This window comes from Haemaphysalis longicornis, unplaced genomic scaffold, assembly GCF_048455015.1.
Source record: "Haemaphysalis longicornis isolate Haplotype H1 unplaced genomic scaffold, Haemaphysalis longicornis Haplotype H1 scaffold_7, whole genome shotgun sequence".
Lineage (NCBI taxonomy): Eukaryota > Metazoa > Arthropoda > Arachnida > Ixodida > Ixodidae > Haemaphysalis > Haemaphysalis longicornis.
In genome coordinates this window covers 60,979,001-61,050,493 of record NW_027526422.1, presented here as the reverse complement: position 1 = coordinate 61,050,493, position 71,493 = coordinate 60,979,001, and the positions used below count along the sequence as shown (strand labels likewise).

At 48.0% G+C, this 71,493-nt stretch overlaps 1 protein-coding gene, 2 long non-coding RNA genes and 1 pseudogene across 4 annotated transcripts in view; 2 read left to right on the top strand and 2 right to left on the bottom strand.

The window, feature by feature from the left end:
• The window catches only part of LOC144144365 (uncharacterized), a 1,290-nt gene extending 680 nt beyond the window's left edge, over positions 1-610 (bottom strand). The window contains exons 1-2 of the long non-coding RNA XR_013317228.1: positions 238-610; positions 1-56 (exon numbers count right to left, since the gene is read on the bottom strand). The exon at positions 1-56 is cut by the window's left edge and continues 680 nt beyond it. This is a non-coding gene — a long non-coding RNA (uncharacterized LOC144144365). The remainder of the gene's footprint in view (positions 57-237) is intronic.
• A 1,937-nt stretch (positions 611-2,547) lies between these two features.
• Positions 2,548-3,673, top strand: LOC144144364 (uncharacterized). Its single transcript, XR_013317226.1, has 2 exons — positions 2,548-2,858; positions 3,049-3,673. It is a non-coding gene; the product is annotated as an uncharacterized LOC144144364 (long non-coding RNA).
• Positions 3,674-29,733: 26,060 nt separating this feature from the next.
• LOC144144363 (nucleoside hydrolase-like) lies at positions 29,734-50,460 on the top strand. Its single transcript, XM_077675785.1, has 5 exons — positions 29,734-29,860; positions 29,943-30,233; positions 33,342-33,639; positions 36,761-36,879; positions 50,029-50,460. The coding sequence occupies exons 1-5, from the start codon at positions 29,792-29,794 to the stop codon at positions 50,389-50,391; spliced, it is 1,140 nt and encodes a 379-aa protein (XP_077531911.1). The 5' UTR covers positions 29,734-29,791; the 3' UTR covers positions 50,392-50,460.
• A 3,252-nt stretch (positions 50,461-53,712) lies between these two features.
• On the bottom strand, positions 53,713-59,536 carry LOC144146312 (uncharacterized; annotated as a pseudogene). The gene is made up of 5 exons (XR_013317678.1): positions 59,192-59,536; positions 57,992-59,045; positions 54,415-54,532; positions 54,250-54,367; positions 53,713-53,808 (listed from the first exon to the last, which is right to left on the bottom strand). The product of XR_013317678.1 is annotated as an uncharacterized LOC144146312 (transcript).
• Between the last annotated feature and the right edge of the window lie 11,957 nt (positions 59,537-71,493).

The window sequence follows — 71,493 nt, the reverse complement described above, 5'->3', positions numbered from 1 at the left end:
ACAGTTCAGGTGGTGCTCTTGCAGACAAGCCGCCAGGCACTTGTAGCCGCCAACGTCTGAAAGGTTGGAAGAAGAACAAGGAATGACATTCAAGCCGAATATTTTCCCGTCATTGCGCGAATTTCGCCACTGATATAGACCTGCGTTAACAAATGTTCCCACTGCTTTCTGCCTAGGCAGCTTTAAAAATACAGCTCTGCAATCGCGAAGCTCGAAAATAGGGCAAAGCATAGCTACCTATTGTGTGCGGATAGCCAAGAATGCCGAACGCCGCGTTGTTCGCCACTTGCACAGTCAGATGCCAGAGCGGTAGTAAAGACTGCCGAATGTCGGGACGGCTTTATATGCAAACTTCAACAGCTGCCGTTCTTGGATCTGTACCAAGCCAACGCATGCGCTCTACTACCGTGTTCTCGAAAGATTTGATTCTTAGATTCGACTTCGTCTATCCCTCTCTATAGTGACCAAAGCACATATACCCGCAAGATAAATGCCCGCCCTTTCTTTAACGAGACAAGTGATAACCCGGAATGTGCAGTGCGTTGTGACGGTTAGGTGTAAAAAAAATTTGCCTCGCATATTATTCGTCGTCAGGATGGACGCGGCTCGGATGGCATTTAATGGTTGATAGAAGCCGACGACTGTACATGGGCAACTAAAGGAAAAGGAAGTGTCGATGGTGTTCGAAAATACGGGGCAGAATGTGGTCTTCTTTCGGCTTAACAAAAGGTTATGTCAAAGGTAATCCTAAGCGCTTATTCCCTCCGAATTCTGTTAGCCTTTGTAGAAAGCCTCAGAACATTAATGTTGATAACGGATGGCAGGCATCTCTAAAATCGGAAACGAGTTATGAAAGCGCTTGCCATCGTGACCTCAAAAGTGACGACTATGGTTTCGACAGGGCTTAGTGGCTATCTTCCTATAACAGATTGCCAGCGCTGTATGTTAACACAAATGACTGTATTTTTGACCACATTAATATAAAACCAGGTCGATCAGATTAAGCCATAGCGCTGCTCTACTCTGCGCCTGATAAGTAGAACGTGTTTAGCAAGCTTCGGAGCATCAGACCCGACTATTTCTTGGCAGAACGTCTTTGGCAGTATTACATTGGCGAAGGCGTCCAAGAACCTACCTTTCTCATGTCATGGTATTTGGTGAACGATCGTCTTGCAGGGTTAAAACCACGAGCAAAACTATACTGGTCTCATGTATGGGGAATAGATAACAGCGAAGATACCGGAATACCGGAAGCAACATAACGGAGTGCTCACGGCTCGAACGAAGCACAGCGGTGGCCCGCGAAGCACTGCTGGGCGCACGTGGAAAGCGCCTTTTTATAACAAGACGTACGAACGGTCAAGAGGCTTTCTGTGTATTCGCACGGCACTGAAAAGTACAAACACATAAGCCAACCCCCACAGGTCCCGTGAAACGTTATGCATGTGAGAAGCATCATCGGATGGTTCTCGAAAACCGTCGCGGGCGTGCATCAACGGCTCGAGGCTCCTTGCGCTGGACAAGCTCCGACGCGTCGAAACTTGTTTAATAACCTGACTTCACCGTCCCACACGGAACTTTCCCGCGTGGTCCAGAACTTCTATCACGCCCGCATAGGGTAACGGCGAAGCACTACGCACTGAATCGTAACACCGGTCATGCGTTCCGTCGAGGGCCCCTCGTTGGGACCGCACTGGAACTCAAAAGCAATGAAGTCGAGTGCCCAAGCGCAGATAAGCATTAGTCTCGAGGCGAAAGCACTAAGTGGCCGCTTCGAGTAAAACGTGTTATACTTGTTGTCCGATAGAAAAAAAAAATAGTCGCCACTCTAAACATTAAACAATGTCGGAATTAGTGTCAAAGGGCGTAGCTGGATTGTTTTGATAGCGTGAACCGGTTATTTGTAAAACCATATTCTCTATAGGAATCGATCCCGCATATGTAGGGACCGTGGACGCTGCATCCGCCTTCAGTACGTTGCCAGGGACGGAACAATTGAGCTAGCAATGCGTGTTTCGCTTATATCGAGTCGCGCCACCTATGAAAGTGGCGGAACTTGAGTAGAACCGCCAGCCCCGGAGAAGTCCGATTCTGGGGAACATTTGGCATGAAGTATTGTGATCCCCCCCCCCCCCCCCCCCCCTGCAGAAATAATTCGCGCCAAAAGACACGAACGAGTGCGATTGAGGGGACACAAATATGTTACGGCAGTAAAGGAGCCTTCGTACAAGTATCGCAAGAGGGAGCCATATTTATTTTGCCCCAAAGCGTTTAACGAGGCTGAAGTGCACCAAAGCATTTTTCGTTTTGATGGTGGAGCAAAACAAAAAAGAAAAAACACCGCTGTGCAGCAATATATCAGCTTTCCTTAAAGAATAGTGGGCTAAATTAGTCCTTACATCTCATAGCCTCGCCATCGCTACTGCACATCAAACCCCGGACTTTTAAATCCAATAAGCTGCAGAAAAGCGCCAGGATTGAGTAAAGGTCACCGATGAATTACTGACGTCTTCAATGTATACCTTCATCGCTTATCCTGTTATCGAAGCCAATGTCCTTTGAGAAAAAGCTACGTCAACCAAGAATATTTCATTTTTATCTTCCCTAGGCAAGTGATAAAGTGCGCAGGAGGGCGGAACCAAAACTCACCAGTGCAACGTTAACACTGCTTGGCGCATGCGCAGCTTATTACGGACCCGGTCATTGCAGTTTCCGTGGGCGCCTATATAACGCGCACACATGGTTACTCTGAAACGCTCGGTAGCTGGAAGCGGGGCGTGCAGGTACTAGGTACTAGGTACTTCGGGCGGGGACGACGCCTGGGACAGAGCCGCTTGGATTTGCTTGAAAGGCATTAGGTTCGTATTAATGCCGCGAACTCCATTTTTCCCGCTATAATTTTGAGCGCTCTTCTTTCTTTCTTTCTTTTTTTTTCTTTTTGACTTTACAACGCTAGCATTGTAAATCTTTTCTACCCGCTGATTTGAAGTCGCTGAAAGGTTTGCATCCAGACAACTCCCACCTGTGCTTTTTATTTGACCTTCATAGATCAAGGCGGTGCTGTTCCAGCCCCTCTTGTGGAAAACCGTTCCACTGCTGGGCCTTACGCGAAGCGCTCGGCCTGGACATGCTGCGGAAGCTCTCTGGTCACGGACCTGCACGCCCCCTACAATGGACTCGCTGCCACTCCCAGAAGCGGACACCTGGCTTCTTCAAGGCCTTCGGTTCATGGCTGGTGCGCGCAGCCCTATTGACTAGACCCCCTCTCAACAACACGGAACAGGACTAACGTACGTAACCTATTGGCGGCATGGAAGGAGCCGTCGGTCATCCACGCCACAACGGCTGTTTTGCTTTCCTCGCCGTTGCGGATACGACCACTACGAAACGTTACCCGAAGTCCAGCCTCGCCACGAATGTATAGCACCATAACCCGCTCTCCCCGCGATACGGTTGTGTGGCCTAGTCAACAACACTTTTCCGCAGTGGCATTTCGGTATTCGCCCTTGCGGCCATTATAGCATGGAGTGCTCATGAAGTGATAGTTGGGCCACTTCAAGCCACATCAGCCATCGTTGCGCTTAACTTAATGTCTGTGATGTCATCTTCACCACCCACTTGACTATTATGACAAGTTTGTACGTAATAAACTTGTTCGTTTTATTGTCGAATACATTGTGTTTCGTTGATTTCGTACCCGCTTGCCGTAGTTATGGCTTCCCCTGTGCCTTTTAATTCCTTGACTACGCTCGTACATTCTGCTGCTAGGCACACTGAACCTGGACTGCGGCGTAGGGTGCAGGCTTGGCTTTTCTTTTCGCATTCTAGTCCCTTTTCCCTTCACCGCGACTATTCGATTAGTGTCATTTCGCCCGCGCTTACGCCTTTAGTAGCATCCATACACGCCCCTAAACCATGAAACGTATGTGGCTGCACTTGCTACTATCACACGCAGATAGCTGGGATGAGGCATGTACACTTCAGGAAGTGCGCTCGTCGCAGATCTTCCCCCTCCACCACCCCTCCCTCAAAAAAAAAAAAAAAAGAGAGAAAATTATCTGAAATAAACTTTGATGTGCTGCGCTTGACCAACGCAAGATTTCTAGCTTTAGCAGGAGCCTTAAATGTGGCCTGAAAATGTAGTTTTGCAGTTTCGATTGCACATTGACTGTCTAGCCTGCCTCGGCACGGTCTGTGATATGGGGAACTCTCATTGTTGCAGTTCCGCCCATCCATGCACACGTCCAAAGCAGCTCTGCAAACCATTGCCAAATATTTGTCATTTTCTGCAAATAGACAAGTTTAACGTGAAAAGATAACATGATTAGCAGTACTCCCCCCCCCCCCCCCCCCTAAACTCCTTCGCTCAGAAGCCAATGCCTTTGCATGTAGTGTAACAGACGCATAGCTGACGCAACTGCCTTAACTGTGTAGAATGGATCCGCAACCTTTTTTTTTTTTTTTCGGTTATCCTCTTACCCCAATGAGATACACATGTCATGAAACGCTGGCCTGTACGTGGCCAGACTGTCGGCCACATAGTTCCGAGTGGTGTGGGAATACGGGTTGCTTTGTAGGGACCATGTTCTCTAAGCCGCACATAAACAACCCACCAGCCAGGTTGGCCTTTTAAAATGCGGTCTCACGGAAAAGCTAAATACACAACGCCTGTGTTCCACGAAAGGAAGGCTGGATTATACGAAATTATTCTCCCCCAGAAAACACTCTCTTGCGATAGCTTCGATTCTACCCTTTTACCAACCATCCTTGCTCCATGCAAAAAGAAAAAAAAAACACCCTAACGGAGTCGCATGGCAGCTGCTTCAGCCCACTTGGAAGGCACCGGCATTTCATCGCCATTACTCCCATTGCAATCTCTTTTGCAGCCTTCTTGGCCCTGCAGTCGCATGCACCTGTTATTTTACAACACGTGCAACGATGGGAGGCGTATAGACACGGTGCGGCGGGCCTGTTGGGCGGACTAGGGGGCGAGCCGGGCTGTGACTTGAAGTTACCTTAGCAGCTTAATTGGCACCGGGGCAAACACAGCGCCACAGAAGCCAACTTCGCCGCCGCCTCGGCTAGCGTCACCCCTCACCGCACGTGCTCTATTATTCTCTGTTCTTCTGTCGCTCTCTGTCTGTTGATCGACGGCGGAAAAAATTGCCTACATTCGTCTTAACACCACAATAATGATTACTTCCTACATTCGTCTCAACGCCGCAATAATGATTTCTTTACGAACTATTCGTTGCCGATTCATAAGGCAACCTAGTATGTCTGCCCCGTAGCGGAAAAGTCTGTGCCTAATGCCTATATGCAGCGGTCCGAAGATAGCAATGAACGTTGCCTTAGAGAACTACTCGAATCATCCATATACATAAGCTCGGCATTGTGCACTGCTAGGAGTGAACGTGTCGATCTTGGAGAAGTTCTCGCAGTGAGGCTGCACCACGCCACTGGCCATGCTCATCTCCTCACCATTTAGTCCGCATTGTACTTTTTATTCTATTCTTACCTGCGTTAAAAGCGATAGCCTTGTATGTTAATTTCACGCTATCAATACGTAGGTATAAATCGGCATCGACCTTTTGACGACCGTTGTCATCATTAGTGTTCAAGTGTAAAGAATTTTTTAAAGAGCAAAGCTCTTTAGCAAATCGTAATTTTTATTGTCCCCAGTTAAACATACCAAGAAATTGCCGAGCGCGCACGTGAGCTCTGGCCTAGCGGCGACCACCTGTTCACGTTTTTCAAGCTAAGCAGACCCATCTAGGGAGATTGGCCAAGATTAGGGCCACCCCCCGGCAGTTAAAAAAAACCAAGAAAATGCCGAGCGCTCATGTGTACATGCCTCGCGGATACCGCCCAGCATCATCCGCACTCGTTTGCAGACCAAGCATACGTGCACGTTGAAGATTGACCGAAAGTGGCTAAAAAAAAAAAAAACTCTAGCGTTCGTTGTTATGGTGGCAATACTTTCTCGGAGTGAGAAAGACAGGTCATAGCATACGGAAGAGGGTTGTATGGATGAGGGTGGATGTTTCCCCGATTTTAACAGAGCTTAAATTTAATGTGGGCCGTCTCCACCAAACATCTTCGCGAACATAGATTTATAGATACTTGCGTTTGTTTATCCTCCGCAGAGGTGGCGATCCTTCGGCATTGAGGCCCCCTTGCAGCGAGGCGAAAAATTATGTTCCTCAGCGTAGGATGAGCAGTTGTTCTTATCACTTTTCTTATATGGTAAGGCAGTAGTCGGGGTCACAAGTAAGGAGCACTTGTGTGTGAGTTCTCATGCATCTTGTTCGGTGCCTCGTTCTCCTCCAGCCCTTTCTGTGCGGGTGTCCAGGCGACGTTGTTAACTTTATGAACTGCAGCAGTAATGAAAGTCGAGCTAGCTGGTATGGTTGCACTCTTCTAGCAGAGCAAAGATGACGGGGACAAATAAAGGACAAACAAATGCGCTGTGTTTGTCTTTTTTTTTTTGTCCCCGTCGTCTTAGCGCTGTTTGAGGAATGCAACTTTATAAATTGTGGAAGAGAGTATCATGAGCCGGAAATGGTACAGCCACCTCACCGCAAAGTTACCATCACTGAAAAATACAACAACAAATAAATACCTTCATCAGAGCAGCATATAAGCCAGCCCTAAACATCCCTGAGCATACGAGCGAGCCCTAAAATTGGGTCTTTAAACACCTCTGAAGCCACCACGGAATCCACCTTCATGGTGGACATGGAGATGCGGCTATGAAAAGAAATCAGCACGGGCTAGCGTATGCAAAAGAGCTCCCTCCTCCCCCACCCCCCCCCCCCCCTTCCCGAAAAGAAACTGCGCACTGCACGCCATGAAGGATGAGACATCGATGCAACGGCTCCTGATAGAAGCATGTCCCTAGCGAAATCATTGAATGCAGAGAAATAAAAATATAGGCGAAAAGCCAGGATCAAATTCCTCCGAATAAAGTACCAAGAGGAGGCAAACACAATACACATCAAAAACACAATACACACAATACAATACTGCCCTGCCACGGAACGCGCCTTGAGAGTAGGTAACAAAATTTGGAAAACAGTGAGCAGTTACGCCTATATTTGGCAAGTTATAAGTGTTGACCCAAATAACGAAAAAAATACCCACAAAATAAGTACTGGCTGGGCAGCATTCCGTATACTGACAGCATTCCGACATACTGAGTAGTGAGATCCCTCTGTCACTTAAAAAGCGGATACACTAGCTATGCGTTCTTCCCGTATCGGGAAGAAACTTGGGGTCTCACAAAGTGGTTTGAAAGGAAATATAGATCGGCCCGACAGGCTCGTGTGAAACACATGCATTGTTGAGGAAAGAGGACGAGGAAGAACATAGGACTATCACCATCATGAGTGGTGGGAGAAGAGGAAGTGGAATAAAAGCGTTCTGAGCGGTGCCATGGCCTGGGGCCCAGTTCCTCAACATTTGGTGCCGTGAAACCCGGGAGGAACGGCCCAGTGGACTACATGACAGCGCAGCGCACCTTCAAGGCTTGCAAGGCCTGGGAAACTCCTGGTTGGGATACTTTGTGATCTCTTCATCTCGGAGGCCTTGCCCTTGGGCAGCGCCCGCCATGGCCGGCTGCTCGACGCTCCACACCACCTACACTGAACCCGGAGACGACGCAGAGGACGCGGGCCAACTGCTACGGCTCAGAGATACCCTCCGAGTACAGATTTCCGACCTGGTCAAGGCGGCAGACCATGCATTGGAGCAGCGCCCTGTGAAACCAGGTACGCTGAAAACCCTCTACGAATCCGCACAGCAAAAACAGATCACCCTCGTACAGCTCGACAATCAGGTCAGAAACCTATTGGACATTGATGACTACACAAAGGAATATGAAGAATCTGATTTATACCTCGGAATGATTTTTCGAATTATTTTCCTGCTTCGAGACACATTATCAAAAAACGGCTACGTTTGCACAACCCCGCAAGACAGTAAAGACAAGACTTCGTGGAGATCCCCTGAAACCGTCACTAAAGGTGGATCCCTCCCAACGACACGCAGCGTTCCACTCGCCCCTCCAGTAGCCTTTGAGGAACCCTTTGTCCCTGCCAATGAATTGCTGACAGCAGCGACCCTGGAGGCAGCCACTGAGTCTTCGGTATGCGTCGCAAAATCTGCTTGTCTCACGCTGCAGCCGCAGAGCGAGTTCATACCACAGGGAAATGAACAGGCCGACAAACTAGGAACAGAACCCGTCGAGTGTGTGAAGGAGCATTCAGCTCTGGCTCCACTGGATGAGAAAGGTTCCCTCGTGAACACCGTGTCAAATCGTCGCAGGACAGAAAAGCTTAATCCCAGGGACAGAAGACAACGTAGGACCGGCCGACTTGAGGTTCAGACGGTAACTACAGCTGAATCCAAACAACGAAAAGGGCACCCATTCCCTCGAAGGAGTGGGATGCCGGCTGCTGTTCACTTTTACCGAAGGAAACGGCGACAGAATAACCAGGAACCGACCGGGAGGCGACAAGGATGGCGACCGAGACACCGGGTACCCCAGTCAACCCGGTGGTGCAAGGAACATGGACCCAGGATAGCCCACTATTTAGCCGATACCGCCGGACAGAGCTTTGATGGGCTTCCGTTGCCCGCGCTCAACAGAGCAGTTACTAGGAAGCGACACCACAGCTCAAAGCATCGTTGGAGAAGGAAGTGACGGACGAACTGAGACCGACCGGACGAAACGAGCACAACTAGAATGCTGAACTGGCCCTCATTTAGTTTAATGGTGTTTCCTCTACAGATTCTCTGAATGTCTGCACAAGAACCATTGTCGCGGGCGGGAGTATGTTGAGGAAAGAGGACGAGGAAGAACATAGGACTATCACCATCATGAGTGGTGGGAGAAGAGGAAGTGGAATAAAAGCGTTCTGAGCGGTGCCATGGCCTGGGGCCCAGTTCCTCAACATGCATTCCAGTTCAAATTAGGTGAGGTAAATACGGGGGCAAAGAATGGACTCAGCTAGCACACGATAGTCCTGGCTGGAGATCTTTGGAGAGAGGTAGGGAGAGAAATAGCCTTTGTTTTGGCAGGAAGACTCTAGGTCAAGTGGGGGAACGTGGAGTAGAAGGGGGGTGTTGTGGCCTGTGACATCTTGCTAGGATTAGCTAGGATTAGCGCTCATCCTGTGTGGCCCTCAAAGGAGCATAGTTCGAACAGCAACATGTGGGCTCCTTGAGAAGAAGGGAGGCCGCGTGGGATGACGAGAGCAGGCTCACGGCTCTAAACTTCTCGCTCTAGACGGCTTTAGAGACCTCAATCCTGCAGTTGACACAGCCAGCGTAATGATGATGACGATGGTGACGTCACAGCTGAATCGGGCGTGCGCGTCTGATGGAAGGTGCCATCACCACTCGTCAAACAACCCAAATGGGTATAAGAATTGTGGGCAGGTGCGCTGAAGTGCCCGCCAGTGTGGAGTAGATTGTGAACCGTTTTCTCTGTGTTCACTAGTGGGAAGGTGTATTCAACGTAACGGGGCTGTTTGTAAATATTGTGCTAAGAGAGCATTGGTCCAGCTTGCTAACCGACCATTATATCCCCTGTGAAAGTCGCAGCGAAGAGCTTTGCTACTCACCGTTTCCTGTCGATACCAATATTTTATTGTCCCGCCTCATAGAAGCTTTTTACATTTCGACGCAGAAGAATAACTGCGTCTACCAACCATTTGCAAGTTCTGTTAGCCAAAAAGATACACATGCTAGCTTCGCACATGTAACATTTGGTGCTTTCCCCAGCCTGAGTGTATATATATATCTCGTCGCTTGACGAGACAAAGCGTGTAAATTTCCGATCTCGTGATAATAAAAGTTGGCTGCTATGCTGGCTCTTTAGGGTTCCTTCGCTTGTCCCGTTTTCATTTCGCACGTGTGTATGCGCGTGCACACGCGCATACCCCGCATTACTAAATGACGCCACGATTATATATCTTTGTCGACATTCCTATAATCTAATCCAATCTAGTTGGGCGGCAAATGAAATGCAATCTTTTTCTCTTGAAGCGATAAATTTCCCATAAGGGCGCAACCGAAGCTGAACATTGCCATGGAAACAATACTTTGGTGCATGCGCACCTGCCCATTGCAGTTGTCTTGGACGCCTATATAAATCCGCATAGATGCTTGAAGTGATTCACTCGGCCGCTGGTGTCTACACGTACGGTCATTTTCCGGACGAAAACTGGGACAGAGCTGCTACATCGGCTTGAAAGGCACAAGGTTCGTATGGCGGCGAAACATTTCCTTTTACCGCATCGCTTTCAATTGATTTTCGGCTTTAAAGCGCGTGTTCGATCTTTGCTACCCGTTGCTGTGGAACCGCTGAATGGGATGCACATCTATTATTTCGCTGGCTCCTCACTTTTGTGATTTTTGTTTCCTCTTTGAAATTTGCAGATGAAGGCGGTCCTGTTCCAGTCACTCCCGAAAAAAATGACACTTTTACTCCAGGGCCTTCCTCGAAGCGCTGGGCCGGGTCATCCTGCGAAAGTCCTCAGATCCTGTACCTGCACCATTGCTACCATCTACTCGCAGCAGCGGGCACTGGGCTCCTTCACGTGACTAAGGCAACAAAGCCTCGTGACTAGACCCATCTCGGACGACACGCGACATTTCCTGCATTCGTTACTGCGCCGGCGTAGGCGGAGCCGACGGTGACAGCACCGGTAGTTCCCGACGCCGTCCATGGCGCAACTGCTGTCTCGCATTCCTTACCATTCCGCCTAGGCTATACGCAGGACTTCGTTTCAAGTCTCTGTTCCCCCAAGTGGCTACTGTCATCAACCGTTGCCTCCGAGAACAAGTCGTGGGGGCTACGTGAACTTAAATAGCGCCATATAACGTTCCTGTCTTCGCTATTAGTGTTCTTCTGTTTGGGTGTTAGTTCAGGTGCCTGTAGAGCCACGCAAAATGTCGCCAGTCCCCGTTTCTCTTAATTTAATGTCTGTGATATTATGGTCTGACTTCACTAGACTATGTTTACAAGTTTATGTGAAATAAACTTGGTTGTTTTGTTGTCGAATCATCTGCATTTCTTTGCGTTAGCAATCTGATATCCCAGCTGTCGCTTGTGCGCACCACACGATTTTCAGTCTGCCTGCGTGGATATCTTGCTGAGGTGCTTTCTACAGCTCCTAAGGGGCAGCAAACCACTGGCTGCATTTCTATCCCTCCCCTTGGCTACTCATTGTATTCGCACTGCCTACTTCACACCGCTTTTATTTGGAGTCGTTACCCTTCCCGGACTGTACAATGGAACATACTCATTTGACGTTGCCGCTATTCTCCAGATCGCCACGTGTCCGTGTGTTGTCACCAAAAAGTGCGTTAGTCGCAACTATTCTTGTAAAAAAAAAAAAAAAAAAAAAAAAAAAACTCGCGATCGGGGCTGGTCTTACACACTTCACGATTTGCTGGTAAATATGCGCAATAACGGTGGCCATATCTTTACGCCTCTGTCAACCTATACAGGCCCAATTCCCTATCTAGACCGCCGTAACTCGTTTTGGGGCAACAGATATTTCAGACAGATACAATTAAATTGAACGTTAAACCGGCATTAATTGCACAGATGCCTCGCAAAACATTGCTTCCACATAATCGACTGTTGCAAAGGTTGATTTTTGTTCGTCATTATGGCGCGCAACATGTTTCACAAAGCATGTACACCCAGCAGCGCTGACTAGCAAGCTATTTTTATTTAGGTAGACGAAGACTAAAATACGTGAAACCACGTCCAAAGCGTCTTAACGACACGTGCTCAAGAGAGCTGACGAAAACTTCTCGCGTGGATACCCCATCAAAACGCTATCTTAACTAAGTCTACAAGAAAGTAAACTCGTTCTCATGTAGCGTCACAGACAGGCACGCTTGCACCACTTCCTACCTTCGTTCTTTTTTTTTTTTAAAGCGATTGTCTTTCCTGCGCTGCCTAAAATAAAAAATGTCTGTCTCTCACTACAGCTCGATTCATCCGCCGGGCCAACAAACGATGTGTGTTTGTGCTTTCGCCATTTTGACGTTAATTCACGGCGTTTACCGGCACCAGCTCTGAACTTCCCCTTTCCTCTCGCTACTGTAGGTGTGTCATTTTTTGCCGCGATTGAAAAAGGTAGAGGAAATGTAACACATGAGAACATAAGCCTGTCTTCGCTATTCAAAAAGAATACGTCGTGTAGCTCGCGACCTCTTTGTGATTGGCTGAAAATGCGTGACGTATAATAACAGTAGGCGGGGACGTGAACCTCGCACGTTAATTTTAAGCCTGCCTTAAAGACACGTGATTGTACGTAATACCTTGCACATGGCAGCCGCCACCTCCCCGAAATGTGCCACGAAATTTCACGGAACTTTGGCGCCGTGAAATCCACTTAGAAGCGCAACAGGCGCAGTTTCCCAGGAAGCGAGTTTTAAAACTGTTTGCTACAGAAATAACGCATGAAAGCCTTTTATTTACACAAGCGGGGCCCAGAGGCCGAAGGGGAAAATGGGGGGGGGGGGGGGGAAGAGGTGGCCATGAGGCGATGTTCACTTGAAGATCCCTGTGCGTGCAAAAACCTTTCATCTCGCTTTCCCAAGATGAAGGCAAATGCAAACACCGGTTTGGGAGGTTGGAAACAAATATTACAAGGATGAAACAAGTTATAAACTCACTCCCCAAATAAAGGACAACACAAAACAACTAAATTGCTGCCCCTGCATGAAACAAAAAGAGACGAACCACAGCAAAAAAAAAAACGGTTCCTGTGGACGCAATATAACGTGGGTCCCTCGCGTTAGAAAATCGGGTTCTATGTGATTGCGTCCGTGGAGTGATCTCTCGCGTTCTGTTCTCCTTGCCAGTTCACGTGTTCGCGGCCGAAGAGGGGACCACAGTTGCCGAGTTCAGGCTACAGGCGCCAAGTTCGCGAAGCCGGTTGCCTCGGGTTCTAGAGCGCGCTAACGCGGTCTACTTTGCGAGGGATGTGAAAGGCTGTGAACCAAACGATCCGGGCCTGGCAGTCATGACGAACTTTAAGCGGCAAGTTCGGAAATCCATGTGAGGTGCAATAGCCGGGTCTCTGACGAAGAGGGAAGAGCCGTCAGCTCTGTTGTTTCTCCAGCCTTGCACCTCTACTGCAGCCTGCAGCATTTTTTTTTTTTTTCTCCTTGAGGCCAAACTTTCTGTTGTACCGCCCGATGGACGCCTTTCACATTTCGGCACAGAAGGGTGACTGCGCAGAGGCACCTTTTTCAAGTTTTGTTAGTCAAAGAGATACAAATGCTAGCTACGCACGCGTAGCATTTGGTGATAGGATGCTTTCCGCAGTTCAAGTGCATGGCATCGGGCCGCGTGGCAAACCGTTAATTTCTGTTCAGTTTTTCTGATAATAAAAGTTGGCTGTGAAGCTGCGCGCTTTGATTCCTTCGCTTGTCCCGTTTTTATTTTGTTCGTGCGTGTGCGCGAGCATATCCCACATTGATAAAACACTTCTAAATTATGGCTTTGTTGACTATCCTATTATCGAATCCAATTTCATTGAAGGGTAAATGTAATTCTTCTCTTGAAGCTATTAACTGCGCATGCGCGCCACTGAAGCTCACCCCAGTCATTGCAAAATTGCTTTGGTGCATGCGCAGCCGCCCATTGCAGTTGTCCTGTCCGCCTATATAACCCGCACACATGCCTACTCTGATTCATTCGGCAGCTGGCAACTACACGGACGGCCACTCCGAGGACGAAAACTGGGACAGAGTCCCCCTGCATCTGCTTGAAAGGCGTTAGGTTCGTATGGCGGCCAAACGTTTCCTTTTTCCGCTTGGTTTAGGTAGTCTTTTGCCTTTAAAGCCCCAGTGTTGTAGATCTGAGCTACCCCTTGCTGTGGAATCGCTGCGATGTACATTTATCGTTCTGGTGGCGCCTCACTCTCGTTCTTTTTTTTTCCCTCTCATTTAACTCTCTTTCAACTTCACAGATGAAGGCGGTCTTGTTGCAGTCCCTTTTGGAAAAAAGAAAGTGCTATTCCCGGGCCTTACGCGAAGCTCTCGGCCAGGACATGCTGCGGAAGTCGTCAGGCCTGCACGCCCACTGCTACCTGCTTGCTGCTGCTCCCAACAGCGGATACCCGGCTAACTCACGGCCCCCCGTTCCTTACTTGTGCACCGAATCCTCGTAACTAGACCAATCTTCGACGACACGGAACAGACACTGCGTTCGTTACCGGGAAGGCAGCGCCAGGGCCGCCGTTGACAGAACTCCCGACTCGCGGCGCCACCGCCGGCGCAACTGCTGTAGCGCATTTTTTACCATTGCGCGGGTTAGATTCGCGGGACATGATTTCAAGTCTTTGTTCCCCAGGAGGCTACTTACATCAACTGCTGCCTCCAAGGACAGATTGTGGGGGTTCTCTCGACATAAATATGGACCCAAAACCTTCCTGTCTGCATCGTTATGCTCCTGTTTCGTTGGGTTTTAGTGACGGTGCCCGTTGGACCATGACTGATATGACCATCCACCGTTTCTATTAATTTAATGTCTGTGATATTACTTCTGGAATTTACTTAACTATGTTCCCAAGTTTCTATTCAATAAACTTGGCGGTTTTGTTGTCGAATTTTTGTTTTTCGTTTCGTTCCTACTGGTTTCCCACCATCTTTTTAGTCTCTCGGCATGTCTTCGTTCTGTGCCCCTGTGCACAGTTCGAAATGAGACACCGACACACAGACTCTGCCTTTCTTTTTCCCCTCGTGGATTCCTGCTGTAATAATATCTTTCGGGTAACATTTCGGCCTTATCCCCACTTTCTCTACTTCACATGCGACCACCCTTATGTGAAATCGCTGTTACTCAGACGAATTCTTCCTTCTCGTGTGTATTCCGCAAAAAGAGCGTTTATCGCCGCTTCTATTACTGAAGACTCAAAAAAAAAAAAAAACTCGTGTCAGGTCGTTCAGCACTTGTGTGTGGTGCTCGTGTGCTAACCGTGTGCGATGCTCGTGTTCTCGTGTGCGGTGCTTGCGCTTGTTCGGCTGCCTTGAATGTGGTTTGTTAGGATAGCTGCGATAGAATGTGGCTGTGAGGTAAATGTATACAGGACACACTCACTACCCAGTTTCCGTAACTCTTATTTGGAAGCCCAGGCTTTCGCGAGAGGGATACAAGCACATTGAGGCAGTTAACCGAGCGCTAGCTGCAGACACTCCTTGCAAAAAGGATTTTCTTCGACCATTGCTTCGACCGTTGCGAACGTTGATTTCACGCGATAGTGTTATTTGGCTAATTTTTCGCTTTCCCCGTGGCTGTAAGCCGTACGCTGTCAGCCGTGCTCATCAAGCGTCCACGGAAATGCGTCACCGCTGCCACCCGGAAGGTACGACTGAGGCATCAAGATTCGAGGGCCGGCCTGAATCTGGAAAATGGCGCAGGGGCAACTGAAGTGTGTAAAGAAGTACAATGATACTATGGCGGAGCCGAAAGAAAGGACACGCATTTTCAGCAGGTGCCGCACCTGCGCAGTGAAGTTCGTTCACCGCCCAGTCGGTGATAGCGTACTCGATAGCCGTGCCCGCCACCGGCGCCATCACACCAGAGCGTCTTTCTACCAGAAGATAAAAAATACGAATATCTGGTAATCCACGGGCCGAAGCCACACCTGGGCTATGAACCACGGCGCAGTGGAAGGCTCCGGAATAATTTTGACTACCTGGAGATCTTTAACGTGCGATGAAATCTCGACACACGGGCGTTTATGGTTTCAGCGTCCATCTGCAAACGGCAGCCGCGGCCGGGAATTGAACCCGTGTCCTTGGGCTCAGCAGCGCAATGCCTTCCCCACTGAGCCACGCCGGCGTCTTTCTCGCCGTACTGATTCCGGCACCAACATTGGGTCCCCCAACTAAAACAGGGGCGAAGGATTAAGGCCAGTCTCTCAGAAATTAAGGAAGGGATTGATTACGAGCAGTGACGAAGTCAAATCAAACTCAGTCAACATCATTATCAGCTTTGTTGGGCCCACTGCAGGGCGAAGGCCTCTCCCAAACATCTCCAGACACGTTTATCGAGTGCTAGCTAAGCACACCCTTTCCCCCAAAATTTCCACCCTTTTCCCCTCTCCATTTCCCCTCCCTCCATCATCAACCGTAAACGCGATAGGGGTCAGCCAATTACTCAATGGAGGGATAGGCTACGGAAACCCATTTTATGGGGTCTCATCACATGAATTTTCTTACTTTTCAGTTTTCCCGTGGTTTTGTTTCCTCTGCAAGCTCCGTTTGGCAAACGACGGAGGGCGCCACGCTGCAAAGTTAAATATCGTCCCAAACCAGCTAAGGATGTTCTCCCAGAGAATAGTCACGTATGAATGCTCGGCGTGGCTCTAGAGTGAAGAGGCAAGGCCGAACTCACAACCGCTAAGAAAGAGGAAACATTGAACCCCATTGCCCACTCATAAAACGCAACCAAGAGAAGAGCAGGAAAGAAAGAAGAAGAAAATGTAAGAGAGAGAGAGAGAGAGAATAAACTTCTTTATTAGCAAAAAAAAAAGAAAAAAAAATGTGGAGTGGTGTCCTCATTTCAGGACCCCATTCGTGGTGCCAGCTGCGACAGCCCTTTCAACCAACCAAAGCTGGTCTTCCGGACTGGAACTGGACAACACGCTCTCCCACTGCTCATAAGACGGGCGAGGAATTCTGTCCAACTTGGGGTTTTTCTGACAACCCCACACCATATGGTAGAGCGTGCCAGGTTCGCCACAAAACTGACACAGAGAGGAGTACTGGGTCGGGTACATTAGGCGCAATTTCGTCAAGTGGGGAAACGTATTCGTCTGAAGCAGCCTAAGTATTCTTTCCTGGGCTTTCGTTAAGGATTCGTGGGCCGGGGGGTAAATCCTGCGCTCGAGCCTGTAATGCTGGCTGATCTCGTGGTAGGTGAGCAATGGGCTCGCAGCCTCTATCCCTCGTGGTGCCCGGCGGGATAGCTCTCGGGCAGTATTATGGGCGGTGTTGTTGCCCTTGAGGATCGAATGGGCTGGAGTCCAGAGTATTTTGACTCGTCGGTGAAGCGGACATTGAAGAAGAATATTTAAGGCACATTTGGATATTCTTCCATGCAGGTAATTTCGGCATGCCTGTTGGGAGTCTGTGACAACTGTATCTGCGGTGGTCTGAGAGATGGCCAAGGCAATGGCAGCCTCTTCTGCTTGGTCAGTGGTCGTGCAGGGTAGGGTAATGCTGGTAATATGCGACGTTGCGGTTGTCACAACAGCAGTCATCGATCCCCTTCTGGCGTAGTCAGCCACATCAGTATAGACCGTGCTGGCCCTTTTGTCATTGACCCTTCCGATTGCACGAGCTCTTGCCTCTCTTCTGCCTGCATGATGTACTGGATGCATGTTGCGCGGTATTGGCGCTACTGCAATCTTCTCTCGCAGTTCGATTGGCATATCCCGATACTGTACCTCTTCAGGGGACGTCATTCCTAGTCTGCCTAGGAGGCTTCTCCCAGTAATACTTGACCCCAATCTATGTCGCTGGTTTGATAGATGAGCCTCGATGATTTCAGCCACTGTGTTGTGAATACCCAGTTTTATAAGTTTTTCATTCGAGGTGCTTACTGGGAGGCCCAGAGCCTGCTTATATGCCTTTCTGATTATTGCGTCCAATTTAGCTGTTTCAGTCTTATTGAGTATGACATACGGAAGGGTGTAAGCCAGTCGGGAAATCACAAAGGCCTCAACGAGGCGAAGTGTGTCCGCCTCTTTCATGCCCGTAGACTTTGTCGTTATTCTTCGGAGCATATGTGTCACTTGTTCGGTAGTGCGCTTGAGCCGGCTGATAAGAACTGTGTTCCTGCTGTCCGCCTGGAAGAACATTCCCAAGATCTTGATCTGACGGGAAGGCCTGATGGTATGGCCATCCAAGATGATCTCGATGCTTGGGGCTTGCCGCCTTCCCCTGTGCACCATGAGGAGCTCTGATTTTTGCGGTGAGTAAGAGAGGCCACAGCTCTTCGCGTATTCATTGACTACGTCGACGGCAAGTTGTAAGCGGTCCTGCATTTCCCCCACCTAGCCCTTTCCAGTCCACACCGTTATATCGTCGGCGTACAAGCCATGGTGCAGATCTGGTATGACCCCTAGTTTAGCGGGGAGGCCAATAAGGGCGATATTGAACAGTAGGGGTGACAGAACCGCTCCTTGTGGCGTACCCCTCCCACCGAGGTCGATGGGGTCCGACGCAATGTCTCCGATCTTGATAACTGCTTTCCGTCCTGACAGAAAGTCTCGGACATAGTTGTAAGTCCGGTTCCCACAGTCTAGACCATTGAGGTTTACTAAGATAGCCTGGTGGGTGACATTATCAAATGCCCCCTTTAGGTCGAGGGCCAGTATGGCTTTTGGCGTGTGGCTGTTGGCTTGCATCATGATATCTTCTTTCAGTTGTAAGAGGATATCATGAGTTGAAAGATGCGGCCTAAAGCCAAACATGGTTGATGGCAGTTTTCCGGTGCTTTCTAGGTATTTGTGCAACCTCGTGAGGACAATGTGTTCCATGAGCTTCCCCACGCAAGAAGTCAAAGAGATGGGACTGAGGTTTTCAATGTGTGGTTCCTTGCCAGATTTGGGAATGAATCGCACTTCTGCGGTCTTCCATTCCGGTGGGAGGGTTCCGCTCTTCCAGCAGGTGTTCATGTATGCGGTGAGAGCAGTCACCGAGGAAGGCTCGAGGTTTGCTAGCGCTTTATTGGTAATCTCATCTCGTCCCGGAGTGGTGTTGCGTCTAAGCTTTGCCATTGCAGCTTCCACCTCGCATAGCTGTATGTCCCTGTCCAAATCAGGATTTGGCCTTCCCGTGTAGTCTGAGATAGGCGTAACAGGGGATGGTGGCAAGTATTTGTCCTGCAATTTCTTTAGTAGCTCTGACTGCGTCCCGGGAAATGAGTGCAGAACCGTCGTCATTGTGCGGCGAGATTGGCCTTTGCTGTTGGCCGGGTCTAACAAATATCTCAGCAGCCTCCACGTCTTTGAGCTACTAAGAGTCCCCTTTAGACCATCGCAAAGGGAGAGCCAATTCTCTCGACTCAGCTGTGCTGCGTATTTCGTCGCTTCCGCGGTGAGTCCGGCTATGCGCTTTTTCAACTTTCTGTTGTGGCGTTGTCTTTTCCACCTGCGGATCAGTCCTCTTCTTGCCTCCCATAAGTGAAGCAGCTTGGGATCGACGCTAGGCACTTGCGTGGTGGTCTTTACTTTCTGGGTCGTGGATCTCATGTCCTCCCGTACTCCTCTGGCCCATTTCTGTATGCTTGTAATCTCGCTAGATAATTCTTGGGCTTCCCGGCGTTCACGAAATTTGTGCCAATCAGTGATTTTGGCCTCACCTAGGTGGTCTCGGTACTCGGGACCTAGGATGACTGTGGATATGATATCATGGTCAGAGCCTAGGTTTTCACCTGTGTTGGTCCAGCTGACCTCACTAATATTCTTCACTAACGTGAGGTCAGGGCAAGTATCCCTGGTGACGCTGTTACCCATTCGTGTGGGGACCAAGTGGTCAGTGACCAGCGTGAGGTCTTGTTCTTCCATGGCAAGGCTGAGTTCTGTGCCTCTTTTATTGGTGTAACCGTATCCCCACAGTGGGTGAGCGGCGTTGAAGTCGCCTACAATGATGAGCGGGTTATCAGCTGCTACTCGCACCGCCTGTTGAATTATTTGCTTTATCTCCACCTGCTTCCTCTTGGGGCGACAGTACACGTTGAGGATGAACAGGCTCTGGGCTCTCCCTGTTTTTCTGGGGATCAATTCGGACAGCACTCCGATTTGTTCATGCTGGGTTAACGAATGCTGTATGGCTGTGATTTCCTTTTTGATGAGTGTAGCTGAATTATTGATTTGGGAATCTCCGTGAGTCATGTAGCCCGGTAGTTTGACCGGTGCATTGGTTTCTTGGAGCGCAATTACGCCTGGTAGAATACTGACGGTTCCTATATACTGCTGCAGGGATCCGACTTTAGGTTTAATACTCCTGCAGTTCCACTGCCATATTGTTGTTCTTTGCTTCGACTTGTGGTTACGGGCCATTGCTACTACCTGAGAAGCCTTCCTGGGGATCTTGCGTGTTTGGTCTGTCGTAAGGCTTCTCTCGACGCCTGCTCGGAGACTTTTCAAGCACCTCGATTCTTTTGTGCATGGCCCCTGATTCCTTGTACATTGAATCGACCCGTGCTGTTAGTGTGCCAAGCTGCTCTGTGATACTCGCTGTAGACTGTTTCAGTTGCGCCTCGATTGTCTTGGTGATTATTTCAACTATTGGTGTGTTTTCTTCTCGTGGCTCAACTCTAGGCTGTTCCGGCTCAACTGGGAGATCTTTCTTTACCACCATCCTCCTGCGTTTCTAGTTGGTCTGCGTAGTTATTGCTTCCTTGAGGGCAGCGAACTCTTCCCTAAGACTCCTTAGCTCTGCCTGAACTTGCGCTCATTCGGCCTCTAGTCTTTCATTCTCTGCCTTGACCTTTGTGCACTCGGCACACTGGTGTTGGGTAAGTGCCGGGGTATGAGCAGCGGGAGAAGCAATGCTTGCCCAGCTCACCTGTCCTGCGTGGTATGTGCTCCGCTTCTTGGATCTGGATCTGGAGCGGGATGGCCCACGGGATGCGTGACGGGATGAGCTGCGTCCGCGAGACCTGCTCCGTGAGGGCCTGGATTGCGCGGACACGCGCCGGGTTTCACGATCCCTCGCCAGGGCCTTCTGGCGCAAGACGAAAGGCTCGCAAAACCTCTTGGGGCACCCTTTGGACGCAGTCAGGTGGTCTCCGTTGCATAGGGCATACTGCGGCTTGCAGACGTGCTCTGGTGTCGGATCCCGTGCCCCACAGAGGTCACAAGACCGAACGGTGGGGTTTGGGCACACGTCGGCACGATGTCCCAACACGTGGCACACACTACACACTGGTACAGTCTTCCTGTATAAGTAGCATTTAACTTCAACTCCCATGTAGTACACATAAAAAGGTACCTTGTGTCCTTGGAAGGTAATCACCACAGTCCCAGTATTGCCGAGGCGGCGGCACGTCAGGAGCTCATGCCCCGGGGAGTAGAGGTCATCGAGGACTTGCTGCATGTTGTAGTGAAGTGGTACGTCGTGAATCACTCCTTTGACCGAGTCGGCGGGGGCCAGTCCATAGATGTTGACCGGATGTGTTTTCCCGTCAATTGTTATCTCCCGGATTTGATTGAGGGCCCTCGCTGCCTTCTGGTGAGGTGTGCTCAAGGTGATGATGTTTTGAGTCTCTTCCACTCTAATACGAATGTCTGCCTCTCGCCAGGTAAGTCTTGATTCATGTAAAATGGCTCCGGCGAGCTTGGCCGGGTTCAATTTGGTTAGAGATAAACCTTCTTTGGGTCTAATCACGAGCTTGTAGTCGTCTTTCGGAAATGGGGGTGGCTTAGGCTTAAAAGTCGTTGTGCTAGGTCCGGCCGATGAATGATTAGGGGTTACTCTTAACGTAGCGCTGCTTGCCTTTTGTTTGCGTCGCTGGGCTCGGCTGATGATTTCAATCCATTCCTCCTTACTGTTCGTCGTCGTGGTATCTTCTTGTTCGTGGTTGTCTTCCATTGCTTCTTCGTCACTTCGTTGCTCTTGCGCGTAGCTTGAGGGTTGCTCCAAGGTCGCAGGAGGGGTTGTCATTGTGACGGGTTCGAAGCTGTAGGTCTAGGCAACAGGCCTAGACCAACGCCGCCACCTTCGAGCAAAGGCTGCCCGTAAAATAAAAAATAATGCACTTACGGGCCAAAGTTTGGTATTGGCGTAATCCTAAGAACTTCGCGAAGGCGTTAGTGAGAGGTTTGTCCTCAGGACTTGGCGTATATTGCACCTGAGGCTTAAAATAAGCAAAGCCCATGCGGGACACGTCAACGCTCCTCTTCTTCCAAATGTAAGACTCATTCAAGCACTGATCATGAGCCGGATACTGCAGAGCATACCGTAGCACACATTTTTCCCCGCACCGAAGAAAATCAAAGAAACACTATAATCCGGACAGCAGCAGTCCTCAACCTCGCAATTTTGACCGTGAGACGAGCTGACAATGGGTGAACCACGAGGGGAACAGAATGGACAGCCAGGGACGGATCTACAACAAACGTAAGCCCATTAACTAGATAGAGCGATGACATAACAACATTCAAAGGCAAATAATGAACTGGGGCAGTGCAGGACAACAGCGGTGAAGGTCAATGAGAGCAAAGCTTTATTACAGTGAAGTCTAGCGGGTTCGTGGGAGGGGTCCTCAGTACAACGCTCAGTTTGTGCGGCCTGCCGTCTTCGCCATTTCAGGGAGCCAAAGCTGCTTGCTCAGGTCTGAGAAGGCAGGCTCACTCTCCCACTGCTCGTGAGTTGCATTTGCAGCCGACCTTTATAAAATGTTGATAATGATGACGATGAATGGGCCCTCAATCTCTGCCTTCATAACGCTTTTGAAAAAATTAGGGAAATCACCCTTCAGCGATCCAGCGACTACGCATATTAATAACTGTCCTCTATCATAAACACCAATCCAAACCTGCACAAAAACAGGTATTATGGCAGGATCAAGTTCATTTGAGGAAAGTTTCAAAATTATGAGACCACAATATGCACCACCGACTCCGGCATCTACGAAAGTATTATGAGGCAGCAATTGTCGTAGTTCACTACTTCGGCCTTCTTCGTACATGGCCCGTCTACGTACAGGAACAAAGAAGCGGAAGTTGGAGACATCCTCTTGGCAATCCGACTTGCGGAAGTATCGAATAGAAGCGTAAACATCATTGCAGAATCTCAAAGGACATGGGACTGTTTTCTACAGTCAGAATACCTATACACTTCGGTAAGATACTCCCTTCCACAATTCAGACAGTTAACGTCGCCTGGACACCCGCACACAAGGGCCTGGAAGAGGACAAAGCACCGACCAAGAGGCATGCGAACCAGCATACCGGGCTCCTTGCCACTACGACTACCACCCTCCCCCAAAAAAACGCTAAGAACGTCTCCTCATCCTCCGCTAGGAACATGATTTTTCGCCTTGCTTCACGGGTGTCTCTATGCTGCAGAGTCACAAACACTGTGGAGAATAAACCAACACAGGTGTCCACAGAACTATGCGGGCAAAGATGTCCATTGGGAACATCACGCATTAACTTAAAACTCTGCTGAATTCCGGGAAACATCCACCCTCTTCCACGCAACCTAGCCATGTGCAAAGGCTATGCTCAAAGGAGATCAGCTCAAACATTACATATTTCACCTCCACCGAGACGTGGGAAGCAGCTTTGACCAGCTCGATCGTTACCTCAAAATCAGCGCGAACTGATGAGGGGTCAAGGGGAAGAGCGGCTGCATCCGGTGCCCTAGACTTCAGGGTCCACCCTTGAGCTCCCTACCATCTCTATACCAACTTTTCCTAGACTCCAGCTATATCTAGAAAAAATGCGGTTGTTCGCATATGCCACCATATTTCTGACTCTGTCCGCACGTACCGTGGGCCGCGAAAGTTCTTTCCAATTTGCTTCGACGCTGACAGGGCCGTTTTCAGAGAAGCCCGCTTTTTTACTTGACCGCGGCAGCGAAGGGCCGCAGAGAAAGAATTTTCCGAACTTATACGTCTTTCCGTCAACGTTCATTTGCAAGTTTTGCCGACGCGCAGTATATCCAAAATTGCAACCTGAATTTGAGCGTTAATCTGTAGCTGCCTTTAATTGCACTTTTCCCGTATTGTTGGTATAATAAGTACCTAACGTTATTGAATAAAAACTTTCATATAACTGGCCGATGAACCTCATCATCGTTATTCAATCTGTGTTGTAGATGTAGCTAGGTAAATCATGAGTATATGAATTACGCATCATAAGTCATATTGAAACCAGCGGAATAGGATTTAATGGTTGCTCGAATTATACCTTTATAGGCTAACACTTCTTTATTAGCGGCTGGAGACTTGGAGCCTTATGTCACTATGTAGTTAGATAAGGAAGCTTTTATGGATGCAGGCCTGTAAATTCTGCGCCAAACGCTTTCTTAATTCCGGCTAAATGTTGCTTAATTGTCACACGTCTAAAAGTTTACAGTTATATATTGCGCTGTATATAGCCGCAGAAGCTTTTATGGGTGCCTCTCTCTAGCTTTAGGGCAGATTCTCTCCAATAGCTGGCAGAAGACAGCTGAATGGTTCCAAGTATGTAGACTTAGAGCTACACAACGACCTATATCCAGCCAAACGAGCTTTTATGGCTTTCTCTCTTTAGCTTTAGGACGAATTCTTTTCAATAGCTGGAAAAAGACAGCTGAATGGTTCTGAGTCTGTAGAGTTAGAGCTAAACAACGGCCTATAGCCAGCCAAATGAGCTTTTATGGTTTTCTCTCTTTAGCTTTAGGACGAACTCTTTTCAATAGATGGCAAAAGACAGCTGAATGGTTTCAAGTCTGTACACTTAAGCCTAAACAATGGTCTATAGCCAGCCAAAAAAGCTTTGTCGCGGCTGGTCTATAGAACTAAAGCCATACATTTTTCTTTAGCTGGCTACCGCAACCTAGGTTACAAAAATGCTATATATGGCCATATATAAAAATTGCCATATATGGCCATATATTCAAATTCCTGATATGGCCATATATGGGTGGGGCCATATATGGCCTATATGCCCAATTCCTGACGTGGCCATATATGGGCGAGGCCATACATAGGTAAGCCATATATGGCGGCCTAACATTATATATGGCTATATATGGATTGAGCTTTTGACCACGTGGATAGCATATATAATAAACTTCAGTTAACAGCAGCAATTAATGCTTCACCCCAAATGCTGAAAAACACTTCATGACATACCTTCCACATTTTATTACAAAAATGCTGCGCGTGCATGCGAATTAAGGGGGTTGCAGGTTGCTTTGTTGTGGCGATGGGTCAGTGGCTGCATTCTTCTTGGCCAGCTTGGTCCCCTTTGATGGAAGCACAAGTTTCTCACTGCATTTATTTAGATTTACCTCTTGTATTTAGCTGTGGCTTTACTAAATCTTGCAAATGAAATGAAACAAATAGAGTTATCAGTAGTCAATGTCCAAGCTCTTTTTTCATTAATCCTGAAAATAAATTTCGTAAAAATTACTGTCACGTCCTCAAATAATTAGAGGGCCGGAACCAATTTCCACCCCTTGCTAATACTTTTATTCTGCCTTACATTATTCACAACAGGATACAGAGTACAATTGTTATTAGTGATGCTGAAAGGTAATTCCTTGCAATTTTGTCACCATAGACACCTTTATGCAACTTTTACAAAATAAATTTTATTTGTTTAAATCGATAACTCCTAATTTGGACAATTCAGCTTGAGGTTTAAACAAATGCACTTCAGCTAATCACTTCGTCAAATGTAAATGCAAATTGCAGCCCACAGAACATTTTTTCTGCTTATGTAGATCAGAAGAAAAAAGCCGCCCAAAATGGCATCAATTCCTGCAGGGAGAGGTGTCTCCTGGATGGCTGGAATGTTCAAACATTTGGCTTTTACACCCCTTTCTGGAGAATGTAACGAGGCAAAAAAGCACCTCATTATTCAACTCCACTGTAGCGCTAACACCGAAAACAACAAACAGAAATGATCGAAAATTCATTAACCAAATTCAGCAGAATAGCATGCTCATGCAAGGGGCACATTTCTCGGGCAGATTTGACATGGCGGTAGTGCTACTAATAGTACTAAGATTTCATTATCCTGCATTTATATTCACCGACTTTTCTTTAAAGTATAAGTGAAAGCCCCGTAGATATTATTTTGTTAAGATGTGTAAGCTATATTTAAATGCCCTGTGGAGTACAGATGAACGACGCTATAACGAACGCTAATATAGCGAATTTTCTGCTGCAGCGAACTTAACACGAACTTTGGTTGGTCACGCTCCAATTCAGTGGCACATTCTTTTTATAACAAAACTGAAACATTAAGTTGTGTGCTATATCGGCTATAAAGAAGCAATATTTGGCTAGCACGGTACTCAAAACTCGGATGATACCATATAAAAGCAAAATAAAACAATTTTGAGATAACGCATTATTTTGAAGAAACTTGAAAAAACTCCCGACGTCTGAAACAGCACAAGTAGAAAACGCCCTTTCGTGCGTGGACACTGAAAAACTGCATCCTAATCCGAGCTGTGAAAAGCCACCGGATAAAGACCGCATCCTTCAAATAAATAAGACCGCAAACCTGTTTTGCCAAACAAGCGATGCTGTTGTTCTTTCACGTGCTCATGTTCCGGTCAATTTACCCAGCGAATGCATTAAAATGTTCACTTTCGCTGCCCGACTGAGTGATAAAAAAATGCGTTATCTTCCGCGACGTAACTAATGCAGCAGGCAGCCACGCGATAAAGCGGTTTCAGCTAGGGAGTGCGCCCACTAAGTGGACAAACTGCGAGGGCGCGTCAGCCTCCCAACAAAGCCCTGTGCATGCATTGAGCGGCACGCGCTCCCGTGTTTACTGACATAAAGCATTCGACTGTACCTGCGCCGAACTAGTGGCCCGCACTAAGTTTTTGAAAAATAGATGTAGGAAACGGCGGTAAAACTGCGAAACACTGAGTGTCCAGGTTAACAGCTCTGAAGAAAACTGAGCACTACCACCCTTACAACTTTTGGAAACACATTAGCTGCAACCTCAACACGTATGTACGCGCACGACAAATTTCAGAGAAGAAGCCCTTACGCTAATACAATTTTCTTCAGCGGAAAAAGGGACGGAGAGGGTGAGCTGTAAAACAGCGCTTCTATTAAAACAAGTAGAGTTGCCGCGGCAACTTTTCTAGAGAATTCGGAAGCGTAAAGCATCGAGTGATAGAACGCATTAGACGCACCACCCAGGTTAAGCGAGTCTCGAACCACATTCCGGTTCCACTGGTTCTAGCGTGTTTATACCGGTCGAGGCTCGGACATCCGTTGTTTGGGTACACTGGTTGTACCCGCGAGAGCGAAGGCCACTGGCTTGATCTGTGTGCGTTAAGTTCACATACCTAGAAAAAATATTACCTCCAATAAGCAAAGCATTCGGTGCTTGTCATACAAAAGTGCGGCTTGGGATCCAGTCACACGTGCACGTGTATCCTCTTGAAATGAAAGCACAGTTCTATACCAAAATGAAAAAAAGAGCTTACCCTGTAATTCTCGGTTAGGCTTTGTCGCGGCACCGCGTGTATCCATGAATTCCTCAGTCTTTCTTCCCTCGTGAACGTGAACACGTGTACCTTCGTGCCCGTGGTGTAGTCGCCGCGGCATCGTCGTACACAGCACTTGCACGGCATCTAAGTGTACTTACTTCGACATTGCCAAAATTTGCAGACGCGGAAACACTCACAGAAACACACAGAAAACGAGCGACTCGACGGCGAAGAGGCGCACGTGGAAAAAGACACGCTGGGGAATGCCGAATGTGCCCTACAGTGGGGGCACCCTGCAGCCTGACGTGTGATTCCGAGAAGTCGCGGTGACAAGAGGGGTGGAAAGGGCGCACCCGCACGGAGCCTTTCTCCCTTTCCAATCGGTGTTCCTATGAAACCACCCCGAGATGCCCAAAGAAAAAAAAAGAAAAACGTGCAAGGCTAGACAGCATAGTCACTCCCCAAGCGGAAAGCTGAGGAGTGCCCCTTTGTTTATTTTGCGGGAGACGCCTTCCAAGAGTGGCGGACCAGCAGCCCGGGTATTCTCACATCGCTGGTTGAAAAAGGTCCATTTTCTTTCAAGGTGCCATGCGCTGTAGGGCTGTTTGAATGATCTGAATCACGCGCCACGCACGTCATGCTGTAGCGACCGCGACATTGGGTAGGCGCAGCAGGCGGCGCCGCTTCAGCGCCGTGCTGTAGCTATCGCTAACCGATCGAGTTGCGTCACTGTATAGCGTCCTCGATAAACATGCACCAGGGTTGCCCCCAAATCCGGCGCGGTGCACAGTGCTCCCCGACGGTGCGCACCGGCACGGAGCATTAATGGAGGACAAACTGAGCGGTTCTACCCAAATGCCGTCTCGTTAGCTGTGAAAGCAATTTATAAATGCTTTCACAATGGCAATAAAGTAGTGTAATATGACACAGCACTACTTAAAAGAGATATTTACTGAGAGGCAATGATTTTATGTACAAAAATATCATATCTTTCTGAAGCTGAAAAACATCACGATAGCAGAAGAGTTCTAGATTGATTGATTGTAGTGTTTAACGCACCGACGCAACGCAGGCGATGAGGCGCGCCGTAGTGGAGGTCTCCGGATTAATTTTGACCACCTGGGGATCTTTAACGTGCGCCGAAATCTCGTACACACAGGAAGAGTTCTAGGCCAGAGTGTGATTTCTGAACATTCTTTTTGTCTACTGAACGCAATTTTAAACCTACTCGCCAGAGCGCTCCGATTAATAAACAGGTTTCATTCTTTCAAATGCCACCACTACTTATTTTTTATACTGAAAATATCTTTTTCTCGTAACTAATTAAGGCTGTTAACTGCGAAATGTTTTTCACAGCAAGCATAACCAGCTATTGGACGATGCTATACATAAATGCAGTGTTGAAAAAGAAAGAATAAAAACTGTTTGTTGTGCTGTTGCATATATAACAAATAAAGAACTAAGACAGCTGCATTAAATGTAATTGCAGTTTTGAAGTATGCAAGGAAAGATCTCTGTATAGTAGAAAAACTATCAGCAACGTAACTGGGTAATTAAAGAGAAATTGTTTTCGTGGAATTTATATTGAAAGGGAATTCATATTCCTGTGATTGTTAATTAAATATAGTATTTGCATATATATTGCCTTGGAACTGCATGAATTAATTGTATATATCAGTAACTGGATGCATATCTGGCTGCATTTCGTGTAATACATCAATCGGATGGTGTCATAAAGGTGTTCATGCCATATAAAGAAGCATCTAGCGCCATATATGGCAAGTGATAGCCACATATGAACACCTATATAGCGATATATGGCCACATATAATTTATATATGGGCCATATATGGCATTTTCGTAAGGGAGCTGAATAGCTGTGACTCTATGGACTAAACACACTAGGATGTTCTATAATCGTCTAAAGAGAATTGTATGGTTTACATTCTTTAGTGGAGGATGCATAAAAACTTCAATAGCTGGCTATAGCCTAATTTATGCCCTTTTATGGGTGACCATAGGGACCCATAGACAGCCATAGCTCACCATACAATTTTCCATAGACGCCCATAGGGCATTTTTGTATGGGTGTTTTGTGCGCTTTGAACTTCAGCTTTCACAGATGTGCGCATGGTATCCATGTATGTATGTGTCCTTTACACAACAGATTTTAGTTGAAAGCAGCTTTTGCTTATGTCGTTCTTTCGTCACACGGAATCAAAAACACTGCGCTTTACACATTGTGAATTGGCTTCACTCGACGCTTTTGCAAAGACTGAATGGAAATCAAAATTGGCGTATTGAGAAAGGAAATCACAGAAAGAAATGCAAAACTAGGGCAGTATTCCGGTCGCGTATTTCTCGATGACATAGAATCACGCGACACTTCAAACCAAAACACCAGAAAAAAATCGACGTCGGTCATTGGCAGATAGCGGAAATGTGATGGGTTCGTCAAATTGCCCTGACATGTGCCGGAATCGGGTTAGCGATTACACAGGTGTACTGTAAGTAAATGGGAGGCCAGAGGTAGTGGTGTTACAAATACTGCTCGGAGTGAAGTGTGTACCCTTTCATGGCAGGTCACTACGCGATGGTGACCACAATTACCGGCAGCATATGTTTGTTTACGAATGCACTAAAGGTGGAGCCATATTTTTGTTTCGCTTCTTCGTTGCTTTGAAATGCCAACTTCCCCCATGATCCTGTTTTCATTCTCTCTACAGGGCTGCTCTTCCTCAGGGTTCGTGATGTTCATTCTGTCGGTCATCACGTTGACATCCCTTGTCCTTGCGAGCGCCGCTGCGGTGGAGGGAAGACGTCTGGAAGGGCCAGAGCCTTCTCTCGAACTTCTGCTCGATGTTGACACCGGTGTGGACGACGCGCTTGCCATTATTTTGGCCACGACCCTGCCTCATGTGCGAGTGGACGTCATTACAACAGTGGCAGGAAACGCCGATCTGGGCACCGTCTACAACAACACACTCAGGGCACTGAAAGTTATCAACCGAACAGACGTGAGTGAGGTGCACGATTTCACTCTCGGGGAAGTCTCTAGAAATATACTTCAGGATGATATTCGCTGTTATAAGCGTTTAGAAAGCACAGTTAATGTGCCACGAGCTTCAATGTCCTCAAAGGAAAGTCGCGCACGATTTCGCTTTCGTGTAAATCAGGAAATATGTTGCAGGAGAACATTCGTAGTACTAAGTCCGCAGAAGGCAGAGTTAATGTGGCGAAAGCCTAATGCCTGTATAGTAAAGTGGGCACCCCTCCCTTCATTCCGTGTCCTTTAGAGTTCAGTTCAGAAAGCAAATTAACAAGTGCCACATCGTGCAAGTCACTAAGAAACAAAATTGGCGTAACTTGCCCTAGTGGTGCCAGCTGAAGAAACAGCAGAGCTGTCGCCCCATCTCTTCCTTCATCGGAGACCCGCCTGTTGCACCTCACATGGATTTCCGAACTTGTCGCTGAAAGTTGTCCATGAGTGGCAGGCCCGGATCATTTCGTCCACATCTCTCCAAAAAGGGCCCATCTCCCCGCGAGAGGGACTCGAGTAAATGCGTCGCATAGGGGGTGGGTGTATTGCGTTAACGTTTAGTGTTTGGGGAGTTGGTGGTAGTGAATGCGTTGTATCAGCAGCTTCTTGACGTAGTTTGAATGAGTCAAGGATATAAGGCGCGTTCGTAGCCTTTCATTCTGTGTCGGTTTTGTGGCGCAGTGGGAAGAGCACCATGTACCTCGCGTTCCGCCCACAGGTAGTGAATGCGTTGTATCAGCAGCTTCTTCAACGTAGTTTGAATGAGTCAAGGATATAAGGCGCGTTCGTAGCCTTCCATTCTGTGTGGGCTTTGTGGCGCAGTGGGTAGAGCACCATGTACCTTGCGTTCCGCCCGCAGGGCCGTGGGATCGAAACCAGGCGCCGGTAAGTATTATTTTTTTATATAGTGTAGGGGGAGGGGTGCGGACCTGTTGTTGAGAGCGAGGAGGGTAGCGTGATGCGGGAGAGGAGGAGTGGGGGAGAGGGCGCACCTGCGCGCTGAGCTGTTGCGGACGGACGGCGGACGCTACATGTGAGTTAAAGAAATGCTGTGCATTTAAAAATGCTCTGCATTTAAAAGGGGCCGACGAGCTAGAACCCGCGGGCAACTCCAAAGCCAGCGTCCGCGCTACGAACCCAAGGGAAATGCTGTGAGCCCGGAATGCGATGATAGCTCAATCGGATGGACGCCCGTTTGGTAACGTGAGGCTCCCAGGTTCGATTCAGACCGCGGGAAGCGTCTCTTTTAAAGACGATAGTCCTTCTTGGGCTACTTAAACCCAGAAATTTCGGTCTGTCTGTCTGTCTGTCCGTCTGTCTGCCTGCAACTCGACTCAGCCACCCGGCCGAAGTAAAATGCTTGCTGCACAATAGTCTTATATACTTACAGCCAAATGTAAACGTCTAAGCCCCGTTTATATGTTCATACTTGTCAACTTTGTTCTACAAGAACAAGACATAACGCAAATATAAGACAGAAAATTAGTACACAAGGGGTATTTACAGTGTTCCTTTATTAAAAAATTCCTAGATGCTTGGTTTTTTGATAGCAAATGATATTCTACATCTACTGCAGAACAACGCGTTCCGCCTGCTGTCGCCCGCGCCACCTCCTGGCGGCATATGAGAAATCACGCGGCAACAGCAAAGAAAGGTTCCACTAGCTAGGTTTCACGTTCTGATTGGAACGCACGTGGAGCACGGCAACGCGGTTCTATAAACCTTGAAGTCGGCCGCCTCGATTCACGCGCGTCTCCTCCGTACTGCAGCACTGGCATCGAGGAACCGTGCCTGTAGCAGTGGAACGCGGTAAATTCAAACCGCCTTGAGCAAACCTTTAGTGTGTTTACCTTGGGATGGGCGCGACAGAACAGGAACAGCATGAGAGGTGAGCGGCAAAGCGAAGGGGGGCATTTCCTTCGCAAATTTCTACAAAGACTATCGTCGTTTGACGACATTTGCAACGAAAGGAGCAGATACGCGGCCAATTTTTTTCTTTCCAATTGGCTGCGCATGTTATCGTTCCCTGCCGCTGCTAACCCCGTACCCCTCGGGCCTTTTGGGTGGCCAGTGGTTAGGTTGCCGGTTTCACGGAGTAAAGGTCCTGGGATCAATTCCAGGGACATCCCTAACCACAATTTTTTCTTGGATCTTCGGGTTTTTCTTCGTGTAACGGCCGGAACAGGCTCTGCATAAATAGCTCTGCTGTACTGCATGGTGCCATAAAAAACTCGTTCATGTCGCACAACCGCTATTTCGTTTCGTCCTATTCTTCGTTGTTATCATTGATGGCACCGCAGGGCGGTTAACAGAAAGTCTGGTTACGCTTATTTTGTTCCTGTTAATACGAGACCGTCGTTACGTTACAACCTCCAAAACACTGCCAGCCGGATCATACCTATGCCATCTGATTGGCCGAAAAGCATTGTATGTTTGTAATTATCGGGAAAAGTTTTATGCACTTATGAAGCTAGTTCTCGCATACCACGTGGGCGTGCTAGCAGGGGCCCCAGACTAGCAAGCTCTCTTACTCAATTAGGTTCATTCCCTCACTTTCTTTCCACCACAGCGGATATATTTTAAGAACTAGCCGTGCATCACGTTTATATGCATGCCGTCAATTATCAAGTTCAGCAGAAAGCCGATAGCCAAATTACCCCTATCTTCAAGTTCTGGCCATTTCATTGGCTTGGGATTGGTCTAGACTTGAAACACCTTAGCTTAGAGTTTCTTAGCCTATGTTGTGCTAGCTTGACTAATCAGTGCTTGCAACGTCTAAACTGTAATACGAATGTCGCATCACATTAGCTACTGCCCTGTACTGCCTGCGCACTCTGTTGTACGCAAGCGGTCGCCCCGTCGAGACGGCGCTACAACTTGACGTCACCATGGCAACGTCCACACCGACACTAAAGCAGCTCTATTCATTTTGTCGCCATGTGCCCTTCTACCGCTCGACCTGTTGACAGAAGTGGCTTTACAGAGCAACGCAGAAATTTTGCCCTCATGCCCCTTGTCTTGCTGAAACAATAATAACATACAGAACCGAAGTCTACTAACATGCCTTGTTAACGTGCCTTTTCAGATACCAGTTTATAAGGGGGCAGAGAAACCCATCAGCGGCTTTGGTCACCAAGAAGAGGTCTACTACGGACCTGACAACTTCGGAGGCGTGTCCGCGTTGTATCCAATGGGCGAGAACTCGGCACGTGGCACCCAAAAGCACGCTGCCCTCAGGATGATCGAGATCGTCAAGGAGAGACCGGGCCGCATGACGATGGTGATAATGGGCCCGCTGACGAACTTGGCCACTGCGCTGCTCGTGGAACCTGACTTCTTGGACAATGTGCAACACGTGTACATCCTAGGTGGAGACGTCTTCGGTAAGGATCAGTGCACACCTTTTACTTAGAGACACACAATGTTTTCGCATTAAAACCGAAATGAATAACACACGCATACGAAAAAAAAATATTTTGTGCATGCATTCGGTTCCCACTTTGGTTGCTATAAGACACCATGAAGATAAGATACTACAACCTCGTTCAGTTTGAAAGAACTGGCCTGGTAACTCACTCAGCTTTATTCCAGCGAGCTTTATTCCACTCAGCTTTATTCCCTGTGTCTCCAACCGGAAAACACAGGGAATTAATAATTAACATTTAAATTTCGCGCTTCGCGACGCCAGCAGGGAAGCAGTACTGGGCGGTCCGCGGGCAGATTGAGGTCTGCGTACGGACTGAAGGTCCTGTAGAAATACAACGGAAAATCAAGCGCAGGAGCGTGTCTTGGGTCATAGACTGATAATAAGGGAGGCCCAGCTTCCCCCGTGGGGACAACGCGAAGGAGAGAGGGACAGAGAGAGAGGGAGAGACACTCTTTATTAACGAGGAAAACGCAGAGAGATTTGACGGCATGGCTTCGCCGCCCTGCTACTCTGCGGTCAAAGGAGGAGAGAGAAAAAATTTAAGAAGGTGTACTTAAGAAGCGAAGTACAGAAACATCATAAAATAGAAATAACGCATAGTCCTCCTTTGGGGAATTGAGTTAAAAGTTTTTTTTGAAATACAGGGAAGGCAACAATGTCGAAGACACACCAATCTCCTCCAGAAACTCAAATAACGCGGATATAGCTTTGCGCTGAGCACAGGGAGAGGGACATGGTCTAAATACCAGTCTCAGGGTTAATGGTCCAGGGTGGAGGCAATCAATTTCATACGGCAAACGGCCCCTTGCTTCGGCATAAGAAGAGCACTCCAGTAATAGACAGCTTCAGGTGAGTCACAACTGTCACAATACACGCTTGACGTCTGGCCTGTGCATTAAAGGTATATAGGAATTTGTAAACGTTGTTTCAAGCCGAAACCCAAGGTACAACGTCTACAGTCCGCGGGGTAGTCGTTCTGGCAGCTTCATTCTAATGTATGGATCTATGCCATTAAGAAATCGGGATGGTACTCCGGAAGAGACCATAAACGGTTCCGTTGCGTCAGAGTTAGCTTCTTAGTCATGGCTGTGGCATTATGTTTCGCGAAGAAATTCTTTCAGTTTCGCATTTGTAGGCCCCTGCGAGCTGCCTCATCCGCTTTCTCGTTTCCCGTGATGCCGCTGTGGCCTCGGACCAACTGGAGGGTCACGCGATGACAAGCGACGTATGTGAGATGATGCAAATACGTCACCTCGCGCTGGACATGTTCGTGAAAGCTGAAACAACCAGCACGTTGCAGTCTTTGAAGAGCTGCTCGTGAATGACCAAAAACGGCTCAGTATGTCGGCGCCTGGCGTATTGAATATATCGAATGGCTTCTCTAAACACTAAAACATCTTTATCAGTTGGATAAACGCATGCTGGCGTTAGAGTGGTATGATTAAACTGAATTAGAGGCACCCCTGATATCGCATGGTCATGTTCCTTGGCGGTGGCTTGGTAAGCGCCGCCAATCACGCGAACAAGATCATGAGACGTTATAGATACCTGACCAGAAAATAGCGGGGGAGTCGCCACGGCTTACACTGTTTTCTTATATATCTTAATTATTTTTTAACGATTTTCATAGCATTGGTATCCCTGTTATCTGCAGAAAGCAGTCTTTTTATGTCTTAAACTTATATTTCGACTTCATTGCCCTTTTAACGAGATTATATGCTTGGCCTACTCCACCAATTTACGGTGTCCGTTCCCGCCCAGCCTCTAACGCCAAGCTACCTGTTCGGAAAACTTCGGTGAAAGGATACAGACAGAGTGACGAGAACGACGAAGGAAGCCAGGGGTGCTGGGAGAGGGAGGGCTGAAATTCATTTTAGGTCGTCTACACAAACTTGTCACGCAGCCAGAATAGCACGGTTAGAGCATAAATCCGTGCGTCAATCCGAATAATCTTCCCAAAGCCATTGTGTATTGAAATGTCCCACAGGCTTAACTGTACACGGGCAATAACTTCCCCAATCTCGGTTACTGGAGCTTTAATAGGGGCTACATCCGGTATTCACGACGGAATGATCACGGCGCTCGCTGTGTATACCCACCACCTCCAATAGAGTTCGAATAATATTTGCGCATATAACCATCAAGCAACGGATGAAATCGTTTTCCTTTCTTTTTTTAAGATAACGCCACTTGTTGCTAGATTATTAAAACAAAGTTAAACTGCATATTGCAACTGGCATGGAACTTACCAATCGCACTTATAACACCACTATGATTGACACTGCATACCTTGGTACCGGGTCCTTGGGTTGAAAAAATACTGATCTGTGTTCTTCAGCCGTTCACTACAGTCACAAAGTTGAGTAGGAAATCAGATAGGGAAATGCGATTGATCAGTTGCCAAGCCATTGCTACACAACCACCATCCGATTATGTCACTTATATGTTGGGTTTCGTCCTCGAGTGATGTGTTCGTGCATTAGAACGATCTATACGTGCTAGCCTGAAAGGGTCGCGGGTTCGATTCCCGGCCGTGGCGGCCGCTTTTTTGATGGAGGCGAAAAGCAAAAACGCCCGTGTGTACGAGATTTCGGCGCACGATAAAGATCCCCAGGTGGTCAAAATTAATCCGGAGCCCTCCCCTACAGCATGCCTCATCGTCTGCGTCGCATCGGCGCGTTAAACCCTACAATCAATCAATCAATCAATCAACCAATCAATGAGTCAATCAATCAATCAATCAATCAATCAATCAATCAATCAATCAATCAACTAGATTGAAAGTCAACTCTCGTGAACTTTTACAACGTAAATCCTAAGCGAGCCTCTATTCAGATGGGTGTGCCAGAGATTACCGATAAGATATCGGCTTTCGAGCCCATACCGGTGCCTTGATTTGAAATTATTTTTTTTATAGATGCGTGTTTTCTTGCATTAATGGTACGTTTTGCCGCATAGGCTACCACCAGAACCATGTTGGTATACATTTCATTATTTCCAATAGAGTAACGGCTATTAACATCCCATATGTTACACCCTTTTTTGACCTAACGTTTTTTGGGTGCTTGATACAACAGGCAAAACCGAATTCAACTTTGTGGCGGACCCCGAAGCAATCATGGTGGCACTACAGCGATCAAGCTGCGCAGTCACTCTCGTTCCTTGGGATGTTGCAGTCCAGGCGACTGTGCCTTGGGTTTGTACCATCATGCTCATATCACTCGAGTGGAAATACAACTGTAAAGAACGAGCCATCCTATGTAGTTTTTGTAAAACGTGCCCGATGCTTGCACCACAGTGGCACGAGTGTCTGTGATGCCCTCCGAAACAGAACCCCTTCGGAACCTCGAATTCCGTAAAGTGACCATGAGCATACAAATTTTCTTCGTTCAAAATTGTTGGTCCCTTGGATTCTTGTTAAACGGGAAATGATGTTGCCATCGCTCGCTAAGTAATCTGCCATTGAGAAGGCGGTTGTCAAATTATCCACGCTTTTCGCCTTAATTCGTCCAGCACTTGCCGCAGAAGTTTAAATGGCCAGTCGGTATAGACGATTCAGCGTCTAAAGGTCCAACGAGACGAAAGATCCAACGAGACGAAAGATCCAACAGTGGATATTCCGTCTCGTTGGATCTTTGATCTCGTTGGACATTCAGGCTCGATTAGACCTTTCGTCTCGTTGGATCTTTCGTCCCGTTGGACATTAAGGCTCCTCCGTATTATATCAACGCCTGAAGCACTCTACAATCACCTTCACTACCCAATTCACCAAATTAATAGCGAGAACGTCTGCGTTTCAGGTGCGAGTATTTATAATTTAAATGTACTCCCGGCATTGGCCTTTCCACGTGGTCAGGAACGCTATTTCCGAACAACAGCTTCACGAAGACGAAATGACTAGTTTACGAGATATATGCTATCACTGTCTTATCGACTGAAGAGCGCCCACAGCAAACATTTTTGCGAATGCGCTGGATTCTCCTTTATGACTTTGTGTTCCTGTGTTAGGGTGTGCGAGATTTATTAAATTCCCCTTAGAAATCGCCTATCTAAAAATAATATCTTCCTACGAACGAACTCAAGTTTCTTCCCGCCGCATGGGCACGTGAAGCACTTAAGCAAGCGTACCTGAAATCTGGGAACATTCACTTCCTCAATTGTGCACTTTGCTATTTTCATTTATAATTTAGATGGGTTTGCGGGAGTGCCCAAGTCCCCTTTATACCATTCAAATAACTTCACTCTTTCTACCTGGGAGCCTAACTATTTATAAATATCAGAAATTGCCCCATTTTACTGCACTGCATTTCGATCCTGCGCACGACTGTGCCCAATTCCGGCCTCACCAGAGTGAATCGATAAAGCCTGGAAGGCTACGTTTGGTTCGTCCGTGATTGTTTAAGTGTTTTAAGGGACTGAGTAAGTTAAATAACGGCGGCATATTGACCCTCAAGGGCGACAGTGCAGTGTATTTACGCCACCATTCTACAAAAGTGTTGTTTTCTAGCCTCAATTTCCCAGCGACCGTTCCATACACATCACCATGTGTATGGAAGTCGAATTACCTCAAGGTGACGGTGAAGTGGTTTATAAACATGGCGAGATTACTTGTGGTGAATATAGTCTGGAGTCCCTAGACTAGGTTTCGACCATTCTGGGTGCGTTTACGTGACTTTGTTAGTAGAAAAATTAATTTTAGAGTGTTGTCCTAATATCTGCATCCTCCTTGCCGATTTTCTATGACGTTTAGTGTGAGGCTCAGATTGACTGCGCCCACTACGGCTCGCCGACCCTATATATAGGCCGGCCGCCCGCGGGTCGTCGCAATTCATTCCCCAAGTTAAAACTAAGCCATGACAAGAATTGTGTCCGGAAGAATACAGCTTTATTTTGCTAGTTTGCAAAAAGTCCAAGTCAATGAATCTCTACGCAGGCGCACATGCAATACCTATATTGACTTACGACGCTTCACTGCGTTCGCTTCACGGGAGCTGTAAGCTGCATTTGCGCGACTAGTACGCTAGTAGAAAATCTAAGGTCAATAACAAGTGGGAGAAGATTCGGCGAATTTAATGCAAGACACTTTTTGCGCAGTATGAGCTAGCACCGGCGTCAGCAGCACGATCGCACATGTGCGACCTCTTTATTCCTGCCTTAAGAACGCAGTCTCTAGTGAAACATATTTGTGGAGATTTGACGGGCGCAAAAAAATTTTTCCTTTATGCTACTTACATCAAAACTCTTAGTGAAAACATACTTGCGCGACAAAGGAATGTCTATCTCTTGCTCGGATGATTGCCGGTTATACCAACTAGAAGGCATAAATCGTTGCTTTGTTCTGTGCCGGGATGCAGTGGTTTTTGGGATGTTTTGCTACAAATTGTTAAAAGGGACATGGACACATTTACGTGTTCATCTCCCTTCTCAGAATGCGGTTCTTGTCTTTTCTAAGTACTACTGGAGTGCCCTATGATATATTTTTTTTGTGATGGGATTATATAGCTTGTAGAAGTTCCGCATTACTGACCGACATGCGGAACTCGCCCCGCCCAACGAAGTCCGTTTTTGTGGGAGCTGGCTGCGTTGGTGGAGAGCATCTATGCGGAGGAAAGTCACCCACCAGAGTGGCTGCACCTGTTGGACGTGCGTGTCTGCTTGTTGAAGTTTTGGCGGCTGCCTTATTGTAGCGGCTGTGGTGTTATCTTTCTTAAATAACTGCTAACTTTTGTATTGCATAATAACCGCAAGTTTTTCATGCAGAAATGTTGCAAGAAATGCGGCATTGACGAGTGCTCTGAATCACTACATGAAGGGCATCGTAGCAAGATTTTCGAATCTCCGGTTGAATTTGTTTTCTTGTTTTTTTTATGGGGGGGGGCAATTTATTTCTTTATGTATAGGTAACTTTTTATCTACTCCATTCACCATTTTGCTCTGCAATCACCATTGCATTATGAGCGAGTTTAAAGACTGCGTGCAGACAGACACTGACGTGCTGGCCAGTTTTCATTGGCGTGGTGTTGACATTTCACCGGCAGCTTGGAGGCACAGTGCCGAATCCGCCGGCTGCCGGCCTCTTGCAAACGCGCCTCTTATGACACAGAGACGAGTGGGGCAAGCTCCGAAGTTGAGGGAGAAGCTGAGCCTCTCCGATGCTGCGGAGGGCGGGCAGCCACTGCGAACGCCTCATCTAGTACATGTTACGACTTTAAGCGCGTCTGGCATCCTTATTTGACCTATCATGCAGCCGACAACGACCTCCAAACAGCGATAGCGTTGGACGCCAAGCATGTTGCTGCGGGGAACCAAAACCGAAACTAGTTTAAACAAGTCTTCAAAAATAAATGAAAACAACTACATCCCGATACATGTGCTTGTTGCCAGTAGTAGTAGAGCTACTTTAAAACAACAACATTGACAAACAATCATCTGCGTATGCATAAAGTTTAAAACCTGGGCGTTGTCCAAGCCCGTCGCGTGACGTTTCCTGTGAGGCGAACTTGTCTTGCAATACAATTGAATGCTATTTAACCTACTAAATTTTATGCATACGAAATTGCGCTTTTATCCATGCTATTTTTTCTTTAGGAAAAACTTTAGTGCTATTGGCATCAAGTCAAATTGTAAGAATGTAGTTTTGAGGTACATTTCATGGGAGTTCGAGACAGTTTCGGTTTCGGTTCCGCCGTGCATTACGTATATGGTTTCTGATGTTATCTGCAATCGCGCATTGATAATACTTCATCATACTTCATACTTTATAAAATCGTGCATCATACTTCAAAAATCTACATCATCCGCTAGGTTATTGACTGCAGAAATGGGCCGCATAAACCTCATTGCTCCGCTTCAAGCTAACAAGTATCGTTTCATGCAGTTAGGCCGATCCGAGGCGGACGCAGTGGCTGAACTCCGGTTCTCCAGTTCGTCGGAGATGGTGAATCGCGGGGCGTCTCTCCCGCAGCTACGGATCTCACCTGCATGCCTTTTCTCCGTACTATCCGCCGGGCGTCGGCAAATGGGCCAATTAAACACATTCGGCCAATAAAAAAAGGCCTCTACCCCTTGATTTCAGCCCACAAAGTGGATGCCAACGCTTCGTGCTTCATCAAATTAGGCTTCGGTAACATGCTACAAGGCTTACAAATAACAAGTATATATGTTGAGGCCCACCTCCGTCATATCGGACATTTGCGACATGTTTTTAGCAGTAAAAATAGGCGAACACAAGAAAGAGGACAGGACAGGCGCTTCCAACATTGCATCGGATATTGCTGTGAACTTGTTGGATTGCAGGGCTTTGAGCTGGTAAGCTGAGCATTGATTGAATAACGTTTGTGCAGTAGGCTTTACCCTAGCCCCCGCAAATATCTGATGAGCAGCTACTACGCTTTTTCTGGCAGCGTTTCCGAACGGAAATGTGTGGTCACGCTGAAGACCGGTCTGGTGTTTCCGCCTGCGAAATGGTTTTCCTGTTTACGATAAAAAAAATTACGTTGGTTTCATTTCCTTATGACGTACGTTACTTCGCTTTTAATTTGCTTTAGATATTCTACAGGCGTACCCGTCGTCCAGGCATATGCAGCTTACGGCGAAGCGTTGTACGTCCATTGCATGAAACAATACTTGCTCTCTAGAAACGGTCATCATCACCACCACCACCAACATCATCATCATCATCATCATCATAAACCTACTCAGGTCCGCTGCAGGACAAAGAACTCGCGTGCTGACCTCCAACCACTCCTGTTCTGCGCTGCTCAAGTTCACAGTTTACCCCCCGAATTTCTTTATTTCATCCGGTTTACCCGGTCGGTCTCTGAAGTCCAAAACATGTGATTAGGGGGTCATGGTGACTCCTGAATTATGGCTAATTCACGATCACAGATATCATTAGAAACTATGGGCGTGTTTCACGGTGAAACGTACCAAAACCGAAACTAGTTCGAACTCTCCGAAATTAAACCACAGTAACTTTATTCCGACACATACTTGTTGCGAATTGCTCTGAAGTCTTTCCTAAAAAAAACATTCTTTACACAAACGTAGGAGCGCATGCATGAACTCTAAAATCTTGGTCGTCGTCCATTACATGGCAAGATGGGGTTGCGTCATTTCGCGTATTTTTTTCTTCTTTCGGACTTAAAAATTAAATACTGCATTAGCGACTGCATAAACAAAGAAAACCATGTTTATTTGCGCCAGTCTATGCAATGCAAACACCAACACATGTTAAACAAATAAAAGAAAGCGGTTGCTTGCTACTTAGTAACCAATTAACTCGGGTGTGTAATATTCTTAAAATTCGAACTCTATTTTTTTTTCTTGTCGTGTGCAATGTTCATAGCTCTCTTCGTGGGCTCAATATTACCAAGCAGCTCAATGATTGGCGAAAAATAGAGAAAGTCACAGATTGTGGTGACGATTAGGCACGGAGCTCAGAATAATGTAACGGTGCTGCTGGCTTTGCAAACATTGATATTAGAAATGCATTTATATGACAATCTCATTTTAAACCATTTTATCTCTAGAATATGGCAGCTCAGTGCATGAATAAGGTACTGCACTAGTGAACACAAAGTTTTGGCTTGGTTTCTCGCAATGAGAGTCGCTTTTCCCATCAAGTAAAAACAAGGCAACAGAATGATAAAGTACCATTAGCAAAAACGTATATGTACCTCAAGTATTGAGCACGTTCAAATGAATTAGGCGTCCCGTAGCCCCTCCTCCATCTCCCACGGCTTCCCGCAAAGCCTCGGTAATTTCAACTGAATGTTAGCAATTTGAACATGTTTGTCATCCTCGGATCACTTTTCGCCTTCCGCCCATGTAATGCACTACAACTGTAAAATAATGGACAGTTCTATTTGAAGCAACGCAGCGAAAGAGTTACTGGTTGTCGATGCTGAACCCATTCAATTATGCATTCCGCTGTCTCTCGAGCAGCTTTTGTCTGCACGTTAATTCCCGTCAAGCTTAACTTAAATCACATTTTTTAGTGCACCGGCCAAATCAATAGGATGGACCATGCGTTGATTTCAAGAAAAATGGCAAGCGCAAGACGGTTTGTTTTTCTAGCTCCTACGGGTAATTATCCAAATATGATTATCTGACGACAACCTTCAGGTGTATTTAGTGATGCTACCACTCTGTGTGGGAGGAACCCAACGAATTACACCCTGACGAATTGCAGTACTCAAAACGAAACTTTATTGTTTGTTTTATTGACAGACGATATTGCTAAAATTGACCACTGAACATCGCGGGACAATACGCTCACGTTTGGGCTGGTGAGCCCGAGGTCGCGGGTTCGATTTATGGCCGCGGCGGCCGTTTTCAGATGGAGGCGAAAAGCGAAAACGCCCGAGCGTTCGAGATTTCGGCGCACGTTAAAGGTGCCTTGGTGGTCAAAATTAATCCATAGCCCTCCACTACGGCGCACCTCATCGCCTGTGTAGCGTCGGCGCATTAACCTCACACAATCAATCAATAAATCAATAAATCAATAAATAAATAAATAAATAAATAAATAAATAAATAAATAAATAAATAAATAAATAAATACGCTCACGTGCAACAGGTTACAGGGATGCAAAACTGAGTCCTACAAGAATAATAATAACAAAATTGTGAAAACGGTCAGTTAAATTTGATGGGGTAAAATTTTACGCAACTGATTCAAACCCATGCGGCCGCGGCCGCTTTATCCGAATGAGCGCACTAAACTTATCTCATTGTTGGACTTTTCGTCTAGGTGGATCTTTCATCTCGATTGACATTCAGGCTCGATTGGACCTTCAGACTCGGTAGATCGTTCGTCTCGTTGGACATTCAGGCTCGGTTGGACCTTTTCTCTCGTTGGACATTCAGGCTCGATTAGACCTTTCGTCTCTTTGGATCGTTCGTCTCGCCGATGACGTAACGAATTGGACCTTTCGACTCGTTGGATCTTTTGTATCGTTGGACACTCATGCCACAAGCGTCTGCCAAAGGCGTGGGGCACTTGAGAGAATCACTATGCTGAAACAGCTTGTTCACTGGCTCTACATCGAATTACGGAGTGCGCACGCAGCATATCAGAGGGCTGTGATTTAAAGGCCAACTGCACTAAAAACTTCAACCATTTGGAAATGGTATTTTCGTGTAGTCTGCCTGAAAATTCTGCAAGATACAAAATACGACAGCTGATTTGCGCGTATCCGTAGCACAAACGACCATCGAAAATCAGAGATTTCGAAACCGAAACTGAGGACAGCGCGGCTATTAGGGTCAGGCTGAGCTGATGCTCCACCAGGCACAGCCGGCGAGCGAGCGGCCACACGCGGCTGGCCGGCCGGAGCGAACCTCCGCGCCACGCTTCGCTGTCGCCGCAGTACTCCTGGCTGGCCGTAGGAAAAAGCGCAGGGCCGGCCGCAACGTCACTTCCGCTTCATGGCTGCTTGCGCGATCCGCCTGCAGGTGCAGCGTCGCCTGCGAGGGAGCTATTTTAAACGCCTCTAATTATTTAAGCCCGTATTTCACGGGCCTGCCAGTCATGTCCCTGTTGGCTTGATGGTGAATTTGGCCGAGGTGAAATTTGAGCGCAGTTGGCTTTTAAGTTTTATCCTCCAATGCCTCTGACAGAAGTATGGAATGGGCATTTGGTGTCTTCAAGAAGACGAACCTCTGCAAGCTAAAACCTTCACGCTGTTGCAAGAGTAGTCCAGGGGCGGTATTCTCGTAACTGTCCCTTTTGAAAACGTCCCTTTTGAGTCCCTTTCATTGTGACGTACTTCCGGTTAAGCAATGGGCGTTGGCAGTAGGTTTGTTGCGCTTGCGTTACGTCACTTCCGCTTGTTTGCTTTTAGCCAATCAGGGTTCACCAAAAGGGACACTTTTGAAAGGGACGCAAAAGGGACAAAATTCGAGAATACCGCCCCAGATTAGACCCACATTTGCCCCGATCGAGATTTAGGCTGATTTTAGTACCCACCGTCATCGAACCGCTGAGAATGCCACATTAATTTTGGCCGTATGTCTGTGTCGATCGCTTGTCGGTAGTAAAAAAAAGCGCTATTTCGAATTTCAGGAAAATTTGGCGTTTAGCGAACCCACATCTGCCTTAACTTAGGTTCGCTTTTACCAGAAACAGTCAATCACTCATGTCCATGGCATAGCTACAGGGAAGCGGTGATGCCTCCAAAGGGTCATTACCTTTTATTTTACTTTGTTATCCGGCTGAGTCACTTGACATCACCTCGGCGGGCACAAGGTAACAACGAACTAATCCGACCAGATGGACTGCACGTGCCCAGAGTTATTCTGCATGTGTTTAGAGCTATTTTTCGTCGGCGTCACAGGAGTCAGTCGATGCGTCCGGATGCCGCGCTCCGTGGTACACTTGGTATGCGCGTATATGCGTTTCATAGTCAGTACAGCCAGCCGTCACCTGAGCTTGCTTGCTTATTTATTTATTTATTTATTTATTTATTTATTTATTTATTTATTTATTTATTTATTTATTTATTTATTTATTTATTTTCAATGCACATGAGCATTACAGAAAGGAGTGGGGGATCAAACAAAAAACTGCTATATCACGCGAGTGCTATATCACAACATACACGCGCCTAAGCATACAAAACCACCCGAACTGAAATAGAGAACAGCCAAAAGGGACCTGCAATGGTTGAAAACCCCGTTGTAGAAGAATGTTCAACAGAAATAGCCGAAACCGACCTCAAAGGGGAGAACCCGCGAAATCGTACAAGCAGCAGCAGCTGAAACTGACCAAAAGGAAACGAGTAAAACCCGAAATCCCATTTATAATGCATACAGATGTCACAAAAAGATTATATGCGCGATAACAAATGTTAATATTCAAATATGACATACCCTTGAAAACGAAAAAAAAAAAAAGCGGTAACCGTATTTGAACACGAGTTAGGATCTTTGCTTCACAGGAGCGGAACAACTACTCTACGAGACCAAGAGGTTCTGAGCGATTAAACTGAGGGCCACATGCACGTGGACATAGCTTCACACATGCCCCTAGATGGTGCCATGCGTCGCTTGGCTTTGCTGACTAGGAAACTGGTAGGCACCACGATGATGGTGATGATGATGATTAGTGGCTTTCCCTTTGAATCGGGGCGTCGGTTGCCAGCAACCGACTTGCCTGTTTTATTACGTTTACTTGCCCTACTCCCAGCTAACCTATAGATTTGCTTCCTCCCTCCCATCTCTCCCACTTTTCTGTTTTAAACTCATCGCCCCCACCCCCCTTTTTTCTCCCCTCCCCTCGGGTACAGTGACCTACAGCGGGTGTCGGTCGTATTCGCCTCTTCCGGCACGTGCTCCCATGCGCTGCGTAAACGATATAGACTCCCGGCCGCCTGCTCCTCATCTGCACGCTGCATATTTGTGAAATGTATGCGAAAATTGGAGGTGCAACGTATCCTCTGTATGATTTCCGCACTCAGAGGACGGGAAGGGCAAAAAACGTTTTTTTTTTTTTTCAACACAATGATTGGGCTTTTTATAGCTTTCTTGTCGTTCTTTCAACAACGGAAGCTACTTTTAACGCTGAAGGTTATTATACTGGCTGTCCGAAATTCGTGGTTGCGAAGTGTGAAGCCCAAGTATTTGTGAATACCGAAAAAGTGAGGCCTGGAGGGGAATTCACCAGGGAGAAAGAAGAGGACTGGCCGCCTGTTGGCTAACAGGTCGTCGTCGTCGTCGTCATCATCATAACCGGCAGCCTATCTACGCTAATTAACAGGTTATAGGGGAGGTTAATACGCCGATTGAGGATAGCGACAGACGGAGAGAAGAAAAAGGTTCCGGAAGAACCGGTGGTCCTGAGAGGGGTTGGTTTACGTGAAAGTACGCGATGCCGATTGGAGGGCAGAGGATGGCAGAGGAGGGTTTAGGAAGAACGTCAGTGTTTATGAACCTATTACCGGTAGTGCACCACTTCATCCTAGTACTTTTTATTAAGTGTGGTACACAACATGTAAGTGTTGAGCTACCCGACGAGGCGGAAACGTCCGGCTGATCGGACTCTTCGGGCTAAGAGAGAATGCTTCCGATCACGCAACAAATTTGCCAGAAATTTGCCATGCATGTTTATGATCAGAACTGAAAAAAAAAAAAAATAAAGCAGGAAGCTGAATTTGTTAGTGCTTCGTTTGAGTCTCAAACTCCCCGATTGTTTGGCCGCATGGCGAGGAAAAATCGTTCTCCGTCCCATCCACGGGAACCCAAGTGCAGACTTATTAATTAATTTATTTTATTTCAAAATAAGTTTAAAGGTCCTGCGGCGGAAGGTATTACGTAGGGTGTACATGACATCACAATGGTAAAACAATAAATCAAAATGTGATTAAAACAACACACAAAAAGGTAAAATAAATGACTTTGCATCGCGTAAAAAAAAAGAAACACTCGCAAACAAGACGCACGCAAATAAGAAAAAAAAAGAAGGTCTGGGAACACCATGTCAAAATTAGTACAACGTCAAACGGACGTTTACTAGCGTGCGGAAAGAAAGATAAACAATAAAAAGAAAAATTCCTCAGAAATTCAGAGTTATCTACTTATCCGTAGCATTCTTATGCCGCCTGTCGAGAGTGTGAGTTTTTTCAGGCATTTTTTTTTTTTGTTTTGTCTAAATCCTGTCCGACCAATTATTTTCATTTAGGCTATTGCAACGACTAGGGATGAAAATTTGGCGAAATCTGCCTTATTGTGGAAATGTCATGAGTTATACGTTTTGCCATTTTCCGTAATTTTCAATATTTTTCTTCCTTTTTTTAGTTGTTCAAAATTTCGTCCAACCAATCATCTCCGTTCGCAGTATTATAACGATTAAATTTGGAACTTTCGTGATATCTGCATTATTGTGGAAATTCCACGCGTTATACGTTTTGATATTTGACGTAATTTTTTTACATTGGTTTTATTTTTTAGTTTTTTCAAAATTTTGTCCGACCAATTATCTCCATTTACGTTATTACAATGATTAAATTTACAACTTTTCCGAAATCTGCATTATTGTGGAAATGCAAAGCGTTACACAGTTCGCCATTTTCTGTAATTATTTTATATTTTTCTTATTTTTTAGTGTTTCATAATTTCGTTCGGCCAATTATCTCCATTCACACTATTATAACTATTGCAGGTCGAACTTTCGCGAAATCTGCATCATTGTATAAATGCAGGGCGTTAAGTACGTTTCGCGATTTTCCGTAAGTTTTTTGTTTTTGTTATTTTTTAGTTTTTCATAATTTCGTGCGACCAGTCATCTCCCTTTACGCCACTATAGCGATCACATGTGGGAATTCCGCGATATCTGCATTTTTGTGGAAATACAGGGCGTTGCACAGTCCTGGGGTAGTCGGCAAAGAATGCTAAGCATTAAAATGAAAACACGTACATTTACAAATGAGGCAGTGAAATGGCGTTAGGTTTGCACGTTTCTGTTTAGAGCATCTGTAAATTTCGAGACATTTGTTTCGATGACGACGTGTGACGGCAGATTATTCCATTCTATCGCGATTCGAGGTACGAATGAATGAATGAGTAAATGCGAGGGAACGACACGTGATGCGTTTGACTTTGTGGGGTTGATCACGGCGCGGGAAGTTGGCCGAAGGTTCACCCATGAAATCATTATGAAGAGACGCATGATGGTAAAGTTGGTGAAATAATGTTAAACGAGATACACAACGACGATGGGATAAGGCTTCAAGCGCGGCGCAATTTTTTAATGCTGTCATACTGGTGTGGCGTGAATAATCCGAATAGATGGAGCGTACAGCACGGTTTTGAAAGGCTTCCAAAACAGTTATTAGGTGTGCTTGATGAGGATCCCATAAGGCTGAAGCGTTCTCTATTTTAGGACGTATTAGTATTGCGTATGCCAATTTGCATGTTTGCGGGTATGTTTCATAAAGCTAAGGGAACGGTTTGCAGATGCGAGAATATGGTTGATGCGATTATTCCACGTCAAATTAGTGGGTAGGTGAACGCCAAGGTATTTGCTAGGAAGAAACCTGTTCCACACGATTGTTCTTTAAGATGTAAGATGTTGATGGGCGGGGTTCCTGATTAGTAACATACATTAATTTTGTTTTAGCAAGTTTTACAGGCATTATTCAGGTGGAACAACATGCGTTTACAGCGTTTAGGTGGGACTGAAGAATGTCATGATCACAGTAAGAAGGAATATTACGATATATTACGCAGTCGTCTGCAAATAGTCTGATATTAGGTTCAACGCCGTCTGGCTATTCAGGCTTTACAGGCTAGATCACTGGCTATGCAGGCTTTAAAGAGACCCAGAAAAGCTTTGTGAAGGTGGCGATCAAATGCATTCAGGTGGTAGAACACATAACGGGGGATTTTTGAGCCAAGTGTGAGCCCCATACGTTGTACGGATAATTTGTAAACAATTTTTGAAGATCGCCGATGAGCGCGACGCCGCAGCGAGCCGACCGCGGCTGACGCAACGCCGGTCGCGGCTCACGCAACGGTGAGGCACCCCCCTCATTCGGCCGATCGTCGGCCGCCGGCAACGTCCCTGCCATAGGCTTCCGGCTGCTCTTCCTCCTTCCTGCGCGATCCCGAGGCAAAGGCGGGTACGCAGCGATTGACGCGTGCCTACGCGCAGGAATGTAGCTAGCGGAGAACGGAAGTCGAGCGTCGCGATGTCACATGGCTATTCCCAGTGTTTCCAGCTGCTTTGAAAGAAGCAGAGAGGGAGAAGGAATCGATCGGCAAGGGGGGAGAGGTGCACTTAATTGCTTCTCGCGCAGCTAATACTGAATGTAGATCAATAATTCCAACGGCATTGCATCGCTATATTGGTACTACGCGGCAATACAGGCCTTTTGTAACTTTTACAAAAGGCTTTTCTGGGTCCCTTTAATTTGAATTCCTAGGTGATTTTCATGTTCTCCCAGGATTTGTTTAAAATTTAAATGCCAGTAATAAGAATTAATTATCCAGCCTTTCGCTTTGGGCGCCAATGTATTACAGTTTTTTCTGCTTGCTCTCGGAATAAAAATCGATTGAAGTCAGTCAGTCAGTCAGTCAGTCAGTCAGTCAGTCAGTCAGTCAGTCAGTCAGTCAGTCAGTCAGTCAGTCAGTCTTACCCTCAGTCAATAAGAGAGAATGAAGGAAGGAAGGAAGGAAGGAAGGAAGGAAGGAAGGAAGGAAGGAAGGAAGGAAGGAAGGAATCGCAACTCACATGAATGCTACCATACCAAACTAGCTGAGCTGCATCATAAGCACACTCAAATGACAGCGCTGACAACACGAAGCGAGCCAGTTTCGCATGATTTCTATCCTGCCCATTTTACAGGACACCTACTACAGCGTGACGAACAAAACGGGGCCGCTGCCGGAGTTCCTGCGGGACACCACCAGCCACACCGTGCAGTGTTGCTTGGGCCACAGTCCCGGCTTCAGCCTGGGAGACTTCATGGCGGTCCTCGCCGCCACCGTTCAGGAAAGCATCACTCTTACCACGGTGCACCGCGCCGACGTCGAACTGCACGGGACCTACACCAGGGGTCAGCTGGTCCTCGCGTGCACACCAGACATGCTCCCCCACGTGACGCGCAACATCACCATCGTGGAAAGGTTCAACGTCACCGCTGTGGAGGAGTACTTCAAGCGGACCTTCGACCCTGACGAGACGAGCACGCGAGACGAACGAAGATAATCAGAAACTAAATCTTTTAAAGACGGCAGTCTTTCTTGGGCTACTCGGCCACGTAAATTTTGGTCTGTCTGTCTGTCTGTCTGTCCCTTCACCCGCCCGGCCGGTAAAGCAGATTTTGAACGAGACGGTTATATACGCTACTTCATTTCTGGACATATAAATTTCGTAGCAAGGTACATAGTTGTTAACATTGTGGAGCAAAAGCAAAACATTATGCATATATGAGGCAAAATATCAATACACAAGTGATATGGGAAGTGTTCCTTTGTTACAAAATACATGGATGTTTGATTTTTGCGATACCAAATGAAATATTACATCAACAGTACACAAAAAAGTCACGCCGTCATCTGCTGTCGGCCGGCATTTCAAACAGTATACTGCTTCCCGCCGACAGCACGCGACAGCGAAGGCGCATGGACAGGAGATAGCGCTTGGACAGCGCGTGGAGAAGGGCCTCATCGTGGGGCAGTGCAACGCCGTAAATTTGAATTGATTTACGTGTCGGGGGTGCCAGGCGACTATCGTCTTTTGGCGACATTTGTAACTAAGCCAGTAGGTACGCGGCAATTTTTTAAATGCAGAGCATTTCTTTAACTCACGATGTCACCCGGCGTTGTCGGCGTGCCTCGGCGTCCGCAACAGCCGTTCCAGGTGCGCCCTCTCCCCCACTCCTCCTCTCCCGCATCACGCTACCCTCCTCGCTCTCAAAAACAGGTCCGCACCCCTCCCCCTACACTATATAAAACAATAATACTCACCGGCACCTGGTTTCCATCCCATGACCCTGCGGGCGGAACGCAAGGTACATGGTGCTCTACCCACTGCGCCACAAAGCCGACACAGAATGGAAGGCTACGAACGCGCCTTATATCCTTGACTCATTCAAATTACGTCAAGAAGCTGCTGATACAACGCATTCACTACCTGTGGGCGGAACGCGAGGTACATGGTGCTCTTCCCACTGCGCCACAAAACCGACACAGAATGAAAGGCTACGAACGCGCCTTATATCCTTGACTCATTCAAACTACGTCAAAAAGCTGATGATACAACGCCTTCACTACCACCAACTCCCCAAACACTAAACGTTAACGTAATACACCCACCCCCTATGCGACGCATTTACTCGAGTCCCCCTCGCGGGGAGATGGGCCCTTTTTTCTTTCACATCACCGCCCAACGAGCCTTCCAACCCACCAAAACTTTCCCTTCTGACACCGCTTCCGGAATTCCCACCTCGGAAGTGCCACAAACGTTCTTGCGACAGCCTTCGACCCGAAGCGCTTCCCGGCTAGCAGAACCGCCTCTGAGAGCTTGTGCACTTGTCTTCTATGTCCCAGCTTCTAGCTGCTCCGTTAGGCCGGACGACGGACAGGCACACCAAAGACGTATTAGATGCAACGCATCTCGTGCTGGCCCCTCTGTCCTTTCTGCGTCTGTCCGGCGTTGTCCGCACAGCTGCGCCTCTCCTCCTCTCCTCTCTCCGATAGCGAACACTCTCTCCCAAACAGCTGCGGGTTGGCGCAGCGCGCTCTCACTCCGTTGCTAGGCGCCGGTGGGCGGCGCTGCGCGCGCTGCGCATGTGCAGTACTCTCTCTCTCTCCGCGCTCTCCTCTCCTTCGGGCGCTGTGAATATAAAGCGGCATGCCGCGCTCCGACGGTCTCAGTCGACGGTCGTCCGCATTACGCTTGCACTCCTTCGCAGTACTCGACGCAATCGTCGAGCCCCTAACTGTGCACTTTACGGACCACAAGGCACTCATTCTCGTCTGCAATAAAGACCGTACCTGAGCATACGTGTACTGCATGTGCATTGCATGGTGAAAATGGAAAATTACGCCCACCTCCCCTTCGCGTGAGAATCCCTGCTATAAGCGTAATTAATACGATGGAAAACGCCAATGGAACCCCCCATGAGATGCGTTGCATCACACCAGGGTTCCCGCGAGGGGAGGTGGGCGTAATTTACTCAATAGGTTCTAGACAACAATATCATAAGGCTGACAGCACAAGCTCAAATTTTACATTAATTTGTGCTCACTACGCATTTTAGCAAGTGCCCCCTCGGCCCCTCCACCCAAAAAAAAATCCTACGTTGACCGCAACCTTGTCTTTACACCGTCACACAACCCCTTGTCTTCCCTGATTTCGGCGATACACGAAAAGGGGTGCTTCGCCCGGGAAACTATTTTTATAGAAAGATGCAACCGCCTTCGAGAACTCACATTGAAACAGCCGCTTTCATAAGATATAGTATTTAACATTTGGGAATGAGCCACACTATCATTCAGTTATGCAGAATAGTTCTATAATTCGTATCTAGCGTTCTATATCTACCCCTCATCCCAACATTTTTTCAGCCACAACAGGGAAAGCCTGTGAGGCTCAGGCACGTCTTGATGTCTCCTTCTCTCATTGTATTAACTGGTTCGAGGCGCATGGTGGTCATCAATGCCGCCAAACACTTTCTAAACTTAACCCTTTCAGCCCTCATTTTTTTTTATTTCGAGCAAAACAGTGTTTTCTGTGTGTTTTCCTAAATTTTGGGGGTCTCATAACAACAAACAAAATATAGAGCTGGAAGTGCAAATATCAACAGATTTATTAATTAGGCAATTAATTACGACATCTGGCAATTAAAAAAAATTTTGTTGAGCAGAGACATCACTTTTTTATTATGTCCTAAACCTTATGACTACATGAATGTACACACAAAAAATGTGCTTCGTAGTGCCCGTATTTATAGATTTACAAGCTTGGGAATAGAAGTCCGAGCGCCATTTTTTTTCTGCCCCAATGTCGTAATTTCGTCTTCCCAGGAGCCGCTGCTTCTTTGTTGCGCCCAGCTCCACTAAAATGAAGCTACAGTGATACCTATCGCAACAGGCATCATTGAAGAACAGTTCCTCAGAAAACTACCAGTTTTGGTTTCGTTCTCTATGTTCGCTAGAGGAACTTTTAGGTGATGGCGTCAATTGACACCACCAGGGCCGAAGGGGTTGAATCTTATTGGACTTCCTCAAAAGGGGGCCTGGCTCGCACCAAACAAATAACACAGCCCGTCATTTGCTACGTAATAACTTTTCCATTAGAATATCTTTGAAGCAACCCTTAGCGTGGTTCTCATTTTAAACTAAAGATCTTGCACCGCTCCGTCTAACGACGATGATGGTTGAAAGAGAAGCTTTCTCGTGATGGATTCTTTGGTTGGTGAATTCGCTCTGGAGGTACGCACAACTTTTCTAGAGAGAGAGAAAGAAGCAACTTTTATTGAGTCCATTTCAGGTGACGCCCGCAGGCGTCAGACTGGGTGGAACCCTATTCACGAGTCCAATACGAGTCCAATGATAGCTCCTGGTTCCTGGGTGTGAGCTCTTGCTTCGTCGACAGGTCGGGGACATCAAGATCTCCCATCTCTTGGGTAGGGGGAGGAGGAAGGGGGAGGGGGAGGAAAGGTAGAGGATTCTTGAGCTGAGTGCACTTCGACAGTATGTGCGGCAGAGTGCCTTCAGTCTTTTTGCAGAACGGGCAGAACGTCTTGTGCAATGAAGCTGGGTGCGCCAGTGATCCCGCTTGTGCGCGACGCACGATCGTGTGTTGTTTGCGTTCGAGTTGACGGTGCGGCCCGGGAAGCCTGCACCTGGCGCTCCTGTACAGCCGGGTAATCTCCCGGTAGCTCGTAACTGGGTGCGGTAGCTCCGACTAGTCCTCAGCACGGTCAGCTATTTCGCTGGCGTAGTGGTCCGCGAGGGCGTTGCCTTCACCTGTAGAGTGTACCGGCGGAACCCACACGAGCGCAACGTCTCGTCCCGGTGAGCTGCGCTTTGCGAGAATTGCTAGGGCCGTTTTGGAGACGATCCCCTTGCGGTAGTTGCCGCAAGCCGTCTTGGAGTCTGTGACGATCGTCTGCACGTCCCCGTGCATGAGGGCGAGAGCGATGGCCACCTCCTGTGCTTGGCTGGGGTCCGTCGTCCTACACGCGATGGTCGTGACGGCGGCCAGTGGGGAAGTGAGACGTACGCGTAGAGGACCCGGAGGTCTGCTTCCAGCTGCCCGGCGAGTGCCTGTGCCCGCGCGGCGCGCCTCTCGCCGTTCCTGCCGGCCTTCATGTTGCGCGGCAGGGGCTCGGTCTTGACTGCTTCCCTCAACGGCGGAGAATACCCACAGCAACTCTCGGGTGTACACTCCGTAGGGTTAACGCTTGAGTTTGGCATGTACGGCGCGAATCGGTACCTGCTGCTTGGCGTACGCTTCGACCGTGTCGAAATGGAGCAACCAGATAAAGGCCAGCTTCATAACGTGAGGCACCAGGTTCGATTCGGGCCACGGAAAGCGCTTTAAATGCGAATGCATTTCTTAAGCCCGTACTACATGGAGCGATTTCGCCTGCGAATTCGCTGATGCGGCGCCGCTCTTGCGGCAAAACCACCTTTCAAGTGCGAATGCACTTTATAAGCGACCCTGAATTCCGGTGACCGCCGTCCGTCCAAATAGCAACAGCTGCGGGTGCGCGCGCTCCTCGTCTTCCTTGGCAACGGGGGGAGTTGGGCGCGCGCTGACTGGCCGCTGACATGGCACATACCCACGTGGAGGATTGGCCAGGAATCTCCTCGTCTTCCTTGGCAACGGGGGGAGATGGGCGCGCGCTGCCTGGCCGCTGACATGGCACATACCCACGTGGGGGATTGGCCAGGAATCGGGCGTGAGAAGGGCTAATGGACCCGCTTAAAGGAGTACTGACACGAAATTTCAAAGCTGAGATCCGCTCTAGCAATCAAGTACAACGACAACACAAATAGGTGTCTGTGAATAAATGCATCTTTCTTTCTTTGTAGTTGTGTGTGTGTGTGTGTGTGATCTCTCTTTCGCGAACATTACCGAACCGCGCAAATTCAACTCCTGCATTCGCACTTTCACATTCTTCCCCTCGGGGAAATGCGGGGAAATTTTTTTCGTTGCTGCGGCAAAGTGCCAAACATTTGAAGGGGTCGAGCAAACGCGGCTCGTGCGGCGTGTGCGGCGTAGAGGGGCCGGACCTGCGGCCAATAGGAGCACAGCTCGGCACCACTTGCACGCTTGGAAACCAGATGGCGTTGCTTGTATACGAGCGCGACAAAAGCGCGGGCACACCAAAACGTTTGTCTTCTCTGCTGTGTGTGCGTATATTGATAAAGAATTGGCGATTCTTATATAAAACCGCAAATAAACTTATATTTACCGCAAACCAGGCAGAAACAACTTGCCAAGAAAGTAAAATAAAACCACCCTTGATAAAATCACAACAACCTTTGCTGATGGCAAACTTAACTCTTTCGTTACCACGCCTATTCAAATCGATCACCGGTGATCGATGATTTATATTGCCTATTTCGACATGTTGTAGTCGTTTCTTGTACACCTAATGCGGCCAGTGGTTAGTCTAGGCACTGCCCTTTTAGAATCAGTAGAAATTTTCCCGCTCCGGCGACATTGAGATTTCTGGCGGCGCTTTTTGCGAGCTGAGGTGCGTGTGTTTTTGAGGAAGGGGGCGTGGCTGCTGCACTTAATAAAAAAGGATGCAGGTCGTGGTTAGGCTGCATTACCATAATATGTTTTTTGTCAAAGGGCTCCTGGCAAGTCAAATCCCAAATAATGGGGTCAGCTTTGTAATCCGACAGCGTTGAGAGGTGATAATTACTTGAAAATGGCCCCAGCTATTCACTAATGATCTTTGGTTCGGACAAAGGGCAGCTTTATTCTCCTAAAGCTTATTTCTGATGGTCCCCCGCATGTCTAGCAAGTGTGCCTGACATTTTCAACCAGTTTCCAGCAGTTTCGGTTTCGTTTTCGCATTGCGAAATTCATATTTGGCGCTACTACGCAGTTGCCCAATTACAAGCTCATTTGCCATGGCGCCTCCGTTGCCCGATACTGCTCCTCAAAACAAGCATGCCGCTCGCGCTTCCACTTTATCTACGCCTTGCTTCTGCGGTAAGAGCTTCCGCTGAAAGTCAAACGATAACACCAAGTCGTCGGGTATCAGTTCAGACGAGGAGAACGCTTCCAATTGGCCTTGAACACCGCCAGCTGTTCACCGGCCAGTTTCGGTTTCATACAAGGGTATTTCAGGAGGTCTATTGTCGCTTCTTAGTAGTACTGTCTATTCTGACAAAGTCTCCAACAGGCTTGTATTTGTTTCTTTTCGAAATTGTTAGGTGGCGCTGCAATGTAGTAGGCTCGTAGTGCTGAACTCGCTTCACAGCCCGACGGCGGCTTGGTGAAAGCTTTCTGGGCATGATTCTAGCGCATCGTACCTTATTCCTGCAAGCAGGGCTACCATAGGGAGTCAGAACATGATAATAAACCGCAAATGAAACTTCTGACTGATAAGTGATCATCAGAACGTCAACAAGCATCCATCAAAGAGTTGGGTTGTAAACTCGAAGCGGATTTTTTCACATCGCTTGCTTGCCTTCAATATTGTGCCGGTCATAATCATTGACAAGGTGTTTTTATATCACGTGAAGGCTAATTTGGGCCTTTAATAATGTCAAACCACCAGATTTCTTCTAGAGAACTATCCAAAATAGCAAAACTTGAAATAGAGGTTGGGCTTCACCACATGGCACGGGCACCACGTGGGCTAATATTTTTAAGTGCGAATGCACTTTATAAGTGACCCCAAACCTTCCACCGCCGGCGGCGGCGTCCGCAGTCCTCCTCTCCCTAGCAACGGCGTGGAGCGGAGAGGAGCGTCGGTAGCAACGGCGCGGTGACGTCACTTCACCACGTGACCGCGCTCGCTCCGCCTCCTCGCCGTGGCTGCGCGGGTGCGCGCCGCTCCCCGCACCGCTCCTCGCGCCGTGACGTCATGGTATGACGTCACAGCGCGCCTCCTCTCCCCAGCAGCTGCCGCGCGCCTCTCTCTCCACCGTGACGTCACACTCTCTCCTCTCCCCCTCGCTCGGCTGCAGCTGCCGTGCGCCGCTGTCCCTCTCCCCTTGCGCTCGCCTCCTCTCTCAGCCACCTGGCTCGGCGCGGCGTACCAACACCACCTAGATTTTTTAAGGCCTCTCCACGGCTCCATGACGTCACCGCACTACGACGGCCCAGGAGGTTCGGCTTGCGCGTGCGCACGGCTTTCCGACGCAGTTCCGCGTGCGCCTGAAGGCTTTCGAAGCTGAAGAAGGGCCAGTAACGTTTTTTTTTTTTTTTTTTGCAGTCGGCTCCAATAAACGTTTTACTCGATCGCAGAGTCGTGGTTTAATTGCACAGAGTTTAAATGAATGTTTCTTCTGGTTTCCTTGATCGTATAACGAGTAACATTCAGGCATATTATTACTGCTTTTGCATCGATGCGCAGGTGTACGAAAATACGTTCGTAATAATTTTTAAGGACCACGCACGCGATTTTGACAAGTCATGTTTTATTTTAGGAAAAAGAAACAGCCAGCAAAATGTTATCAAACTGCTACAACAATAACTCATATGAAATACGCGAAGGCTGCCACAAATTTCTCAGTACACACAAGAAAAGATTCATAATATGAAAATACAATGAAAATTCTGTTTCTAAACTCTCGCATAAAAAAAAGAACAGTCACAAGCCAACACCCACTAGCAATAGCATTAGGGCTATTGCTAGCCGCACCAACAATCGTTCCTCCCTTATAGTCAAAATAAGGCTGCAGGTGAATTTCATCCATCATGAGAACAACATTTTTTTCGTGCTCTTTCATAGTAGTGACCAGCTTCTTTGCATACGAAAGAAAAGAAGCGCCTTTCTGCTCAGCTGCTGGGCTTACATTGTATGAATTACACACACGACGTATAGTGGATGGATGGGGCAGCCTAACATTACCGGTACTGCGCAAGAATCTATAGGCATGCGGGGAAATTGTAAATAAAATGCTCGAAAATACCAGGAACTCTGGAGAATACCGAGATTGCTTGCTATGCCTGACGAGAAGAAGAGAAACTTGCTCTTTCAAAAAACGGATTGCATTGAGTCATTCAACATCTGCCAGTTCACAGTTTGAGGCATCTTCAAGCAGAGAAAATGCCAACTTGAGCAAACCCTCAATTTTGTCTTCATGCTTACAGGAAAGTTTTCCATGTAAGGACTCTACAGAATCTAGCAGGCGTGTCGAACAACGAATGTCGTTCACTTTGTGAGGGATGGCACCAATGCCATCAATCGTAGTAAGCTGCACATCTTGGCAATGAACTTTCACCGTGAGATCCTCTAAGACCGTTATTGACAGCAAAACACGAGGGGCGTCATCAAGAGCAAGATTCAGAAAATGAATGCACGCAGGTCTAGAAATAACACTCCAAAAGTTCGAAAGCTTCATTTGAGGAAGGCACTCCAGTAGAGCCTGGAAGGTGTCAAACTTGTGCTTTGTTTCCTCCTCGTCATGTGTCTGAAGTGAATTGGCGATGGCTTCTCGTAAAGAGGCTGCTTCAAGGCGCATCCTTTCATCAGCCGGCGCCTCTCGAGACGTAGCGGCGGGCGCGGAAAGGTACGCAGGACAGTTCGGGAATACACTGGGAACGGCGTCGGAGCTGAGTCGAGCGATCTTCAGTTTTGCCTCGACGACTCTGCCCGTTTTTGAGTCCACATACTTGGAGGAAGTCAGAATGTCTGACTCTCTAAAGTGCCGCTCGCAGACCTGTAAAACCAAACCCAAATAATGTCAGCGTTATTAAGACAGTTAATTTCATGAGCGAAACGGCAAATTCAGAACTTAAAACTAGCATAGTTCAATATGTCACCACACAAACGTCGCGCAATAAATATCACGCGTTTTAGACTTACCACTGAGCGCTTTCCGGGTTCAAAGTCGGCACGCGGAATGGCTTTCAACCACCTCCTCCTTCTGTCGGCATCAGCTGGGAAAGTGAAGACTCGCACAGTCTTTTCCCCGTCGTAATTCCCGCGGCAGCCGGGAACACAACAGTGCCCAGGCATTTTCACAAATCACTCAGTAACTGTCACATAGGCACACATCACTTTCTCGGACGTTGTCCAGTAGTTCCCTTCAAGTAATCACGGCCGTTAACAAAGCTTCAGCAAATGGCAAGGAAAGAACAACGGAGAAACAGCACGTAATGCATATGAAACGCACGCGCCACGGTGCAAACAAAGCACTCAAGTGAAAAGAAAAACACGACGACGGTGATGTTTACAGCAATAGTGATGTCCTTTCTAAAATGCTTCTTACGAAAGATTACAAAAAAAACTACCTCAATTTAACTTTTAAAAATTACACAGTTTAAAAAAATAAAACAAAATACTTCTCACTTGTATGTTTTTTTTACTTACTAAAAGAGTTAAATTAATTATTTTTAATTTTGTCTACGAAAGCATGGCTCCCCCAGTAATCAGCATGAACGGCGGCTGGCTGCCGCTCGAGCAGGAACGGCAGCCGCTGCCGTCAGGTGGCGCTACCGCATCGGTTTCTCCCGCCGTCGTAGTGTGGTGACGTCACGCGTCAAAGGAGAATTCGTGAACAGGCCTTAGATCTAGGTGGTGTTGGGCGTACCCCCCTATACACCATTTTCCTTGCTAGAGGTGGGCGCCGCCATTTGCTTTTTCTGACCGGACCGCTAGCGCCGTCTATGAAGCGACCGCCGAAACCTCCGCGCTGGGCTGTTAAAGGGACACTGAAGTGATATGTAAACATTGCGGGATTACTAGCGCAAATTGTAGTCCGGAGTCCCCAGGCCATGTTTCGACCACTCTAGGCGCGTTTACGCGATTTTATTTAGTAGAAAAACTAATTCGAAAATGCTGTCCTCCTCTCTTTACGCTCGCCCATTTTCTGTGGCGTTTTCGTGTGACGTCAGGAGGGGATGAGCTGGCAATTGGCTGCGCCACGGCTGCGCTACTGCACGGCTCCCCGGCCGACAGAGTCAGTCGGGCCAGCGTTTCGTCTGCCGGCCGCCGGCGGGTCGTCGCAATCAAGGAGGTTAAAAAAAATTGCTTGGTCGCAATTCGTTCGCTTAGTTGAAACGAAGCCAGGACACGTTTGTGAATGGAAGAATGTGCCTTTCTTTACTTGGTTTGTTTGTACACTGTATCTAGCTCCAAGTCAAGGTCGCTTCACACAAGCGCTGCACAATCGCACATGCGACGCTTCGCTGACTGGTACGCCAGTAGGAAAATATAAGGCCTCTTGAAGGCGGGAGAAGAGTCAGCGAAGTCAATATAGGCACTAAGGAAATAAAATCAACTGATATTTTTACCGTACAGCGTAAAACTAGGGCGCGGGAAGCACTTTTTTGCGCTGGGCGAACAAGCACAGCGGTCAGCAGCACGACTACGCATCTGCGAACGCTTTTCCGTCTACGAAATGCAATTGCTAGACGTGAGCTACTGTGGAAACTCGGGCGACGCTTACTGCACGATCGCAGTACAACAAATAGTCACCTAAGCTGCTTGAAATGCCAAAACTAAATAAAAATGTAAACCGGTTGTATAATATATACCGTATATTAGGAAGGCCTCCGCGTTCCGCTCCGTGGCTCAGTGGTCTGAGGCGTAGGTATGTCGCCGCGAATGTTTTGCAAGTTACGAGGTCGAATCCCCGCAGGTACGTGCTTTTTTTTTTTTTGTAAGTTAACTTTTTTGTTTTCCGCCAATGTTTTCTATATTGAGTTCACCTTTTTTTGGGCCGCAACGTGCATGGCTCACGAACTAGTTCACAAAACGCGCGCAGGCTGGCACTGGCGCGCTAGCGAGTTCTCGTTGGCGTGCTGTTGCCATAAGCACCGACTGCTTGCAGGCAGTGGGCACAGGCCAGAATGAACAGACCCTTGGCCTGGTGCGAACACGCTTTTTACGATACAGGCATGAGGGAGGCAAGCTACAAATATGGGGGAAAAGCGCATGACATTTGGGCGTCTGCGGGTACGCGGAGGGCGTTCATGCACTGCGTAGGTCTCGGCTAGTGAATGCTACGACTACAGGCCGTCCTGGGAGGCTTATCTTGTGCATTTTACAGCCGACAACATGGCAGAAGCGCGGTACGATGATTACTGAGATATTGAGAATGCCCATCCAACAACGCCATTGGTTATGGTTTACAGAACCGAAACCGAAACCGAAACGTGTGTGATTGCTAACCTTGGGCATCGTCCAATCACGGCGCCCCTCCTCTCAACGTCACAGCCTTAGTTGGTGCGGCCGCCGCAAACCGCGCATGGTAGTTTTTCTTCTTTCGCGCTTTGTAAAATAATTACCGATTTGTCAACCGGATAAACGATGAAAAGTGTGCTAATTTGAGCCAGTCTACGCAGTGCAAGCAAAAACGGGAGCTTGACAAATTCACTTCAGTGTCCCTTTAAGTGCTCCGTTCTTTCCGTGCGTCTGCTCGGTACCCGTGCATTACCGAGTGAACCGTAGTGGTTTGGCGTTAAGTTAGCGGTTGCAGTGCTTGTGTGTGTGTGTGTTCTGTTTTGTTTTCATCATCTGCGTACGGATTTTAGGTCCGAATGTGCTGCCAGAGTGGAAAATGCCGACTCCGGCTGTTGCAAGCAGTAGTAGCAGTGTGGTGGTGGTGCCGCTGGTGCTCCGCAGTTCCGCGATGCAAACGTTCCGGTATGGCACCGACTGACATTGAAATCGATATCGGGGAGTACATACGTGTTTTCAATGCCACCGTGCTTGTTATGTTCACCGATTAGTCATGTTTACGGAAGCGCGGACGTCGAATGCGGAGCGCGCACAGCATATGTGGGTCACGGTGATCCGTGCTCGCGATGGACTTTCGACGAGGCGATTGTTACGCTGTTGACATTGCAATGCAATATAATCTTTCTTAACTATACTTATGAAGGTTACTGACAAAACGAAGTTACCTGGGCGGAAAAATAACACGACCGCACAACCAGTCAACTTACTAATCGAAGGTTGAGCAGAAGCTAGGGTCAAAGTTCGGGCGAGTTAATATTGGTTGATCATGATTGAACTAACTCTGCGCAGCGCATGTGGCTTTTCGCTCGGAGCCCACCTTTGTGAAACCGCTGCTTGCACCACAAATGCTTTACGCGACCAGCAGTAACTGTTTTGTAATTGTAATACTTTAGATTCCGTGGCAACGCAAAAGGATTAGAAGATTTTCCTTTGACCGCGTTGTGAACAGGTTGAGCTATTTTCCAAATGCAGCGTTCACGCGTATCGCTAGCTGCGTTTCCACATTTGGCTGCTTGCTTACCCTGCTATTGACCAGCAGTGTGCGATGTAGAAAGTTATCTTTTCATATCGTTTGACAGTGTAATGCGTTGGCCTGAAAAAAAGTAAACAAAACGCCGTGATTTTAAACGGTAGATTAAATGAAAAGGGGATTGTTTAATGCCAATCGGCTGTAATGACAAACAATATATGGTATTTTAAATTGACTACAAGGAACCAGAAGTTATTGTAATGTTGTATTGTATCGGCGCTCGTGAAAGATCCCCAGGTAGTCAAAATTAATCCGGAGCCCTCCACTGCGGCGCGCCTCATCACCCATGAAGCGTTGAGGCGTTAAACACCATAATGAATCAATTAATCAATCAACCAATCAATCAATGCTGTATTGTAAAAGATAAAGTTGTTTCCACCATTTCAGGGGGTTCCGTTCCCTGTCGCAGCCTTGCGTGTAATAAATGGATTTTGCTCCGTCTGCTTGCCGTCCAAGTGCACCCAACAAACCCTGGAGTTGGTCGTTGGTACAAAGTCGTTGCGATTTATCAACGGCATCCACCGATATCTCAACTTGGTGTACGTTGGGAGGCGATGCAGCAAAAACACGCCGCCACCGCAGTGCATTTTCTCCAGGCAGTGTCGTGCACATGCGTGCTGTCAGCGACTGTGATCACTTTCTCTGGTTGTTCAATAACCCACCACCGCGCCGTGCTGGAAGCGACGTTTGAGCCTTGAACGGCATCGCAGCATTGGCTAAAACACTTGAAAGTTCCGCAAAAACTAAGCACACGTTGCGAAATACTCCTGAACTACGCAGCGGAACACACCGCGCCGGGCGATTTTAACAGCCCAGCGCGCACAGGCAACGCTGGTCGGCCGCCGAGAGAACTGGTTTGAGAGTATTTTCCCCCTTTCCCGGCTGCTTATGGAAAATGGTGTATCCTATATATGCAGCGATAAACTGCCAGACCTCCGTGGGTCGGCTCGCGCGCGCTCACGGGCGAATGCCAACGGATTTTAACTTTACTCCCCCTCATAGCATCACCCCGTGCATTCGCACTTAACCATGTTCACCCTCGGGGAAATGCTTGGGAGTTTTTTTTTTATATCTGACAAATTTTACTGCGCAACTCAAATTTTTTTTTCTAGGACGGGGTTTTGAAATGTCTACCTACAAAATGTATATTCTAAATTTTTTCTACTACTGGTGGTTTATTTACACAACTTGCTTTTTAAGTGCGAATGCACTTTATAAGCGACCCCAAACCTTCCACCGCCGGCGGCGGCGGCGGCGGCGGCGTCCGCAGTCCTCCTCTCTATATAAAAAAAACAGCATCCGGCGCCAGGTTTCGATCCTAGGACTTTGCGGCCGCAGCGCGACGCTCTACCGACTAAGCCACGGACGCGACGCCGATATCAGTGTTAGTAACGCGCCTTATATCTTTAACGCATTCAAACTACGTCGTCAGCGGCGTGCGTTGGCGACTCAGCGGCGTTATAGCGGCTTGATAACTGCGTGGTGTACACGTGATACTACAAACCCGATGGAAGAGATGGAAGAGAAAGCGGCGAGGCGGTGGGCTGCGGGGGCCGAGCGCAAGCGCCGCAAGCGGGCCGACAACCGTGCATTCGCACTTTCGCATTCTCCCCCTCGGGGAAATGCGGGGGAATTTTTTTCTATTTTCTTCGACACGTGGACAAAAATTTCGAATTCCATAATTTTTTTCGGAATCATTATTTAGGAAAATATTATTAAAACTGGTGTCGTTGGAAAGCGCGTGGAATATTCTGCATTTTATGTCACAGCAATGTGTGCCTAACTAATATGTATTGCACAAAAAAATGTTTTGTTATACCCTTCAAAATTGGTCAATTTCCCGCGGTAACGAAAGAGTTAATTCAGTCTGCAAACAAGGCGCATCTGAAATGCGAAAATCGCGGCGTTCGCAGGCCTCATGTAGACGACAATTCCAGGCATTGCGAACTTCGCAAGTGCGAATGTTCGTTCCAGCGGATTCGCAGGCGAAATTCGCTCCATGTAGAACGGGCTTTAGTCGAGCCATGTCAGGCGCCGTGCGGCGTTCACGCGCCCGCAGGAGTTATCTCTCCGCTCTCACCCCCTCTCCCATAGCAACAGCTGCGAGCGCGCGCGCTCCTCCTCTCCCCTAGCAACCGGAGCAGGTGGTGCGGGCGGATCAGCGGCGAGTGAGTGGAGAGGAGGAGCGCGCTCGGGCGTGTGAGGGCGCTCGCATCGCGGGAGCTCGCCGGAGCTCCCGCGTGTGTGGGAGAGTGTAGGCGAGGCATGGCGCGGTGCTTCGGTGCTTCTCCTCTCGACGCTCGCCCCACTCTCCCGTTCGCTCGTCACACCACAAGGCAGTGATTGTGGCCGTCAAGTACAACGACAACACAAACAGGTGTTAAATAAATGGTTACGCTACAAATCACCGTCTCCTCATTAATTATAAATTCTGCGCACTCTCGCGCAAAAGAAATGCATTCGCATTTCCTCACGATTCCCTTCGGGGAGGTGGGGGGAATTTTTTTACCGCTCCCTTCAGCCACGATCATTAATCATCATCGTCAGAGAAAGTTGGCTTTCCTGCAGGGCGTACTGGTGTACAACGGCATCGGTGGGGACACTGAAGCTTCGCTTTAATAACATTCCACCCTACCCACAGTCCATATACGAAACAATTGGACCCGTCCATTCCGACGTCATATTCCCGCTATAAGCGTGTGTCTGCAATTTTGTTTTGTATTAAATTATAAGGCGTTCCCTAAGCTTCCGCCCTTTGCAGTGCCTAGAAGATTTTGTCGCTTATCATTTTTTTAAAGCGGAGATTTATATGTCTAGGAGAAATAAATATCCAGTGGTCCTGTGCGCGCAGCAAACTCCAACCCCACCCGCATGCGCGAAAAAGCCAGCTCGGAGAGGAGTTATCAGTCAGGGGAGAGAGTGGCTGAGTTTATAGCAGCAGAGCGCGCGCGCAGTACGTATACTGCATGAGTCACTGCTCAGCCGATAACGGTATAGGTGGTGCGGACGAAGCAGCGTCAACGTGGCCATTACAAACGCCAGCCGAGGTTACTTTAAAATGGGCAGGGCACGGGTTATACGTAAAATATCGCCCGACCACCACAGCTTGGCTGGTTAACTTCCCGTACAGAGTATATTCGTGCATTTTTATTACCTTTGTGCAATAGTTGTACCTAATTTTGGTACCAAGTACCGCAGTTATTCCTTGCTGCTAACTGTCGTGTACTGGAATGTGTTTTCTGAGAGCGTTCTTAACAGAAAAAAATCCGCCATTTCGCGTAGTAAGGTTTCAGGCGAACCACGTCATCGTGATGTTCCGGACTCACCATCGGGGATTACCTCGGTAGGTAAGTTGGCCAACATGTCGTAGAACACGGTAGGGTCCGAAATACTGTCGCAGTGCTCACTTAGAAGGTTTATTGAAAGTTTGCTACAGCTCCAATCTTATACTCCTTTCCTGGTAGTTATTTTTTTATTCTATGCATTTTATTGACCGTGCACAGGTTTGCCACCTATCAATCATGGGATATTTCCACACTTGTTGTATACGCTGTTCGCTAAAGGCTAGCTTGCTGAATCTGCAATTTTTTAAAGTAATTAGTCGTTGGACAATAAAAAAAAACAAACAAATAAATAAATAAATAAATAATAAATAAATCAATAAAAGCTATCGAGAGCATGGAATATAAAAACGAACCGTCAGACTGAGCCAGGCCAGCAATCAAGCCAGTATGGCAAGCAAGCAAGACGACATTCCTAACATGGTTTTCGGAGGCCTACAGTCTTACAGCGCCTAAATATATTTGAACTTGTCGGTCGGTTCTAGTGCGAAACCACAATTAGCTGCTTACATCTTCTTCTTACATCGCGTAAACTCTTTCACTTGGTGAAGCCTATTTGGGAAAACTAATTTCTGAAGTCTCTCACATTTTCCGGTTGATAACTCGCTAGCGCCAAGGTTAATGTGCAGCAGGAGGAGGGGACGGCGACGCGGGTATGCGATGGCCCGGTGTTAGGCTTAAAGATCCACTTTGAGGTCCAGTATGGCTAACTGGAAACCGCAGCTCGACGTGCATTGCGTACGATGTTGCTTTACATTTCGTTTTCCTCAACTTCAAGGTTCCCCAACGTCAATCCTAAACACAGGACACTAAGTCTGACGTTGCTATTTGAGATCGAACTTCGTTAACAGGTGCTTCGTTTGCACTGAAGCGACGGAAGTGATCCCAGCCGGCACTGAGAGATTAAGCACCAGCGAAGCAGCTGTTTCATCCTCGCGTAGTAATGTCGTGCAGCACCGGCGAGGCTCCGGGCGAGCGAAGCGATAAGGAGGAAAGGAGCAGCTGGCGCACCGGCGGCTGAAGGTCACTTGCGAAGCGATGAATGAATGACCTTGAAAGATGCAGCCTAGTAGAAGTTTCGAACTAATAATGGACCTTTTTCCAGTAGCGGTCTGCGCATGCGCTACTCTCGCTCCCAGCGACCGATCCGCTATTATTGAAGGGGGGGGGGGGTGTTGCGAGTTGGAGCGACCGCAGTCTGCTGGTAGCGGGGCCGGTCGCCGTTGCTCCGTAGGATTAGGGACTAGGGGAGAGCTTAGAGCAAACTCAACGGGTTTATTTACATTTTTACAGTGAGATGTCGAGATGAAGACAGAAGACCGCTCTTGGCGGGCCGCAGCACGCCCTTTTTGTTGACCCCCGATCCCTAGTTCCCTAGGTTGGGGATCCCCATACAAAACAATGCGGACCAATGGTGATGTGTAAGTTCCTCGCTGTGAAGCACCGCCCTCGGGTAGGGACACGCCTTTCAGGTATGTCGGCAGATGCACGGCACACACACACACACACACCCTTGCCACTCGTCAGGAGCATCTAGTCGGTGTTGCTGTAGTAGAGGGGAAGAACGGAAGACGCGCGAGCGTCTCGTATCTTTTTGGTGTCCGCCGCGCGCTGCGTTCCCACGGTGGGGTTCTCACACCTACTTCCCAGGGAGCTAACAAGGTTCGTGGAATCACTCCGGGAAGGGTTAATGGCTTGACCATTGCCACTGCCTTCTTCGCTGTGCTGCCGCCGCCACTGGGTCCCATTGTCCGGTCGTCGCCGTCTGGGCTTTCACGCGCACACGCGTTCAGTTGCTTAGGCCGGGGGACGAGCGGCGGCTCCTTAATCCCTTTTGGGCAACAACACTCAACACCGCTCAAAAGCCGCTGTCAATCAGTGGCCGCCGCCGCGTTGTCGGCCTCCTTTCGTTTCCGTCGACAAGCGGTGGGGAGGTCGACCGGCGGGTGACTGACCCGCGCAAACATGGCGCCGGTGAGTCATAACAGCTCCTCCGCCGACGGGAAGATCTCGGACGTCGTGTAGTATCAGCTGCTCGACGGGAGAGATCACAGTAGCAGCATTCTTTCAGCACCATTGAAACCACAAAGACCAACCTCCCGAACCAGCAAGAGCCGGCAATGAGCTTTCGGCAACCAGGCTGCTCTTTCAAAGGTGCTACAATGCACCTACGCTTTTCAATTTTTTTCATATGGCAACCACACCAATACTCTTGCTCACAGCTAAAAGCTTAGACTGAGTTACTCAAAACACTACTCAAAACCATTACTGAAAACGTTCCTCAACTGAAAACAAAAGAACGCGAAAGAAAAGCTAGAAGGCTCTGCTTAATGTGTCAACATTGGCGTTGGCAGAACCCTTCTTATACTTCACAGTGAAGTTAAGCTCCTGAAGCGCAAGGCTCCAGCGCAGTAGTCGCGGATTCTTTCCCGACATTTGCGATAGCCATGTCAGCGGGCAGTGGTCAGTGACGAAGACGAAAGAAGTTCCGTAAAGGTAGCAGGCCAATTTTTGGGTGGCCCACACAATGCAGGCACATTCTTTTTCTGACGCACTGTAGGCCTCCTCGCGAACTGAGAGTTTCCTGCTGGCGTACAGCACTGGGTGCTCGTTCCCGTTCTCATCCTCCTGGCAGAGTATTACTCCTAAGCCCCTATTGCTGGCATTGCACTGCACAATAAAGGGACGATCATAGTTCGGTGCATGCAGTACGGGTGAGCTAACAAGAGCCGCTTTGAGGCCTTGGAAGGCACCCTCCATTTCCGGGCTCTAAACTACCTTTTCTGGGGCCTTCTTGCGCAGTGCATCCGTTAACGGAGCGGCTACTTCCGAGTACTGAGGAATGTAGCGCTGATAATACCCCGTCAGTCCCAAAAAGGAGCGGATAGCAGTCTTGGTTTCTGGCTGCGGGAATTCACTAACCGCCTCTACTTTCAACTCGTCAGGTCGCCTCCTTCCCTGCCCTACCACGTGCCCTAGGTACCGTACTTCGGCGCGAGCTAGCTGGCACTTAGCCGGCTTCGCTGTCAGTCCAGCGTGCGTCAAACGACTAAGGACATCGCTAAGATGGTACAGGCGGTCTTCCCATGTATTGTAGTACATAGCAAGGTCGACTAAGTAGGGAACAGCGTATTCTTCAGCCCCCTGCAGAACTCGGTTCATCAGCCTTATCCCGCACTTCTCCAGGAAGCCCGTAGTCAGAACGCTGGTGAATACTGAACCCTGGTCGCACTGTATCTCCTTAGGAAAGCCCACTCTAGAAAAAATAGACAGTAGTGCGTTGACTGCTTCTACCGAGCTCTGCTCCTTCATTGGGATCGCCTCTGGAAATTTGGCTGGTGGACAAACAGCGGTAAGCAAATACTGGTAGCCTGATTTTGTCGCTGGGAGTGGTCCCACAACGTCTATTACCAGCCGGTGAAAGGGCCCTGAAATGAGCGGAAGGAGCTCAAGTGGCGCCTTTCCCTTCTCGTGCCGTTTTCCCACTCTCTGACAGGTTTCACACGCTCTTACGTGGTTCTCAACCTCGGTGAAGCATCCTGGCCAATAAAACTTCGTTAGGAGCCTATCTTTGCTCTTCCGAGCTCCTAAATGCCCCAACCGACCAACTCCGTGACAGAGATCAACAATGTAATGCCGATACTTAGTCGGGACTACAATCTGGTCAAACGTGCGACCTTTTGCATCCTGGTAGTGGCGGTACAAGATGCCGTTTTTGACGGGAAAACTGATATTCTTCCTCGCCACCCCTTCCCTGACGGTGTTCCAAATCTCCTTAAGGCTGGGATCGCTTTTCTGCTGCTCGATGAGCTCGTATCCTGTCACTTTCCCCTGTACATTGCCTAGTGATTTGGATACAGGCAACACGAGCAGCCCCTCTTCCGATTCCCCTTCAGCTATATCAGCGCGAGTCTCCTCCTCTGACCCCTCTCTTTTTTTCAGTAGGCGACGGGATAGTAGACTCCGCTGTGCTGACTCCAGCTGGTGTTGCTGTACTTCCGGTGAAACTCGGTTCTTTCCGCTCTAGTTCGGCTGCTGGCGTGCGTGCTTTAGCTCTAGTCAAGGCTTGGACTGTTCCCTCCTGAAAACTTTTCCCTTGTTCTCTAAGCAGACGGTCGGTCTGATTCGAGAACAAGTAAGAGTATTGCGAGGGCAGCTTGTCTGACACCGCCGCTTCCGTCTCTACTTCTCCGAACGGCCCAGTGATGACTACTCGAGCTACCGGGAGACAAATGCTTCCCTCTTGCAAAACCGGTTTAATCCATGCGCACTTGCCATTGTAGTCTGCTTGTGTCACGTAGTCCGGGTGCACCAGATCAATGGTTGCACCACTGTCTCGTAAGACGCGGCATGGCTTTCCGTTCACGGTTACATTAAAAAGGTACGGACTAAGTAGCTCCTCGCTAGTAGCAGAGTCACAAGTATACGAAAGGGCTGGCCTGGGCCTACGACAGCCTATGGCAATGTGACCGACCTCCTTGCATTTGTAGCAGGTAGCTGGTTGCCTAGCGTCAAACGGACTCTTTTTGGGAGAACTCTCCGAAACCTTTCCCTCCTGTTTGTTTTGTGATCCTTGAATACTTGCAGCGAAGTCCGCCTTTTTCTGTGCCGTCATACCTGCGCCCGCCCCCTGCTTCGCCGTCCAAGGTTTTCCTTTATCTCCCGCTTTTGCGGGAGGAACCTCGTCTCTTTCTCCCCGGCGTGACGCGTACTCATCAGCCAAGTCGGCAGCTGCCTGCACTGTTACTACTCCGGCCCTGTCTTGGATCCAGAGCTTCATTGGCTCTGAAAGCTTAGAAAAAAACTGTTCGAGAGCCACTACTTCAAGAGCCTTTTCGAAGTTCCCAAAAGCGCTGGCTCCCTTCATCCATTCTACCAAGTTGACCTTCAACTCGTAGGCAAACTCAGAATACGTGCTGCCCTGCTTCTTTGTCAGATTGCGAAACCGCTGCCGGAACGCATCTGACGAAAGTCGGAACCTCTTTAGGAGGCCATCCTTCACTTTGTCGTAATTGTCCGCATCCTCCACCGGAAGCCGCGCGATCACATCCGCTGCTTCACATGGCAGCAAACTTAACAAATTTCGAGCCCATGTGCTACGGCCAAGCTTCGCTTTTTCACAGGTTCTCTCGAAGTTCACAAGAAAGAGGCCCACATCTTGCCCTACTTTGAAGGGTTGCATTAGCTTAGATAAATCACAAAGATTTTGTCTGCCTGCTACCTCCACTCCTGGAACCTCAGCCATCTTCCTCGCTTCCACTTCCAGGCGCAACTGTTCTACCTCCAGTTCTTTTTGCTTTAACTGGTACTCCTGTTGCTCCCGTTTTTCTTGGCGTTCATGTTGCTCTCGCCTTTCCTGACGCTCCTGTTCCTCACGCTTTTTCTCGCGCTCTTGTTCCTCTTGCTTTTGAATCTCGTTCCACGTTTCTTTGATATCTTCACTGCTCAGATTCAAGCCCTCGATAGCGCGAACAATTGCGTCTTTCTTCATCCCCGAATCTACTTCTGCTCCTAGCTCCTCCCCCAGAATCAGCAGCTGATTCTTCAACAAA

What these genes read in the sequence shown, in the direction of transcription:
- LOC144144363 (XM_077675785.1), top strand. Translation starts at nt 29,792, where the DNA reads ATGGCAGGTCACTACGCGATGGTGACCACAATTACCGGCAGCATATGT. An exon ending in AAGTTATCAACCGAACAGAC is followed by an intron (nt 30,234 to 33,341) that starts GTGAGTGAGGTG and finishes GTGCCTTTTCAG; the next exon opens with ATACCAGTTTATAAGGGGGC. An exon ending in TCCAGGCGACTGTGCCTTGG is followed by an intron (nt 36,880 to 50,028) that starts GTTTGTACCATC and finishes CCCATTTTACAG; the next exon opens with GACACCTACTACAGCGTGAC.